The sequence below is a fragment of the Lolium rigidum genome, chromosome 3 (genome assembly GCF_022539505.1).
Source record: "Lolium rigidum isolate FL_2022 chromosome 3, APGP_CSIRO_Lrig_0.1, whole genome shotgun sequence".
Lineage (NCBI taxonomy): Eukaryota > Viridiplantae > Streptophyta > Magnoliopsida > Poales > Poaceae > Lolium > Lolium rigidum.
The window spans coordinates 122,573,637-122,634,632 of record NC_061510.1 but is presented as its reverse complement, the minus strand read 5'-3'; the positions used below and the strand labels follow the sequence as shown (position 1 = coordinate 122,634,632).

General features: G+C 43.6%; 3 long non-coding RNA genes across 3 annotated transcripts; all 3 read right to left on the bottom strand.

The window, feature by feature from the left end:
* Positions 1 to 17,997: 17,997 nt before the first annotated feature.
* Positions 17,998 to 19,372, bottom strand: LOC124698138. Its single transcript, XR_007000890.1, has 2 exons — positions 19,315 to 19,372; positions 17,998 to 18,314 (listed from the first exon to the last, which is right to left on the bottom strand). It is a non-coding gene; the product is annotated as an uncharacterized LOC124698138 (long non-coding RNA).
* Positions 19,373 to 22,669: 3,297 nt separating this feature from the next.
* Positions 22,670 to 24,088, bottom strand: LOC124698137. Its single transcript, XR_007000889.1, has 3 exons — positions 23,932 to 24,088; positions 23,434 to 23,662; positions 22,670 to 23,032 (listed from the first exon to the last, which is right to left on the bottom strand). It is a non-coding gene; the product is annotated as an uncharacterized LOC124698137 (long non-coding RNA).
* A 665-nt stretch (positions 24,089 to 24,753) lies between these two features.
* LOC124698136 lies at positions 24,754 to 25,625 on the bottom strand. Its single transcript, XR_007000888.1, has 3 exons — positions 25,509 to 25,625; positions 24,927 to 25,054; positions 24,754 to 24,808 (listed from the first exon to the last, which is right to left on the bottom strand). It is a non-coding gene; the product is annotated as an uncharacterized LOC124698136 (long non-coding RNA).
* Between the last annotated feature and the right edge of the window lie 35,371 nt (positions 25,626 to 60,996).

Sequence of the window (60,996 nt, the reverse complement as noted above, 5' to 3'; positions counted from 1 at the left end):
TTTCATGTTTTAAACTTGTTTAAATCTTTGTGAAACCTAGGATTTGACCAAAGATTCAAATGGGCATAAAATTAAAAAAATAGAAAAATGAAAACCAAAGCACATAGTCTTCTTATGTCATATAGTAAGCATTAAAGTTGATAAACAAGGTCTAGACATATTCAAACCAGACAAATCATGTATCTACCCCCTAACCCTAAACTTGGTCGATCTTATGAAGTCTAGCTAGCATGAAGAGAAGTCGTTTTGGGTTTCAAACATGGAAATTTCAAAAACCTCCCAAAAGCTTCATTTTAGAGTGACTAAGAAGGATCCATGCTTACCTTTTCATTTTCATATTTTAAACTTGTTTAAATCATGGTCAAACCTAGGATTATTTGACCAAGATTCAAATGGGCAGAAAATTAAAAAAAATCAAAAAAATGAAAAACCAAAGTACATAGTCTTCTTATGTCATATAGTAAGCATATTCAAGTTGATAAATTAACAAGGTTTGGACATATTCAAACCATACAAATCATGTATCTACCCCCTAACCCTAAACTCTGTCTTATGAAGTCAAGCATGAAGAGAAGTGGTTTTGGGTTTCAAACATGGAAATTTCAAAAACCTCCCAAAAGCTTCATTTTAGAGTGACTAAGAAGGATCCATGCTTACCTTTGCATTTCATATTTTAAACTTGTTTAAATCATTATCAAACCTAGGATTTGACCAAGATACAAATGGGTGGGCACAAAATTCAAAAAAAATAGAAAAATGAAAAACCAAATCACATAGTCTTCTTATGTCATATCGTAAGCATTCAAGTTGATAAACAATAATGTCTAGATATATCCAAACCATACAAATCATGTATCTACCCATGTCGATCTTATGAAGTCTAGCATGAAGAGAAGTCGTTTTGGGTTTCAAACATGGAAATTTCAAGAACATCCCAAAAGCTTCATTTTAGAGTGACTAAGAAGGATACAGACTTCCCTTTTCATTTTCATGTTTTAAACTTGTTTAAATCTTGGTCAAACCGCCTAGGATTTGACCAAGATTCAAATGGGCATACAAATTCAGAAAAAAATCAAAAGAATGAAAAACCAATGCACATAGCATTCTTATGTCATATATATAGTAAGCATTAAAGTTGATAAACAAGGTCTAGACATATTCAAACCAGACAACTCATGTATATATCTACCCCTAACCCTAAACTCTGTCTTATGAAGTCAATCATGAAGAGAAGTGGTTTTGGGTTTCAAACATGGAAATTTCAAGAACCTCCCAAAAGCTTTATTTTAGAGTGACTAAGAAGGATCCATGCTTACCTTTTCATTTTCATATTTTAAACTTGTTTAAATCTTTGTCAAACCTAGGATTTGACCAAAAGATTCAAATGGGCATAAAATTCATAAAAAATCAGAAAAATGGAAAACCAAAGCATATAGTCTTCTTATGTCATATAGTAAGCATTCAAGTTGATAAATTAACAAGGTTTGGACATATTCAAACCATACAAATCATGTATCTACCCCTAACCCTAAACTCGGTCGATCTTATGAAGTCTAGCATGAAGAGAAGTCGTTTTGGGTTTCAAACATGGAAATTTCAAGAACACATCCCAAAAGCTTCATTTTAGAGTGACTAAGAAGGATCCATGCTTACCTTTTCATTGTCATATTTTAAACTTGTTTAAATCATGGTCAAACCTAGGATTTGACCAAAAGATTCAAATGTGCATAAAATTCAAAAAAATTAGAAAAATGAAAAACCAAAGTACATAGTCTTCTTATGTACGTCATATAGTAAGCATATTCAAGTTGATAAATTAACAAGGTTTGGACATATTCAAACCATACAAATCATGTATCTACCCCCTAACCCTAAACTCTGTCTTATGAAGTCAAGCATGAAGAGAAGTGGTTTTGGGTTTCAAACATGGAAATTTCAAAAACCTCCCAAAAACTTCATATTAGAGTGACTAATTAAGAAGGATACAGGCTTCCCTTTTCATTTTCATGTTTTAAACTTGTTTAAATCTTTGTCAAACCTAGGATTTGACCAAGATTCAAATATATGGGCATAAAATTCAAAAAAAACAAAAAAATGAAAAACCAAAGCACATAGTCTTCTTATGTCATATAGTTAGCATTAAAGTTGATAAACAAGGTTTAGACATATTCAAACCAGACAAATCATGTATCTACCCCTAACCCTAAACTCGGTCTTTTATGAAGTCTAGCATGAAGAGAAGTCGTTTTGGGTTTCAAACGTTTAAGCCAAAAGCCCCTTTTTCAAATACTTCAAACTTATTCAAATTTGGTTCAAATTTGAAAGACATACAAGTTATAGCACACATAGTGCATACATTTTCACACATACTTGCACTAGATAGATGCTAACCCTATAGTTTGAGGCCATTTGGATGAGGTAGAAAAAAATTCTTGGATTAGAATCGTGTTGTTCGAACCCCGTAGTTGGATTTTTTGAACCTTGATCCGTAGTACTGGGCAAAACCCTAGTTTAACCTATTTAATTATAGATTCGTATATCGATTTTTCTAACCTTTTTATTATTACTATGCAGCACATGTGTGTTTGCCCGTCTAGCTAGTGAAACTCGGAGGAAGAGGGATCACTCGGAAGGACAGAAGAAGGGAGAGCATTATGGTGTCTCCCTTTTTCGGGTGACGATGTTGACTATTGTGCAGGGTTTGTCAGTGAGCAGGAGGTGCGAGCGAGCGAGCGAGTCGAGCGAGGCCGAGAATGAGAGAGATTTGTTTTTTTGTGTGAGAGGGACAACCGAAGGATCTTGAAGGACCCAGAGACTTCCAATACGCATCCTGATGCGTCTTCTCTTGACAAAGAAGATGGCTGGGAGTTTGCGTACCTATTATTGCACGTGACTTGTGCTCACTGAAGTGTGGGACCTCACGCGTGGGCACCACACGTAAGTGACAGACATGTTGGTGTAAAAACTCGGTTGATTATTATAGTGCATTAGAACAAAGTTTCCTATGGATTCAAGGGTACGTAGGAAATCCAAGTTAACTCATTTACATGACATTATTTTTTCCATGAAGCAAAGTTAACACATCTATCAATTGGTACATTTTGGAGTGACTAAGAAGGATCCATGCTTACTTATTCGTTTTCACGTGTTAAACTTGTCTAAATCTTGGTCAAACCTAGGATTTGATTTGACCAACAAGATTCAAATGGGCGAGAAAAATAAAATAAAAACAGAAAAATGAAAAACCAAATCACATAGTCTTCTTATGTCATATAGTAAGCATTAAAGTTGATAAACAAGGTCTAGACATATCAAACCATACAAATCATGTATCTACCCCCTAACCCCTAAACTCTGTCTTATGAAGTCAAGCATGAAGAGAAGTGGTTTTGAGTTTCAAACATGGAAATTTCAAAAACCTCCCAAAAGCTTCATTTTAGAGTGACTAAGAAGGATACATGCTTCCCTTTTCATTTTCATGTTTTAGACTTGTTTAAATTATCTTGGTCAAACCTAGGATTTGACAAGATTCAAATGGGTATCAAAATTTAAAAAAATCAGAAAAATGAAAAACCAAAGCAAATAGTTTTCTTATGTCATATAGTAAGCATTGAAGTTGATAAACAAGGTCTAGACATATTCAAACCAGACAAATCATGTATCTATACCCCTAACCCCTAAACTCTGTCTTATGAAGTCAAGCATATGAAGAGAAGTGGTTTTGGGTTTCAAACATGGAAATTTCAAGAACCTCCCAAAAGCTTTATTTTAGAGTGACTAAGAAGGATCCATGCTTACCCTTTTCATTTTCATATTTTAAACTTGTTTAAATCTTTGTCAAACCTAGGATTTGACCAAAAGATTCAAATGGGCATAAAATTCATAAAAAATCAGAAAAATGAAAAACCAAAGCATATAGTCTTCTTATGTCATATAGTAAGCATTCAAGTTGATAAACAAGGTCTAGATATATCCAAACCAGACAAATCATGTATCTACCCACTGTCGATCTTATGAAGTCTAGCATGAAGAGAAGTCGTTTTGGGTTTCAAACATGGAAATTTCAAGAACACATCCCAAAAGCTTCATTTTAGAGTGACTAAGAAGGATCCATGCTTACCTTTTCATTTTCATGTTTTAAACTTGTTTAAATCTTGGTCAAACGCCTAGGATTATTTGACCAAGATTCAAATGGGCATACAAATTAAAAAAATCAAAAAAATGAAAAACCAAAGCACATAGTCATTCTTATGTCATATATATGTAAGCATATTCAAGTTGATAAACAAGGTCTAGACATATTCAAACCATACAAATCATGTATATATCTACCCCTAACCCTAAACTCTGTCTTATGAAGTCAAGCATGAAGAGAAGTGGTTTTCGGTTTCAAACATGGAAATTTCAAGAACCTCCCAAAAGCTTCATTTTAGAGTGACTAAGAAGGATCCATGCTTACCTTTTCATTTTCATATTTTAAACTTGTTTAAATCATTGTCAAACCTAGGATTTGACCAAGATTCAAATGGGTGGGCACAAAATTCAAAAAAACAGAAAAATGAAAAACCAAAGCACATAGTCTTCTTATGTCATATAGTAAGCATTAAAGTTGATAAACAAGGTCTAGACATATTCAAACCATACAAATCATGTATCTACCCCTAACCCTAAACTCTGTCTTATGAAGTCAAGCATGAAGAGAAGTGGTTTTGGGTTTCAAACATGGAAATTTCAAAAACCTCCCAAAAGCTTCATTTTAGAGTGACTAAGAAGGATCCATGCTTACCTTTTCATTTTCATATTTTAAACTTGTTTAAATCTTTGTCAAACCTAGGATTTGACCAAAAGATTCAAATGGGCATAAAATTCAAAAAAAAATCAGAAAAATGAAAAACAAAAGCATATAGTCTTCGATCTTATGTCATATAGTAAGCATTCAAGTTGATAAATTAACAAGGTTTGGACATATTCAAACCATACAAATCATGTATCTACCCCTAACCCTAAACTCTGTCTTATGAAGTCAAGCATGAAGAGAAGTGGTTTTGGGTTTCAAACATGGAAATTTCAAAAACCTCCCAAAAGCTTCATTTTAGAGTGACTAATTAAGAAGGATACATGCTTCCCTTTTCATTTTCATGTTTTAAACTTGTTTAAATCTTTGTCAAACCTAGGATTTGACCAAGATTCAAATATATGGGCATAAAATTCAAAAAAAAAACAGAAAAATGAAAAACCAAATCACATAGTCTTCTTATGTCATATCGTAAGCATTCAAGTTGATAAACAAGGTCTAGATATATCCAAACCAGACAAATCATGTATCTACCCCCTGTCGATCTTATGAAGTCTAGCATGAAGAGAAGTCGTTTTGGGTTTCAAACATGGAAATTTCAAGAACATCCCAAAAGCTTCATTTTAGAGTGACTAAGAAGGATACAGACTTCCCTTTTCATTTTCATGTTTTAAACTTGTTTAAATCTTGGTCAAACCGCCTAGGATTTGACCAAGATTCAAATGGGCATACAAATTCAGAAAAAAATCAAAAGAATGAAAAACCAAAGCACATAGCATTCTTATGTCATGTATATAGTAAGCATTAAAGTTGATAAACAAGGTCTAGACATATTAAAACCAGACAACTCATGTATATATCTACCCCTAACCCTAAACTCTGTCTTATGAAGTCAATCATGAAGAGAAGTGGTTTTGGGTTTCAAACATGGAAATTTCAAGAACCTCCCAAAAGCTTTATTTTAGAGTGACTAAGAAGGATCCATGCTTACCTTTTCATTTTCATATTTTAAACTTGTTTAAATCTTTGTCAAACCTAGGATTTGACCAAAAGATTCAAATGGGCATAAAATTCATAAAAAATCAGAAAAATGTAAAACAAAAGCATATAGTCTTCTTATGTCATATAGTAAGCATTCAAGTTGATAAATTAACAAGGTTTGGACATATTCAAACCATACAAATCATGTATCTACCCCCTAACCCTAAACTTGGTCGATCTTATGAAGTCTAGCATGAAGAGAAGTCGTTTTGGGTTTCGAACATGGAAATTTCAAGAACATCCCAAAAGCTTCATTTTAGAGTGACTAAGAAGGATCCATGCTTACCTTTTCATTTTCATATTTTAAACTTGTTTAAATCTTTGTCAAACCTAGGATTTGACCAAAAGATTCAAATGTGCATAAAATTCAAAAAAAATCAGAAAAATGAAAAACAAAAGCATATAGTCTTCTTATGTCATATAGTAAGCATTCAAGTTGATAAATTAACAAGGTTTGGACATATTCAAACCATACAAATCATGTATCTACCCCTAACCCTAAACTCGATTGATCTTATGAAGTCTAGCATGAAGAGAAGTCGTTTTGGGTTTCAAACATGGAAATTTCAAGAACATCCCAAAAGCTTCATTTTAGAGTGACTAAGAAGGATCCATGCTTACCTTTTCATTTCATGTTATAAACCTGTTTAAATCATGGTCAAACCTAGGATTTGACCAAGATTCAAATGGGCAGAAAACTAAAAAAATCAGAAAAATGAAAAACCAAAGTACATAGTCTTCTTATGTCATATAGTAAGCATATTCAAGTTGATAAACAAGGTTTTTTGTGCAACATACTCCCTCCGTCCACAAATAAGTGTACATGCGGGTTTTCCAAGATAAATTATGAAGTGGAGTAAAAAATGCATTGGGAACATGCATCTCTCCTCTTTAATTTTTTCACCTCCTATGAGCTAAGTACGAAGTAGGAGGTGGTGGAATCTGCAATTCCCTCGCCTATATATTATATACAAGTCGAAGACTACAACCCTCTATCCCTATCTCCTTCCCATCCTCTAAATTCATATTCCATTTAGAATCGTTGGGCATGGAGGTTCCCCCTGGTAGCATTAGAGTTTACGTCGACTTTGCTAAATTGAGAAGACTGTTCAGTCTGCAGAGTGTGCTCTCAACCCATACAACCTCCTGCAATATCGTCGGTTAGTACTTTCTTCACTAGGTTCATCCAGATGTATTTTAATTTGGGCCAACAATCGTGTTAATTTCCTTGTACTAAGCAGTGCCGTGGGTGCCAGAAGTTGGTATGCGGCAGCTGCTCTAGGATAATGTCCAGTCGCGCGTGCCCCGGATGCCAGGGCGTCTTGCAAGGTGAAAGTCTCTCGTCTGAAGTCATGGAGTTTACCAGTGGATGTTTTCTCCAACCGAATGGGGCGAGAATATCGTTCACCTGCGGTTTGTGCTTTCAAATAGCACGGCGTCCACTATACCAGGTTAGTACTTTCTTTGTTAGGTTCCACCTAACTGTATTTTTCTTTTGGCCAACAGTCATGTTAATTTCCTTGTATTAAGCAGTGCGTTCGTAGGGATGGGCGAGGGCATCTTACATGCGGAAGCTGCGTAAGAAACCTGCCCAGTCTCGCGTGCCCGAGATGCGATGGCATCCTCGAAGACGTAGGAGGAAGCAGTTCGATTAATAGATATCCCTCCCTGTTTAAGGTAGATTGCAGCAACGATGGTTGCGACATGAGCGGCGACTTGCTCGAATACTTGCAACACGAGCGGACGTGCGAGCATAAGCCAACGAGACGGTAGGTGGATGGTCTTGCCGGTCTCGATGGAGAAGATGATCGCGCTTCGAGGCTAAAATCCGAGCTCGTTGGAGAAGGATCGGATGGAGTTTCCTTTTCTAGATCTAGGGTTCTTTTTGTACTTTTGTGATGTCTTTTACGTAGTTTCCTTTTACTTAGAGATTTCTCCTTGCAATCTGTAATCCCACCGTCATAATATAAAAGCAGTGCCGCCAGGTCCTTCGGGACTTTTCCGTGTTCAAAAAATGTATGATTCTATACATGTCGTCTATTTATGTGTGCGATGTTGTATCGCCTATTACCGTGTTTAGTTTGAGCGTGTCCATGTCCTAGTACAAAACTTCGGCATGATGTATCTTGTCACATGTTTCCCCACAAATGAAAATTGGATTGGTGGTAGACAAGTCAAGGCACATTTATATGTGCGACAACCCAAAATGCACATATTTTGCAAAGTTTTGATGCGTGAGTGAAAAGTTGCAAATATATACATAAACTTGGGCCCTAATTCAAAAGTTTGACATGGTTCTTGTGTAGTAGTACCAAGCTCACATGTGGGGAGAAATTAAGTTGGACGAAGTCCAACATGTTGCCAAACTATTTGAAGGGCTATTTTCTAAAACACTTGGTATGGCAGTATGGTATTTTCCGTAGCTATGTAGAAAATGATGAACAATCCATGCCTTTTGATTGCCTTTTTTGAACCATAGGAAACTTTGTACTAATACAGTATAATAAGCACCTGAGTTATGACACCAACAGGTCTGTCACTTACGTGTGGTTCACATGCGTGAGGTCCCACACTTCAGTGAGCACAAGTCACCTGTGGTAGGTAGGCAAAATGCCACCCATCTTCTTTGTCAAGAGAAGACACCTCAAGACTCTCTCTCTCTCTTTCGCCAAAAAAAACACACTCTCTCACCAAGTTAGGGAGTTAGATGTAATTTCCTGTTTATTTTGTGTCCTGTTATAAACCGTGCTCTGATGCGTAGTGGAATTCTAGGTCCTTCAGGATCCTTCGGTTGTCCCTCTCTCTCGAAAAAAAATCTCTCTCTCATTGTCGGCCTCGCTCGCTCGCACCTCCTGCGCATTGACAAACCCTGCACAACAGTCAACATCACCCTAAAAAGGGGAGACACCATAAATAAGAGGGGCCCCGTGACTGCTCTCGCTTCGTCTCCTTCGGTGTGATCCCTACTCCCTAGTTAAAATAACTTGAAAATTTCAACCCCTTGTATGAATTGCAGTTGGGGTAAATTTGAATCCCGTGGCGGGAATTCTCGCTACCTCACTCCTCTCGATTTATAGGCCCCTGCCGCCTCTCCCCATTCATCTTCAAAATCCTATAGCCCCAACCTGTACAGTGCTCGTCGGCGGCTGTACCATCCACAACCTCTGTATTAGCGCCTCCCTGCACCCCCATCTTCCGGCGATGAATCCCACGAGTGGACAAGGGGGCCTGTTAGGTGTGCGGCCCACCGTCGTAATCCCCCAGCAGCAACTACAGGACCTCGCCGCCAACTCGCACGCCCCCCACAGCTGGCTGCAGCAGGCGCATGGCGGCCTCGCCGTTGAGTCTGATGTGCCCACCATGCGGCAGCGGATCAACGACCTCTTCGTGGGCTCAGACGTGACAGTCCTGCTGCAGCTGCAAGACAACCTCACCGTCGCCGGGAAGTCGGTCCTCTCCAAGGAGAAGAGCTTCGAAGTCAGTGGTTCATGTAGTTTAATCATTGGTTTAAAACTACTTAGCCCCCTACTGAGTATTATTCGGAGGGGATTTGGTGCAAAATACTTCATTCACCATGTTTTGGCGTGAGTATTTGCGGCAGATCAGGACAACCTGAGAAATAGCCTGGCCTGGGGCATTATTAGTTTTATTTTTTGAGGGGTTACTCGGGCCTTATTAGTGAAGCGTCCAATTTCTATTCACGTAATCCATGCCAGCAGGCCTCAGGACTTGTAATTTTGCATTGGAATCAATCCCTTAGCCTGATCCATGCTAGAACGGGGTGGAGCCCTGGAAGGAGAAGCAGCAATCAGAGCACGTATGTGCAACGACCAGAAATTAGTGGAGAGCACATTCTTGGTCTTGCAAGTAATGAAATGTGGGGACTCCTAAGATCGACGCCTTCAACACTGATGTTTCTTTTTCAGCAGAAGCTAGTGGCTGACAACTTTGATTCCAATTCGGCACCCATTATATAAAATAATAAAAAACAATTATATAAATGTTAATTTTTTTGGTATACATTGTGACATCCTATGTTCGTTCATAAGTTTTCGTGGAAAAACGACATTTTGTGTGGCGTGTACAAAAAAGGCAAAAAATGTACTGTACGTAGTCGTGTTACACCATCAAAATTTGTCTTTTTTACAGGAGCCACATAATATTTTTTTGAGAAAACTTGTGTACCAACATAAAATGTCTAGATATACATGTAAAATTTTAGTTTAGAATTTTTTGACACTTTGAAATATGGATTCACATAATGAGAGCATATGCTCCTTTTGGACTTGAGACAACAAAACGGCTGTGTGCATCCTGGTTATGCAGAGGCTGGATGTAATTGCTTCGAAAAAATGCTCCTATGAGCCAAAGTGCATTTCCCCTAGCCCCCGCCATTGCTTATATCTCTATATTGTCTATATATCTATACCTCTACCTCTACCCCCCTTGGATTCCTGAACAGACGTACAGTACTAGTAGGGCCTACTATTTTTTATTATTATTACCTACTGCAGCCAAAATTTAATCTCATCGAGCGGTAAATTCCCCGCCAACGCCCAAATATCTCGCGCCGCAAAGTTTCAGATCTGCGAATATTTTTTTCCCTCAAAAGAAGGACTGCGAAATTCCCTTTTTCTCCTCTATCGCCTAGCTTCGCCCTAGTTTCGCCCGCAAGCCCTCAGAGAAACCGCCCCTCTTACCTACCTCCGGGCCTTCACGGCCGCCGCACCGAAAAATCACCGCCGCACTTCGCCGTTCAAGCTGCCACGGCTTCAAACCTTGAGGCTGCCCTATCCGCTTGATCCGCACCTACTCCGGTGTCCACCGCACCGTATCTCGTTCGCCGACTCTATCGACCACCGCACCTGACCAGCTTCGCCGACACCGACGTCCCCGTGCACTGCACATCATCTGCTTCACCGACCTTCTACTTCGGCCGGCGCGGCCGAACACTTCATCGACCGCCCGGCATGTCCTTCTCCGACCCCCCAAGATATGCTTCCCCGGCACCCACCGCAACGGCCAGTCCCCTCGTCGACCTCCACGTCACCGTAAGAACGCGGAACACGTCTAAACGCCGCCCGAAATAGGTAACCCGAGACATCCTGCGCGTTTTGTTCTGTTAGGAGTATTGCAGCTGACTGTATTTCTGAATTCGTGCTATATTTTTAACTTACAAGTGCTTTCGTTGGTAACCACCTCATCCTTTAGATTTAAACACGACGCATAAGTATTTTTTTCCGTGACCTAACCCACCCATTTGCTGAAACTCTACATGGTATCGAGCCTAGGTTTCCTTCCTGCTAGTGCTAGCCGCCCCAAACGAGTACCATACAAGTTCTTCCTTTGACCACAAAAACCACCGTTGAGATGTAGAAATCCGGGCGGCGGGAGGCCGCATCAGGTGCTCTGCGTGGGTTGCGGCTATCACACACAGCGATGTGAGTTGTGTGAGATCGGCAGCTGCTCGCGCGGGGACAAAGAAGAGGGTGAAGATCGTTTTGGTTTAGAAAGGAGAGAAGATGAAGTGAATCTGTGGCAGAGAGATCTGGATCCGTGCGAGGGGGAGATGTTGGAGGCGTGCGGAGTGGGCCGAGCCTTTGAGCGCAGGGCGGAGCCGGAGGTTGGTCGTTGGACGTTGACCGGCGCGAGCCGGTCGATGTGGCCGAGTGCGGTCTGCCGGGGTTGGCCGGGCGCGCAGACGAGGCGCCATCCGAGTGGAAGTGAGGAGAAAATGGAGATGTGAGGCTGTGAGGATATGTTGTGATGGAGTTGATGAGGCTGCGGTTGAGTCGTGATGGAGTTGATGAGGCTGCGGTTTAGTGGTGATGGTGATGGTTGTGGATATGTCCGGGGAAAGGCATGCGTGTGCGAGGTGAGGCTCGGTTGAGGCCCTGGCCGGGGGATAGGCATGGGTGCTTGAGGAGTGGATGGTTGAGGCGAGGAGTTGGCTGGGGGTTTGTGGGAGAGACGGAAGAGGTCGGTGGCCGGGCGAGTGGAGAAGAGAGGTGAGGACATTGAGGCGAGTGTGGATGGTTACGCGGAACTTGTGTGGTGAGGCAGCCGGGGTTGTTGAGGATGTGTATGGTTAGGAGTTGTGCGTATCTCGGATGGTTGAAGCTGGATGTCTTCGCTAGCGATGAAGAGATGAATCGAGATGACAAGATGATGGAAAGTGCAATCTTTGTCATGTATCCTAGGAGTTATGCTTTGAAAGTTCATTACTCGTAGTTGTCATATGTGTCATGTTGTTGCAAGATGGCCATGGTTGTTTACCCATGATCATCTTGAGGGGGTGTGTTGGACCATGAGTGAGTTTAGTAGTAGCGCTGTAGTAATATTGTATCCGAGTGTGAGGCCCATAGAGGCCCATGTCCAGTGGTATTGTAACCCTAACTCAGATGATATAAATACAGAGTGTGGTGGTCTGAGTGACCTAACCCACCCATTCGTTGAAACTCTACAAAATATGAGCCACCAATCATGAGCCGTTGAATGCTCTACATGTCCACGATTGACAACAATTTATTCCCAAACAAGTTGGGGTAGGCTATACAAGTCCACCATTGACACGATTACAATTTCTCACTATTTAGCCGTAGGCTACTGCTCTAGTTACATCATGTTTGATATCTTTCTGCGATCATGTATTACATGTTTATGCATGTCATAATGTTTCTACTACTGTTTGGTGTCAATTTAATTATAGCAAATCCTTGACTTGTAACTGTTTGTTGTTATTACACGTGCAGCAGGCACATCTTACACTCAGAAACGTAGAGTAAAGCTCGCCTATAATCATGTAAGTACCTGCTGTTTTTTTGTATATTGCTTAATGCAAACTTCTATATCTTGGATCCTGTTTCTGTTTACAATTGGCCTCTCCTTCATGCAGAGGAGAAACAGTGAGGCACCAGGTTCTTCTGTCCAAGTACCTGATGAGGTCCGTGTGACTCAAAAAAAAGCTCACGTAAGTTCCCTGTTTTTTTTTTTTTTTGGAATGTTAATTTACCTCCTATGCGTAGTTCAATTGCATCATTTTTCTGTATGTTGCACTACCTAAGTTGCCTAATGGAATCTAATAAAATATAAATAATGACCATATGGAACATTGCACACTGCCTTTGACCCATCTGGCAACCGGCATGCCTGGGTATAAGTTACATGATTTGGCTATGTTAAACAAGTCCTGAAATTCTATTATGTTAATTTTTTGCATGTTGCTTCATTGAGTTTGCCTGTTGTTCCATGGCTAGTGCATGAAGTTTGATAGAAATGATCCTAGCTGAAATGATGCACTTCGTGTTTTTTATTGCTTTATTCCTAACCTAGGTTCCTATTCTACTTGAAACATGATTGCTTTATTCCTAACCTAGCTTCCTATTCTACTTGAAACATGATTGCTTTATTCCTAACCTAGCTTCCTATTCTACTTGAAACATTGTGAAAAAATAGTTATATTACTTGTTTAAATGTCTAGCTTTGTTTTTCTGAGTCCCATTGAGATGATGTGGTATATCCATATTCAAATGATCTGACTGTTTATACGCTTCATGTTCAATTGCTTCATTCATTTTCTAGTAATGTACTAGTAAGTAGCACGTGCTTTGCACGTCACGACATATATAATTTTAAAATATATTTCTATATTTTATTTGATGTTGATAATTATTATTTTTTGCTAAAATTAGTTACAAAGCCTAAAGTTTGGCTTTTGAAAAACTAATACACCCTAAAAGAAGTAATGGAAGGAGTAATATGTGAGTTCACTACAATTAAGTTTTTTAGTCAGTATGAAATAGAAGTATACCCTAATACGAAAGTGACACAACTTTTTCATGGACACCCCATTAGTATTATGTATATTTTTGTGATTAGAGTTGAGAATTTTTAAGGATCTATCTTACCTTTTGCGGCATGCATATTGCACGGCAAGACTATCTAATTTATATATTTCTACCATATTTTTTAAAATTTAAAATACATTATCCAATATCTATGTATAAATTTACTACATCAATACTTTTTATGTGACCCACACATGGCCACCGTTAGATGCTATATCTGACACGTAAACATAAAATGAACACAAAAATTCAGCCGACCTTCGTATAAAATGGTTCAGTCTAGTTATTCTAGTTCTTCTCCCGTATGTTGTTGCCTCCAATCCGACAGTTAACTTTTATTAGTGTCCCAACCCGATGCGTCGCTGGTTCGAATGCACCAAAAGAACCACCCCTTCGATGTTTACCACAACGTTGTGCGGTTCCAATTGAAAAGGTTTTTTTCCTTTGTCACTATAGTTTTTGCAAAGCTTTTTCTCCTTTAGCTCTGCATTTTTTCCCATAACTCTGTTTGTTTTTATGAGTACATATGTTGCAAAACAATCAGATACCTAGCGGAGGTTCCCATAATCCCATAGCAACAACACTGCAAGACAACGCAAATGAGTCAAGGCCGCGTCATCAATTGTTGATCATCTCCTAATTGCAGCCGTTCGGCAAGAAATGTGCAGACCTAAGACAATGCCTAAAAATAAGATCAGGTAAGGACCATATCTAGGAAGATGGTTTGATTGGATTTGAACCACCAGGCTCTCGTTAGCGTACCAGCTCACGGCTTCTTGTGCCGGCGGATGAGCTCGCTTCGGCTGATGAGGGTGTAGCTCCAATCGAGTCGAGCAGCCCAACCCCTGTGCTTGCCCATCTTCCGGCCTAGGCAAGTGGTGCTTGGCTCATGCTGTATAAGTTCAGTAATATTCAGAAATATTCAGAGAAGAGAGATGGAAGGCAACATCCCCAATAACACCAGGAGAGAACAAGCCGTCCAGTGCAGTCGGTTAGATGTTGGCCGTCCAGTTGCAGACACGCATGGGCCTGTGGAGGAGAAAGGGCGGCGCGGAGATATACAGCGGCGGAACTGGGGGCAGCGCCGATGATCTCCCCGTCGACGGTGGCCTCGGGGCAGAGGTGTGGCGCGATTGCGCGAAGGACTTCCTGCTTGGAGGCGGACGTGGGGCATAGCGGTGGGGCGGAGGCCCTCCTGGCCTGTTGTAGACGCAGGGCACACGGGCGGCACCAAGGACATCTTGCTCGGGCGCTCGGCGGCTGACGCCAGGACGAAGGAGGAAGGAGATGGGACACGGCACGTTTCAGGATGGGATTGTATTTTTTTTCTTTCATGACCGCGTTTTGGATAGGTAATAAGACGCACGACGTACGGGTCCTTCTGCCGTTAGCTAGCGATCGAGAGCTACCGGATTGAGATTTAATAGTAAAGAAATTAATATATAATATTTTATCAGCCTTGGTTGGTGGACCAATGAACTTCGTATCTTCGAGCTTGAAGATGGTTCTTGTAATATAGTAATTGCTATTTGTTTTCCTAGCACAGAATTATATATCAATATCTTCACATAACCATGTACGATGAAGATGATATTTTTCATAACACCAGTGCCAATGTAGACGATGGCTTGTGCTTCTATAAACTCCCAAAACAAAAATGTTTTCTTGAGTAAAACAAAAGAACGGCTGAGGTTAAATGATACATGTTTGGTATTAGGGGTGAGATGGCTGAGATTAAATGGTACCATGATACCCTTTCGGGGGATTACACTATTTTAAATTTGGAGGGTATATGAAAGCTAAAGCCTTAGATTTTGTTGGCAAGTGAATGTTGTTATTGGCTCTGTTATGGATTTTGCATTTCTATTGCCACTACTTGTACTGACATCTCGCTTCATTCATGTTTAATTCGATCCCGTTGGTACTCGAACCCGGGTGGGCTGGCTGCGCACTCGCAAGCCTTGCCACTGAGCTAGCACTCAGTTCTCAGATTAAGCAATGCCTCGTTATGCTTAATTTATATGTTATGGCACTTCATACAAGCCATACAATTAATTGTTGCATTGACCTTCTACATTGTCGAAGGCACTATCTGAGTCATGCTTAAATCAATCATACATTATTTTCCTAATTGTATCCAATCCAACATGCACATGTTTTGACTATATTTGGCTATTTGCTAGATTTCTTACGTGCAGTGACCTGGCTTCGTTATTGGGCACATGATGTCTAGTTGCTTGGTTCATTGTATACATCATCGCCATGATCTAGTTTGGTTTGTTCTAAGAGGCATGTGGCTTAACTGGTTTCTTTGTTATATCTGCCCATGGTTCTTTTAAAATTATGTCAACAACGGGGAGCGGTGTTTTGGAACATGGGTCCATATGCTCTCTATATTTCGAAATGCATCTTACATACATTTTAAATTTTAAAAAAATTGAAACTAAAAGTTCGCACGTACATCTTCACGTTCTACGTGCTCACAAAGTCGTTTCATAAAAAATCGACTTATCATGTGACGTGTGTAAAAAAGATAAAATTCAGTGCTAAAAATAATGCTTTTCACAAGATAAACTTTCTCTTTTTTATAGAGACCACACAAAATATTGGTTTTTCGTGAAACTTGACGAACGCACGTATATTATGAAGATGTACATGTAGAATTTTTTATCCAAATTTTTCGACATTTCGAAATATAATTTTTTTGTAGAGGGAGCATACGCACCCGGGAGCCGAATTGAATTTCCGGTCAACAGTGTTGTTTGTTTGCCGTGTATTGTATTGCATTTTAACTTGTTTTGTCTTAGTTTCAGCCTGCAAACAAAGCTGTAATGTCAGTAGGGACAACCCATTTATCAAGTGTTGCGGTCATTTCACAGAGCAACAGTGACAGTGGCACGTGCTCTCATTGGTCCACTGAGTCCAGTACACCAACCGTTCCAGAAGAAATAGATGTACGAGGCTCTATTTTGGATTGCTTGCTATGTTATATCAGCTCAATGATGCTCTTGAAATTGGAGGTCTTTTATTGCATCATATTTTGTAACTTGTTTTATCTAAATTTCAGGCTTCAAATAAAGCTACAAAGCCAGAAGCAAGGGCCAATGCCTCAAGTATTGATGTTTCACAAAGCAGCAGTGAGAGTGCATATTGCTCGCATAGGCCCATGGTATCTATTGCTCAACTTAATCCGGCACAAAGAGATTTGGGGGATGCACTAGCTCAAACACACCCAGCTGATCGGTTTTGGTGCTCCTGCTCATCTCGAGACGCCCAAGTACATTCCAAGAAAGAGGTTGATCCTTTGAGCATTAGCTTCTGGCGTCAACTTATCGTGATAATCAAAAAAATGTCCCCATAAAACTCGTTGAGAGTTGCTGCTAACTGTCTCCTTCAGTACGACGCAAACAATCGGCCATTGACATACTGGAAGGAAAACAACACGGGAGCTCACAGCTGCTTCAGCCAGGATGTGACAAAAAGGCCAGGTATAGAATGGATGAGCTTGGGCTAACTCCTCTCTACTATTCCCTTCTCGCATCTCCGTGAGAGGAGCAACCTGTGGCTGCCGCCGTCGCCGTCGGCACTCTGGATGAGCAGCGGAAGCTTCCACGACGTTGCTTGGGGTCAGCTCCGTGATGCGTTTGGGAACAGGGTAATAAGGCATTGGTGCCCTTGTAAACACACCGCACATCGTGACCACCTGGTCTCCCACGAGTCCACGACGCACATCGTGAGGAACTCAGGCAACAGCCGCGCGCCGGTGGTCTCTAGCACGGCGCAGCTCAGCACCGTGCAGCCAGCGATTCCGCACCGTGGCCTGACGGAGGCGGCGAACCGGTGGTGGAGATCAGAGGGAGGCGGCGTATAGCGGCCAGAGGAAGCGGCGGCGGGTAGGTGGAACCCTAGCTGGGGTCGCTCCTCGCTGGGGATTTTTAGATCGAGGCTGGGTCGTCCGTCCTCTAAACGAACTAGATTTAGATGTGCGCCTTGGCACACGACCCCGTGGAACGGGCATCAATTTACACGTTGCATAATAACGATGAAATCACATGGCTAAATGATTTTCGAAACAAAGTCAATAGGATGAAATTAGGATAACTAAAATACAAAAAATCACGAAAATAGTAGCAAATGCTCATATGCAACCACATAAATAGAGGAATATGTTACAATAACTAACACTATGATTTGTAAAGACCCATTATCCAAAATGCGTCAAGCATTTGTATAAATGCATCAAGCATTTGTACAAATCGATGATAATAGTTAGAAAATAAGTCTATCAATTCGCACGCCACCCGGCCTTTCACATAGTCAATCGTTGGGTAAAATATTTTATGTATTAGTAGTATCACGATATGTGTTTACAATACAAACCATATGAAAAATATAATGTACCTCTAATCCTTTTTGGCCAAACAATACTATAATAGCACTCTCAAGAGGCAGCCATGTCTAACATAATTACTTCTGAAGTCATCATGGGAGAGGCCCAACAGTGTAAAGTGCGAGATAAGCTGTTCGATTAGAGCTACTCAAAATGTTTACAGCAGTGCCGAAATATCATAACAATACATCAAGAGAGGAGCTGATTTCGGAACTGAGAAGCCATTGAAAACAGTCCATGTCTGCATACATCAGAGAGGACTCAAATTAAAAGGCTGCAGCCCAATGACAGATGCAAAGAAAGTACGAACCATTCTACAGATATTCAACGTTTTTAGTTTGGAAGTGAAATGGTCTAAAAAGATCTTATCCTACCACCTGAAGCGACACAACTAAATCTAGTTATCCATGAAGTATAGTTCAGTTAGCTACTAAATTATAGTTTCATCCATCTCATGTTTTTTGATGTCTTTGTAGATGCAAGATATAAATAGCTAGCCTGCATGAGATGTGTTACTCTGAACTTCCTTCAGCTAGTAATTCATAGTGACAAGCTGATACCCTCAACAAGGAGAGCCTCTTAGTGGTAGATTAAAAAAACAAATCTTTGGCCACACTGCAGAGCTCAGTTTTGACATAACTTTTATTTGCTTTCCAAAGTATGGCTTCTCCAAAAAAAAATGATTTTAATGCGTAGTTATTATAACCCCAAATATATTTTGTGGCCAATAATTAAAATAATCAAAATTAAATATTTCCAGAAAATTTTCTCTATCATCCATTGCAAAACTCTACATTACATAAGAAACATCATAATTCTGTTTAAATATTGATTTTATAGTCACTCAGAGTTGCGGAGATTGTCAAGTTAAAACGTACTGAAAATCTGAAATTGCATCTGCGTTTCCATATCTAACTATTTAAAAAGTTTATGTGTTACTACATATATAAACAAAGGAGATAAGCAAAGAGGCCACTGACTGATCAAGAAAGCTCGCTTTAAGACAATAGGGCAAGTTCATGGGATTTGAGCTGACGCACTATAGAGGGTCATGTAGGATCGAAAGAAATAGAAAAGGTGGATTAGTCTTGGAAAGACAGTAAGGAACCAAACAAAGTTGCATTTTTTCCAGGTGGGATATATAGTATAATTGACCAGCGATGCTGCAATTGAAGAGCCATTAGTAGGAATATCAAAACTGATTGTAGGACAGATAAGAACACTTTTTCTGATTTACTTACCTTCTCCAGAATTCTTTCCAAATAATCAGAATCTTTGAGGATACATCATAAAACTTGCACGAGGCATGGACATCTTCCTTAAGCAAACAAAGTCGGTGTATGTGAAAAATCAGGAATCGGGTGGTGGAGGCGACAAACTCCAATCCAGTCCTAGATGTACTTTGAACTATCTGTCACATAGTGCATGTGTAAGTAAGATAAGAGAGACACAAATTCACTACAGAAACTAAATTAATTCCTAACATGCTCAGATGGAGAAAATACCTTGCAAAGAAATCCTTCAATGTTGACAACCCACTCAAGAATTCTTTCCAGTTGTCTTCGTATATGGGCATCGTTGGCATTCCAAGAAAAAGATAAGAACATAGATAAATAACCCAATGCACTAATCTTTAGAACCACTCTAAATTAAAACAAAACAAAATATTCCATGGATAATAAGAGGGAGTACTAATAATATAGGTATGCACAATTATAGTGAAGCTTCTACTTGGCCCCTCCGTTCGATGTTGTATTGTCATGGCAATCACAGCTCGCTCTAGGCGCATAGACCTTTTGTAGTACACCAAACACAGATCATGTTTTCTTAGGTTTATTCTGGATGTACAATGCAATTTCGGTAGTCATTTTTCGTTTCAGTTGGAAAATGCGGTCGGATGTTTGGGGTACTATAAGTGATCAGGGGGTACTAAGCAGGCAGTCGGATGTGCGCCTTGGCGCACGATCCCGTGAAGTTTCAAAGTTTAATTCATATACATTTGTAAACATCAATGATAAGCAAGCATTTAATGAATACTTAATAATTATCTGTTTTATTTTACTGGATAAGGTGAATAAATATCAATTGACGAAAAAGAGCAAAGAACACATCATGTATGACCTAAGCATTGCTAGCAAAAGAACACACGAAAACTGAAAAGAAGCTGGACTACCGTAGTATGCTTAGGTCAAAGGTTTTATAGCGCCCTACGGTTTTGGCATCCAAAACAGTAGCATTAGGAACTCAAAATCCGAAATACACTTACGTGGCACTTTAAAAGCTGAATATGCTAACTCAAAATCTGAAATACACTTACGTGGAGAGAGATTACGGAACCAAAACTGCACGAGATCAATTAAAAAAGGCACTAAGAAAGGGCTTACCAATATAGATCATCCAAGATAATCTACTTGATCCATATTGTTGCGGCGCTGACCAATATTCTCAATGTTGAACCTACCAAAGTTTTCCTTTTCCTAAAGAATTAGTAAATATATCCTCGGTTTGTCTCTCAAGAAAGAAATCATCGGAGAACCCATACTATGAGTATACCAAGATACAAAAAGATACTCAAAATTCAAGTACAAAGCTTGCACAAAAAACATTTAAAAACCTGCATATTGATAACTGAAATTTTAGTAATTATGGATGGGAAATATAACTTGAGGCACTGCATCAGCTATTGAACTTTCGTCGTACTCGCTGGCCTGGTAGAACACACCGGCGATCTTCTTGCTGCCTACAAATGTCTGCAAAACAAAGATAGAAATCAAAACAGGGAATCATTTAGAGCTCCATCAACCAAATGTATTACTTCAACAAATGAAATTTGTGATAAAATCACGAAACTCAACCAGATTAAGCATCGTATTTCACAGAAAAACTTCATGAAATACACATAAACTCCCGATCTATTAATGATGAGCTCTTGACCAAATTGCCAAAATAATTGTTTAATGGAGAGCGAGAACTCCAAGATAAGAAATATAATTTAACAGGGAAACTACAATTACTTACCATGTTTAATTAGTCGCTCCTAAGCTATACTCTCGAGACTTTCGCTCAAGGCATTATTTTCCAAGTTTAGCAACATATTTTGTTGAGTTGGAACTCCATTTCCCAACGTGCCATGCTCGGGGAACGAGACAACCCAGGAGGCGATGCGACCATTAAAATTTAGCGCCAACGAACCTATGCATTACATGAGGCAGCAAACCAATACACATCACAACCCAAGCAATCACAATAGGATCAGCACCTCTCACACATAAAAGCGAACATATAGACGAAGACTGAGAATGACAACCTGGGACACCATTAGCTTGGCCCACGGGCAGCGTACGAGCGAGGTAAAACACGCGGTGATCGTCCAATAGGCATTTATCATTTGTGGAACGTGGATTTGCTGCCATAGTCAGCGAGACCAAGCAATTGCAAAGCTTATTCGGATAGTCCGGTAAGTGGAAGTCACAAGTAACATATCAGCGGCCCGCATAATAACTTGGATTATACTTGGTTTGCAACCACTTGCCATGCTTAATGAATTACCCTTCCTACATGCATGAAGCGTGAAACTGAAAACCAACCATATCAGGTCGCTTGTTCATTTATCCATCTATGATAAAAAAAATCATTTAACTAATTGATGCATAGGAATAGGTGGGTACAGGAAACAGAGCTCTTATATTTTTGTCTCAAAGCTGTCAAACAAATACAATGAGTTATATAAGATTTTATCTTCCAACCGAAGGAAAATAAGAACACATGGACAACAACAACAACCAACTGCCATCAACTGAAAGCAAATTTCTTTCGTTTAATGTTTGTATCAATTGAAAATCTTTTCTAAAAGGTCAACAATAGGCAAATAGTGTACTGCGCAATTATAAAAGAGGGTATATAAAGTGGAAAAAAACCCGAAGAGAAAGAGCTATCTAAATATTGCTATCCTGGCCTCTAGGCCATTGTATACTCTTCTTTTTCGCTTGGTAGAAGACATTATGCATCAACTCAAGGATTATCCCGCGTCTAAAGGCCTTGTTGAGTTCCTCTGAATAAACAGTTATTTCTGCAGAGCCAGAAATCCATGTGCTTACAGCGTGTCTCTCTTATAATAAGTCTATCCATAAGAATCCGAAAAGTGTCTTTGATTGCATGATTTCCATAACCGCTAAGAGACAATCATCGAGACGAGGTCACCAAAAAGGCGTTTTTCATTCTCAGGACCTCACTACAGGATTTGTTATACGAGGTTTCTGATGAAAAATCTTATGATTGAATTTATAAACCGGCCTCATAAACATAGAAACGCACTTACCGTTTTTCCTATGCAAAAGAAGCTACATCAACCTGCTGCACACGGTATGAAGGAACACTAAGGATGAACCTTTTCTAATTATAGAGCAGCCAATTGTACAGTAAGAACAAAATGTGTAAGAGAAAAGCAGAGAAGATGTCCATAACATAAGACAGCTTAAATTAAAAAGAAAACTGATTCAAGGGCTAAGCTAGAAATGCTTGAAAGACAAGGATAATGTCTAGTATCACAAAGAGCTTACCAAATGAGGCCTTGTTCTAGTCATGTCGAAAGAGGCTCATGTATTGTTCCGCTCCTGCTCCAACATTTGCAATAAGTTAACATAGTGAAATAAGGCGCGAGCTCCAAGATTATCATGCCAAGGAATCATTGATGGTCTGATTTAAAGAACCATGAGCTAAAAAAGTGAAAACGAATAATTGTCAGAGGTTCAGTAATAATCATCAACACAGCATAATTGCATTAGTTAGCTAACAGCATTGATACCTCAAGCGCATAATAAACTACATGAGCAAATTAAATGGACCTTCAGCATATTTCCCCAAGGTGAAAAATCAGCTCCATAGCCAGAGGTTCATCACTTAAAGTCAATATCTACTATCCTACAGCTGATCAAGTTCATGTTGCTGTTTATCAAGCACCTACATGAGCATGCACGATTCAGCAAGATATACATATCTTACATAGAACAGATTGTAAATAAAAGACACATAAGCGAGAGAGGGGTAATATAACTCTAGCTGAATTTTAGAAAAGAGAAGCTATTAATTTAATGAGAATGGTAATATAACTCCAGCAAAACTTTTCTCTCTTTTAGGTAAATAGCCACAAAGAAGCATCAAAGTGCATGAGCACCTTTACTAATGAAAGAAATAGGTACCACAAATCTAGAAATACATTGTGTTATTGGAGAGGGGTAAATACAGATAGTGGCGTGGTGTGCTACCTAAAGGACAAGACAGTAGTACAAAAGAATCATTTTCATAAACCAAGGGAAATTAACAACACTTAATAGATCTTGGCAAGAAAGGTAATTTGATACCCCATGACATCAATCCAGTAATTTGATATCCCATGACCAGTGGCGGAGATTCAGCCCGGCAAGGCTGGGCAGTTGCCCCGGCTCTGCCCAGAATCCACTGTTTCAGTTATACAACCGTCTAGAATAGTTACTCAAAACTTTTAGTGGGCAAAAAATCATTGGCCAGGACCTTTGGTGGTTTGCCTGGGCAATGTCAGGTTAGCTTCACCACTGCCCATGACATCAATACCTAGAAACATGATCGAATTTTCTTGTTAAAGCAAAAGATCAAGGGCAATATTAAGTAAAAATACATTAGGAAAAGAAGACAAATTATAAGAGAATTTATTAAATGATCACACACATAATTTTAGTACTAAAACTAATTCATTAATCATCTCGCATATAAATCCTTCAAATAGTAAGTTAAAGAGGTAATCAAGCAAGAACAAATCAAGAATGCTCGAAACAATTAGAAATAATCTCACATATCTAGAAGCTAAAAAGAAAGGAACAAACCTCCTCTCCTATCCTTGCAGAAGGCAAAACCGGATGAAATGTTAGGTTTGGGTATTTCAGTCATAAACAAGCACCAAGGAATATCATTGTCTTGAGGTTCTCGCCGGTATCTTGGTAGTTTTACTCGGCGTCCTCCCACGAGAAACTCAAAAAGGTCACTGCTAGCAAATAAACATCATATGCATCGAGAATGTTTGATTGCACACAAATCAATAGACACAGCAAGCAATTAGTATGCAATGATCCTTGCAAAAAGCGACAATATCAAAAGAAAAACAAACAAATATGAGCAATTATATAAATAAAGCCAAGCAAAAAATCTCATCAGACCGCTGAAAGTAATACCCCCGAAATGTCAAGCCGGGGCTCGTCTTCATTGCCTTGTCTCCATCAACCACTGTTGCCATTGTCTAGATGGCCTTGCCTCCATTCTCCACTCCTAGAGAAAACGAGAAGTATGGAGATAGTGAAATCAGGACAAGGTCAGGCTGTGAATATGAACCAGCCAAATTCATATAAACAATGAAAACATGGTACATACAACTTGTATATATAACACATGGAATCTTTCCTGATACATGTCATTGTTTTCAAGTAAAACCTAGACTTACATCAGTAATAATAAAAATGAAATACATAATCTAATAAGTTGATCGACAGTTGAATCACTACCAATCTGTATGAACCAACTTTATTGGAGAGAGAAGGGGCAGTTCAGAGAGTGGGGAGCCTAGCAGGAGAGGGAAAATTTGAGCACACCTATTCTCATTGGCAGCAGTCACTTTTCAGTCAAATAGAAAAAAATAGAAGCATGGTAACATTTTTTTGCTGAACAACACCATTCCTTTAATTTGACCCATCTAGTAAAGTTGCTTGGCTGCTTCACATGAAAAGTATGATGGGAAAACGTGATCACAATCCATTAGATCCATCGAAATAACTGAATATATAAACATGGATAGATCTACAGATCAAGGAAGTGGAGAAGGATGTACCATGAGGGATGATTCCAACAGAGAATGCGAGGAGGCAGATCGGCGTTGGTGGCCTCGCGCGGTCGCGCCGGAGTTGACCCAAAGCAACCGCATCCACCCAAGCTGTAAATCCCCAGCAAGATGTTGACCTGCAGAAAAAGAAATGGAAGAGCCACGGAAGATGTGAGATCTAAAGGAAACCAGAAGCTCACATAAAACGCTTCAAGATAACATTTCAGAATAGGACGAAAAGAACAAGAAGAAGACTAAATCTCAGGAGATAGAAACAAAAGGAACGGCTCCAAAATCGAACAGGAAGGGGCAAAGCTTAAAAAACAAGATGACAAGACCATGGTCGGGGACAGGAATAAACAAGGTTTAAATAGAAAGAATCGAATCCCATGAGAAAAAGGCATAATAGAGCCAAACAAATCGAATCTTCAGAACGTGAATCAGAAGCACACCTCAACCCAATCCACGGCAGTACCTCCATGGCTTGGGTGGACAACAAAACAGTGAGGCGAATGGAGATTTGGAGGGAGCGTGGGAAATAATAAAGGAGACGATGGGAGCAGAGGAGAGAAGAAAGTGAGCGGAGGCAACCTATACGGGATGTAGCTCCCCTGCCGGCAGGCTGTAGCGGCTGAATCGGGCGACGAACATTGTTCCGTCTGGTGAAATCCCCATGGCGGCGCCAGCTCGTGGAGAGGAAGAGACGAGGCAGACGCGGAGGCTGCCGGATTGGCCTAGGGTTTCACTGAGGGGATTGGGGAGAAGCCTTTTTGTCTCACCGTGGGAGGATCCGATGGAAATGTCGAAACTACCCCCTATCGACTCCCACGCGGAGGAGATATTTTGGCCGGCCGGCGCCAGGCGAGCGCGACCCAGAAACGACCCACAGAGACTGACATGCGGACCCGACCGACCGTAGGACCCAAACGCAGCCGGACGCGGGTAGATGACGTCCATCGCATGGCTTTAGCTAGCAGAAAGGATGCATAGTAAAAAATCGTCCAGCCAACCAACGGATGGTTCAGATTGGATGGTGGGCATGTACAGGAAAAATCTGACGGCCCAAAATCGCTATTCGCTGTGAAACCCCCTATGGGGGGCATCATTTATACCTTTAGATTGCCGGTGGCACTACCTGTAATTCCGACTGAAAAATATGGGCACAGAAAAAACGGACGAAAAATAAGGGAGAAACCTTACTTCCTTTATTAGTAGGTACTAGGAAACATGCCCGCGCGCTGCCGCGGAAAGAAAAATATGCTTATGCATTACAAAGTATTGATTTCTGTTTTCACTATATAGTAAAATCTAGGGGTTTGTAGTCCTTTAGATTTTTTAGGCGTCAACGGTATGCATGGGAAAAAAAATTAGGACTTACAACTCAAATACCATTAAATTATGCAACGATATATGAATCCATAATTCAAATCAAATTGGATGCATATGAGGAATTATGGTAGAAGAAGTTTTGGCATATGTACTCACACAATCGCGAGCTAGTATTTATTATTTCGAAACCAAGGTAATAAAGTTATATCAAACTCATAATCTGCCCTTTGGTCATTTTAGGTAGGAAATTTTTGTGGAAAGAAAATAAATAAGGCTGCAAAAGTAATTATACCCGGTTGGGTAAATGCTCTTTTCATCTATAATGACGTGTATTATTCTTCGATGACCTGAAATTTGGCCACAATTAGTCATTTGATCGGCCACTGTAGATTAGAAATTGAAAACAGTTATAATGCATCTTACCATTATTTATATGTGCAGATTAACCCCAGGCGGCAATAAAATTTCCTTTGTCTTTTCTCGTGCATCTGCAATGCTTCGGGCCAATGCTCTTGAAGAGCTTTTACTGAACGTACCTTGGAGCCGCGGATCTCCATGTTGCTCTACAAACTCTTCCTTTGCTCAATCGCCGCGCATCCCACACTCCGCCCAGTGTCGTCCCTGACATCCTAGGCGTCTGCCATCCCAGCAACTACACGCTGAGTCATCCATGGCCGCTGGAATTAGAAAAAAATAGCAGAGAAAACTGTGTTCTGTATTATCTAAAGGGTGAATTCAGAAGTGTGAACCAGAACAAATTGAAGCAATGATTTACCAACAAATACTTATCTACCCCACCCAGTCTAGCAGATACGTGCATATGCATCTCAATATATAACTATTGAGCGTCAGGATAATCAGGCCACAGAAAGGGGACCAGGTTCATCGCATGAAGTAAATTGTAATCAGGCCAATCTGACTGGTTGAGGAGGCTTCGGCAGCTGACCTATTTTTGAATGCGATGTGATTCAGTTAAGAGGGGTGGCGAAAGTTGGAGCACCATTGGTGTCGCCCGACTGCCGGAATTGTAGCCGGTTGTGCTAAGCCCAGAGCACAACATATCAGCGTTAAACTCAGCGGATCAGCAGTAGAACTCTGATCGGAAGTCTGGTCTTTCTTCAATCTCAAAACTTGATCAATCTTGCCGTGAGCATAGCACCACAACATGACGAAAAACATCACCATCTGATATTCCTCTCGATGTAGCCCTTGACAGCTCTACCGTGTCGGCGGCCACAAACCCTAGATGTGGAGGCTTGATTATGTTGTTGTTGTCCTCCCGTGGGGTTTTCTGTGGTCTTGGGAGAAAGAGGAGGAGTCAGGGCCTCTGTCAAGCTTTTAAAAGGCTAGTTAGCGATAGAATCTGTTAAGGGAAGGAAGAGTCCAGAAAGCGAGCGAGCAATGGCTGTTGTTGGCCCACTCGACGCAGAGAAGCGCAGGACGGAGGCCCAGTTCGGTTCGCTGAAACGTTTTTCACTTGTGCGGTGGCAATGCTAGTAATTTTGACTTGAAAACATGGGCGATTCTAAAAGGGACGAAAATTTTGGGGAGAAACCTTACTTCCTTTATTAGTAGGTATAGATAGATTATAATATTCATCAAAAGAGGACTTAATCTTGTTTGTCTCCAAAAAATTCTCTTTCATATTTTATTATGGTAGAGAATTTTATTCTAAGTGGTTTACATATTTTTACTTATTTTTTTCAGCTTTTAATTATTTTCTATTCATTTTTAAAGTTTCTTGTTTATTTGAAATTGTGAAATACCCTTTTTTTCCCTGGGCCCACCTGTCAGTGGTGCCCAACGGGTTAGGTCGAACCCGAGCCGCTCGTTCGGCTCGGTCGGCCCACTCGCCCCTTCCTCTCTCTCCCATGCAGAACCCTAATGCTAATAGCTCTCGCGACGCTCGCGTCGCCCGCGCCGTCGCTGATTTGTTCCGCCCATCTCCGGCCATCGCCGGCGATGAGATGGGTGGCAATCGAACCGGCGTTCGACGGCGCACCATCTGGTCTACGTCGATCTGGATTTCGTCGTCGTCCCTGTTCGCCCCAACCTCGCTGTGCCTCGGCCTCACGAATCCGTGAAGATCCGCCGCTCACCGGCGTTCCTAGCGCCATGGCGCTACCGTAGGGTACTGGGTGATGCGACGAGGCTGTGGCCTGGCTTGGCTTGGCCTGGTGCCGCCGTTTGCCCGGCGTATGCCGCCGTGCCGCCCTGGCCGTGCTCACGTCTGATTCGCCTGTAAGTGTTCCCCTCCTCTTCTTCTCCTCTTCGTCTATCTCTAGCTATGGCTGCTCCTTCTTTTGGAGATGCCGCCATGCCGTGTTGTTGTTGCTACTGCTGCTGCGTGTCTATGGCTGCTTCTGCCGCTGCTATGATGTGCTAGCTGCGGCTACTACTCTACTGCCCTATTCTTCGCCCTACTATTGCTTGCTATCCACCCTGGCTTGCAATTTCTGTGCATCCATGCTGTTGTGCACGCTACTGATCCCCTAGCTGCTTACCTGACCAGTTCTAGCCATTGCTCTGGCCATTGTTGTTGCTTAATTACTGGTGTTATGCTCTTGCCAGTACTGATGCTATGACTTTGTGTAATTGCTCATGAGCACACAGTGATGCTCGTGGCCTGCCATGCTACTCTATTCAGTGATGCTACTGCTAGACTCTCATGTGTGTTCATACTTCCTGTCTCTGGCTTGATTACTGTAAGTAATCTTGCTTAGCTATTTGGGTGATGCTTAATGGGCTCTGGCTCATGGTAGGCTCTGTTTGGCTTAGCTATTGTCTATATTCATCAATTCCTTGATGAAGTGCTGCTGGATACAATTGTAAAGTCGTTTATATAATTTCTGTGATGCAATTGTTGATTATATGTGGTTATTTCATTAACTGGTCCATGCTCTGCTGCTCAGTAATGCCCTACCATGCACTGGCATGCTTGATACGTCTCCAACGTATCTATAATTTTCTGATGTTCCATGCTTGTTTTATGACAATACTTACATGTTTTGCTCGCACTTTATAATGTTTTTATGCATTTTCCGGAACTAACCTATTAACAAGATGCCGAAGTGCCAGTTCTCGTTTTCTCGTTGTTTTTGGTTCCGTAAAGGCTGTTCGGGCAATATTCTCGAAATTCGACGAAACAAAGACCCAGTATCTTATTTTTCCCGGAAGACCCCAGAACACCGAAGGAGAGTCGGAGGCGGGCCAGGGGGCTACCACACGCCAGGGCTGCGCGGGCTCCATCCTGGCCGCGTCGGCCTATGGGGAGGAGGCCCCAGGCGCCCTCCTGCGCCGCCTCTTCGCCTATATAAGCCCTTTCGACCTAAAAATGCGATACCAATTGACGAAACTCCAGAAAGACTCCAGGGGTGCCGCCGCCATCGCGAAACTCCAATTCGGGGGACAGAAGTCTCTGTTCCGGCACCCTGCCGGGACGGGGAAGTGCTCCCGGAAGCCATCTCCATCGACGCCACCGCCTCCATCATGCTCCGTGAGTAGTTCCCCCATGGACTACGGGTTCTAGCAGTAGCTAGTTGGTACTCTCTCTCCCATGTACTTCAATACAATGATCTCATGAGCTTCCTTACATGATTGAGATCCATCTGATGTAATCGGTGTTGTGTTTGTTGGGATCCGATGGATGATACATTATGATTAGTCTATCTATAAAGTTTGTGAAGTTATTGTTGCTGCAATCTTGTTATGTTTAATGCTTGTCACTAGGGCCCGAGTGGCATGATCTTAGATTTAAGCTCTATAATTATTGCTTAGATTGTATCTACAAGTTGTTTGCACATGTCTATGTCCGGAACCCGAGGCCCCAGAGTGACAGCAACTGGGATAACTGGAGGGGAAGGCGTAGGTATGAGGATCACATGTTTTCACCAAGTGTTAATGCTTTGCTCCGGTGCTCTATTAAAAGGAGTACCTTAATAGCCAGTAGATTCCCTTGAGGCCTGGCTGCCACCGGCTGGTAGGACAAAAGATGTTGTACAAGTTTCTCATTGCGAGCACGTATGACTATATATGGAAAACATGCCTACATAATTAATAATCTTGATGTTCTATCTTAATGCTATTTCAATCCTATCAATTGCCCAACTGTAATTTGTTCACCCAACACTTGTCACTTGTTATTGGAGAGTTGCCACTAGTGTAGATCGCTGGGAACCCCGGTCCATCTCTCATCATCATATACTCGTTTTTATATGTCATTGGAAGTAGTATCAACTATTTTCTGGTGCCATTGCCTCTGTTTTACTGTTACTGCTGCTGTGTTACTGTTACTATTACTCTCATATTACTGCTGCTTTCACATCATCCCTGTTACTAGTGCTTTTCCAGGTGCAGCTGAATTGACAACTCAGTTGTTAAGGCTTATAAGTATTCTTTACCTCCCCTTGTGTCGAATCAATAAATTTGGGTTTTACTTCCCTCGAAGACTCGTTGCGATCCCCTATACTTGTGGGTTATCAAGACTATTTTCCGGCGCTCGTTGCCGGGGAGGCATAGCTCTACTCATAAGTTCACCTGGGGAGTACACTCTACCTCTCTCTCTATTTTTATTTTATTTTATTTTGTTTTGCTTAGTTTATTTTTATCTAGTTTATTTGTGCTTAGTTTATTTCTGTCTAGTATTATTTTGCTTAGTTTACTTTTGTCTAGTTTCTTTTTGTCTTGTTTTATTTTTCTCATATACCCAAAAATCCATAAAAATTTGAAAAATCGAAAAATTTAAAACTGTTGTTATGGAAGAACGCATAACCATGTTGGAGCTTATAGAACTATATAATAATTATAGAAAATCAAGAGCGGGTGAAGTGATGAGTGCTGTGATAGAAAAATTGAATACAATTGCTAAAATCTTGCTTAAACGCCATGATATAAACTATTTCTCTGAACAGGATACTAAACATCTGAAATTCCAATGTTGCCTTAGTGAAGAAGTTTTAATTAAGAACTATAATTGGAATAACTATATTCATCTTGGGTTCGAAGAAGTAGAACAATTTGTCTTATTTGTGGGAGCCTCTGAGATAGAATCCTTCATGGCTAAAAATTATGAAACTTGTGTTGTTTGTAAGGACCTTAAAGATTATGTCTCTTCTATCCTTAATTTTTGCATAGAAAGTTACAACGATAATCCTTATATCATTGATTATAAAGAGAGACTCATTAATGCACAAGAATGCACTCACAATTTGCAGGAACCTGTGGAAGAAGAAATTGATGAACCTGAAAGCTCATTGGATGAAAAAGAGGAGGAAATTGATGAACCTGAAAGCTCATTGGATCAAAAAGAAGAGGAGAGTGATGAACAAAAGGAGGAAGAATGGATTATATACCCATGCCAACCTTCTAATGAGAGTAACTCTTTATCTCTTACACTATTTGATTGTCCTCCATGCTTACCAAAGGAGGTTGAATGTTATGTTCCTGTGGATTCTCTTGAAATATTTCCTATGAGTAAAACTTGTGATAATAATTATGCTACTGTTATTTATGATAATCCATGCTATTTTGATAAATCTTATGATAATGCTTTGTTTGTGCCTGATGTCGAAATGCATGGTGCTAAAGAATTTTGCTTAGCAAATGTTTATGATAAAGCTCTAGATGATTGTCCTATGTTACTTGATAATATTAATTGTACTACTAATGAAAATGGGATTGGAGAGTTCTTGACTTCATGTATGAGTCCCATATCTCTTGAGATTGATCAATCATCCTGTTATATTATTGATAAAAGTGGATTTAAAAGTTTTAACCCCACTATTTTTGAGCTTGATAAAAATTATGTGTTTATGGATCATGAAAAACATGCTTTATGTGATAGTTATATTGTTGAGTTTGTTCATGAAGCTACTGAAAATTATTATGAGAGAGGAAAATATGGTTGTAGAAATTTGCATGGTACTAAAACACCTCTCTATATGCTTAAAATTTTGAAGTTACTCTTGTTTTATCTTCTTATGCTTGTCACTTTGTTCTTCATGAATTTATTTGTGTACAAGATTCCTATGCATAGGAAGTGGGTTAGACTTAAATGTGTTTTGAACTTGTCTTTTGATGCTCTCTTTTGCTTCAACTCTTATTTCTTGCGAGTGCATCATTAAAATTGCTGAGCTCATCTTAATGGCTATAAAGAAAGCACTTCTTGGGATCTAACCCATGTGTTTATTTTTCTACTGTTTTGTTGTGTCTTGGAAGTTGTTACTACTGTAGCAACCTCTCCTTATCTTTATTTTATTGCATTGTTGTGCCAAGTAAAGTCTCTAATAGAAGGTTGATGCTAGATTTGGATTTTACGCGTGAAACATGATTTCTATCTGTCACGAATTTGGGCAAGGCTCTCTGTAGGTAACTCAGAAAAATCTGTCAATTTACGTGCGTGTTCCTCAGATATGTACGCAACTTTTATTAGTTTTGAGTTTTCTGATTTGAGCAACGGAAGTACCTCTTAAAAATTCATCTTTACTGGCTGTTCTGTTTTGACAGATTCTGTCTCTGTTTTTTGCATTGTCTCTTGTGGACTTTAAGTGAGGCTTTCTAGACGTGGAGAGCTGTAGCTAATGTTTTATTGAGTTCTTGCAATGTGTCACTACAGGACTAAAGTGTATTAAAGTTTTTTGAGTACTAACCCCTCTAATGAAGTTTATGAGAAGTTTGGTGTGAAGGAAGTTTTCAATGGTCAAGAGAGGAGGATGGTATATGATCAAGAAGAGTGAAAAGTCTAAGCTTGGGGATGCCCCCGTGGTTCATCCCTGCATATTTCAAGAAGACTCAAGCGTCTAAGCTTGGGGATGCCCAAGGCATCCCCTTCTTCATCAACAATTTACCAGGTTTCTTCTATTGAAACTATATTTTTATTCAGTCACATCTTATGTACTTTACTTGGAGCATCTGTATGCTTTTATTTTGTTTGTGTTTGAATAAGATCGGATCCTAGTAATCCTTGTGTGGGAGAGAGACACGCTTCGCTTTTTCATATGAACACTTGTGTTCTTCGTTTTACTTCTAATGTTCAATGGTAAAAGTTGGAAGCTATTGCACTTGTTGTTATTTGGTTGGAAACGGAAAATGCCTCATATTGTCTTGAATAATTTGATACTTGGCAATTGTTTTGAGCTCTCAAGTAGATCATGATTAAGTTCTTGCATCATGTAGTTTGAACCAATTAGTGGAGAACTACCGTAGAGCTTGTTGAAACTGGTTTGCATGATTGGTCTCTCTAAGGTCTAGATATTTTCTGGTAAAAGTGTTTGAGCAACAAGGAAGACAGTGTAGAGTATTATAATGCTTGCAATATGTTCTTATGTAAGTTTTGCTGTACTGGTTCATACTTGTGTTTGCTTCAAACAATCTTGCTAGCCAAAGCCTTGTACTGAGAGGGAATGCTTCTCGTGCATCCAAAACCTTGAGCCAAAACCTATGACATGTGTGTCCACCATACCTACCTACTATGTGGTATTTCCTGCCAATCCAAGTAAATACTTCATGTGCTACCTTTAAACCTTCAAAATTTATCATCTCTTATTTGTGTCAATGTTTTATAGCTCATTAGGAAGTATGTGGTGTTTTATCTTTCAATCTTGTTGGGCAGCTTTCACCAATGGACTAGTGGCTTCATCCTCTTATCCAATAATTGCAAAAAGAGCTGGCAGCGGGGTTCCCAGCCCCAATTAATCAACTTTCATTAATAATTCTCTTCACATGTTTTGCTCTGATTCATCAGTAAGCAACTTAATTTTGCAAATAGACACTCCTCCATGGTATGTGAAATGTTGGAAGGCACCCGAGGATTCGGTTAGCCATGGCTTGAGAAAGCAAAGGTGGGGAGGAGTGTCATCTAAATAAAATTAAAATAAATAGACACTCCTTCATGGTATGTGATTGTTGGAAGGCACCCGAGAATTCGGTTAGCCATGGCTTGTGAAAGCAAGGTTGGAAGGAGTGTCACCCAAAAATAAAAATAAATTAAACTAAAGTACATGTGAGAGATAATGTTCATGGGAGCCGCTCTTCGAAAGTCTGTCTGGCAAGGGGGTTAGAGTACCCACTACCATTCGTTGACAACAACAAACACCTCTCAAAACTTTACTTTTATGCTCTCTATATGATTTCAAAACTTGAAAAGCTCTAGCACATGATTTAATCCCTGCTTCCCTCTGCGAAGGGCCTTTCTTCTACTTTATGTTGAGTCAGTTTACCTACTTCCTTCCATCTTAGAAGCAAATACTTGTGTTAACTGTGCATTGATTCTTACATAGTTGCATATTTGCATTCATCATATTACTTTATGTTGACAATATCCATGAGATATACATGTTACAAGTTGAAAGCAACCGCTGAAACTTAATCTTCCTTTGTGTTGCTTCAATCCCTTTATTTAGAATCTATTGCTTTATGAGTTAACTCTTATGCAAGACTTTTGATGCTTGTCTTGAAAGTACTATTCATGAAAAGTTTTGCTATATGTTATCTGTTTGTTAGCAACTATAGATCATTGCCTTGAGTCACTTCATTCATCTCATATGCTTTACAATAGTATGATCAAGGTTATGTAAGTAGCATGTCACTACAGAATTATTCTTTTTATCGTTTACCTACTCGAGGACGAGTAGGAACTAAGCTTGGGGATGCTGATACGTCTCCAACGTATCTATAATTTCTGATGGTCCATGCTTGTTTTATGACAATACTTACATGTTTTGCTCGCACTTTATAATGTTTTTATGTGTTTTCCAGAACTAACCTATTAACAAGATGCCGAAGTGCTAGTTCCTGTTTTCTGCTGTTTTTGGTTCCAGAAAGGCTGTTCGGGCAATATTCTCGGAATTCGACGAAACAAAGACCCAGTATCTTATTTTTCCCGGAAGACCCCAGAACACCGAAGGAGAGTCAGAGGCGGGCCAGGGGGCTACCACACGCCAGGGCCGCGCGGGCTCCATCCTGGCCGCGCCGGCCTATGGGGAGGAGGCCCCAGGCGCCCTCCTGCGCCGCCACTTCGCCTATATAAGCCCTTTCGACCTAAAAACGCGATACCAATTGACGAAACTCCAGAAAGACTCCAGGGGCGCCGCCGCCATCGCGAAACTCCAATTCGGGGACGAAGTCTCCGTTCCGGCACCCTCGTCGGGACGGGGAAGTGCTCCCGGAAGCCATCTCCATCGACGCCACCGCCTCCATCATGCTCCGTGAGTAGTTCCCCCATGGACTACGGGTTCTAGCGATAGCTAGTTGGTACTCTCTCTCCCATGTACTTCAATACAATGATCTCATGAGCTTCCTTTCATGATTGAGATCCATCCGATGTAATCGGTGTTGTGTTTGTTGGGATCCGATGGATGATACATTATGATTAGTCTATCTATAAAGTTTGTGAAGTTATTGTTGCTGCAATCTTGTTATGTTTAATGCTTGTCACTAGGGCCCGAGTGGCATGATCTTAGATTTAAGCTCTATAATTATTGCTTAGATTGTATCTACAAGTTGTTTGCACATGTCTATGTCCGGAACCCGAGGCCCCAGAGTGACAGCAACTGGGATAACTGGAGGGGAAGACGTAAGTATCACTGGTGGAAAAAGGGCCTTTGGTCGCGGTCGCAACTGCCATTAGTCGCGGTTGCGCAACCGCGACCAAATAAGCGCGACTAAAGGCCCCCCCCTTTTGTCACGGTTGCTTAAGAACCGCGACTAAAGGCCCGTCCACGTGGGCGCCAGGCGACCGTCGGGGCGGAGGACCTTTAGTCGCGGTTCTTCTGGCCAACCGCGACTAAAGGCCGCCGCAGGTTTAGGGTTTTAGCCCCCTCCCCCTAAACCTGCCCCCCCCCCCTAAACCTGTTTTCTTTTTAATTTGTATTGTTTTATTTCTTTTGTGCTTTACTTTAATTTTGAAGGAGTTTCACATATTCTACGGTACTACATACATGCATATGAATGTACAATTTCAAACAAATTTGAAATTAGAACCAAAAAGAATTCAAGAGGAATATACAATATATATTCAATATCATCGGATGACCATATACAATTTTGAACAAGTTTCCATACATAATTTAATGCATGTATAGTTCTACGTCCTCGTAATGGTGTTCTCCTTTAGGATGGAGGAGTTCCCTCGTGAACCATCCAGCTAGTTCCTCCTGAAGTGGTCGGAAGCGAGCTTCTGGACTAAGCATCATCCGGAGGTTATTCCTCTGAGCATTGGTATCACTCGGAACCCGCTCAGAGGTGTATCTCCGGATCATCTCACAGACATAGTATCCACATAGATTGGTCCCCGGTGGCTGAATATCGCCACCATTCTTAGCCTTTGACCTTTTGAATTCTAGCTCTTTTTTGAAATCACCGACCTTTTGATCCGAGAACCGTCTCCAAACCCTACGAGGCAAAGAAAATTAAATGAACAAGAGAGTTATTAGTTACTTGAAGCTTAGGAAATGAACGAAATAGGCCGATCGATATAGAGCGCAAATGAATGAAAATAATTACTTCTGCAGCATTCTTCTCATGCCGCCCCAAAGATTTGAATCCAGAGTCGGAGAGTCGTGGATGAGAACTGTGGAGGTGTCAACTTTAATTACTAGCAGAATCCAGTGGAACCTGCGGACACGATACATGCACAGTACGTCATGCATAACTCATCGATTAGCCGGCCACATACCATGCATGAAGTAAACAAAAGAGAATGTGCTCAAGACAGAAACACTCACCAAAAATGGTAAGGAAATAGAATATCACTTTTGAGTTCCTGCTTTGTAAGAAACTGCCACGGAGTCCGCCTCCACGTCGGCGGGGTGATGCTCTAACACATATCCATTAACGATGTGTGGGTCAATGAACCCAACATCATGGATGTTCCTTACTTTGCATTCCTTAATCTTCATTCTGCATGTACAATAGCGGACACAACAATATAGTTAGGACATATATATATAGTGCAGGCAATATGAACGAGATGGGGTAGAAATAAATCACTTACGAACGTAGCAATCGATGATAGATTTGTCGAGCTCGCGCGATTGAAAAGTCTGGAACAATTCACTCGGATGAATTTGTACATAGTAATGTTTGAAGTGATGCTCATGTCTAACTTCCGCATAAATATATTCTTTGGCGTTTTTATTTTTTATGTAACCCTTGTACCATTTCGACGAGACTTGTCATTTGTGGAGGTAGATCCTCTTCTGCGCGAGGCTCGACGAGAGGCCCATTCTTCACATATGTAATTACTACCTCCTTCAACGGCGCCTCATCAAGGCCTAACGAGTTCACGAAGAGTCATACCTAAGTTGGCCGCTTGTTCTGCGGCACTCGTTACGGTCAATCCCTGTGCTTGCCACGGCTTCTATGATATCGGGGGCATCCGGACCGGCATGCTGTCACTATAAGCGGGGCAATCGATTGTTTACTTTGTTCCCCGAGCTGGGCAACTCGTTTCCCGCTTTTTTTACTTTCTAATTCCGCTTTCTCGGCCTCCTCTTTCTTCTCCTTGAACATGAGTGCCTGCTTACGAAGTTCACGTGCATAGTCGTCAGGCAGATTCTTCGCGGCTTGGGACGGTGTGTTCAAAAATGACTTAGCCCACTTCTTTTGCTCATCAGAAAATACTGGCTTGGGCTCGGGCTCTCTTTTCTTCTTGCAGTCCGCCTTCCATTTCTCATAATCAGCGAGTCGCGGCCGCGTCGACTTCCTCGGCACTATGTTCCCAAGGCCTCGTGGGGAGAGGCTTCGGTGATGGCTCCGGTACCTTTGTTATCTTAGGTACATAAGGGTCCGGGTTAATACTCCGGGACTACTGCTACGCTTCTTCGCCGGAGGTGGATTGGGGGCGGCATGCGCTACCCGCCCGGGGCGGACTAGGGGCGGCGGTCGCTACCCACCGGAGGTGAATTGGGGGCGGCGTCGGGCGACGTGAAGGAGGTGTAGGTGAAGCACCACCACCACCACCACCGCCACCGCCACCACCACCGTAGGGGGGTGGACTTGTTGGCATTCTTGGCGCCTCGCCTGGAAACTTGATAAACTTCTTTTGCCATAGAATGATATGGCGCTTGACATCTCCAAGTCTTCTCGCCCCTTCAGGTGTAGCAATGTCAATCTCCAGGTCCTCAAACCCTTGGACTATGTCCTCCACCGTGACACAAGCATAGCCATCTTGAATGGGCTTGTTGTGGTGGAGTGCTCCGAGTTCACATGGTAAAGCACTGCCGATGGCTACCTTCATGGACATGTTCCCCATTGGATAATACAGATGACATTCTTTCATCTCCTTTACATCGTCCACGGGGTAGCGAGGAGGCTCCGGTGCAGTAATTTCCATCGCCGGAGGCTCCGGTGCAGTAATTTCAATCGTCGGTGCACCAGCCGGTGGGGCCTCCGTGGAAGCCACGCTGCTTCTCCGCTGCTGGCTTCCGAGATCCAATGGATGATCTTCATGCTCGCGCCCGAGCTGCATCTCTTTCGGCTACTAGTACACTCACGGTTTTCTTCATCACATCCATTTCCGATGCCAACCGCGCCACAACATCTGCTTCCCGATCCATCTTTCTCTTACGGCTTCACGTAATCGTACGGGTCATCGTTCGGGAGAACCCTATTTTCCACGGAATGTGCCCCATGCCTCGTACGCGTCCTCCGTGTTCGGGATTCCCCGGGGCTTTTGTCGGCGCGTCGTTCTCTCCGTTGAACTTGATCTTCCCCTCTTGAGCATCCCTCATTGCGTCAATAAGGGCTTGGGTGGGTTTAATTATTTTGCCCCGGTAAACACACTCCCCTGTCTCCGGGTTCGGCGTTCCCCCATGCCCGTACCACCGGCTTTTGGCCCTTGGGTCCCATCCTCCGTACTCGGATGGATTCCTCGCGCCCTCGGCTCGTTCTCCATCTTCTCCCACCTAGGCTCCCAAAGGCGATACCCTCCTGGCCCCATAATATGATTGTACTCCTTCTTAGCCGCATTTTCCTTATTTTTTTCGATATTTGAATGAACTGCTCCGATTTCTTTTGCTTCACAAATTCTGGCCAATCATGTTTCAGTTTCTCATATTGTCCTTTGAAATCCGGAGTCTTTTTCTTCTTGACAAAGTCATGGGCTAGATTTTGCTTGAATTTCTGGAATGCGTCGGCCATCTTATGAAGAGCGAACTGTTTGGCTAGCCTCCTCCTCTCCTTGTTTTCCTCAATCTTGTTACCCTCCTCATCGAATTTGTTGTATTCCGGAGGTAGAACGAAATGTTCCATAAGCTTTTTGAAGCAATCTTTTTTTGTTCTCTTATCGACAAAAGTGAAACCAATTCGTGCCTTCTTTGGCTCATTCCACTCCTAGACGGTGATCGAGACATTGTCTCTAACAACGGCTCCGCATTGGTTGATAAACTTGGTGGCGTTCTTGCGGGGCTCCAGTGGCTCGCCGGTTGCACTTGTCGACAACCTCGATGGTGCATGTTTCTCCTTGTTTCATCGTCTTGGTTGCGCCACGCTTTGACGACGTACTCGATTGTTTCGACGATCCGGCCGAGGGCTAAAATAAGAAAGAGAGTCGCGCGCGTTAGTACACACATATTTATTCAAATCGGTTAGTTTGTATCACCGGAGGCTCAATGTATATATATACCTCGGCGCCGGAGGTGGTTGCTACTTCCATTTGAAGATCGTCGTTTATCGACGTTTGTTCGGCATCATCTTGCTGCGACGGCCTTCATCTTCACCGTCAAGGTTCGGATAAGAAGAGATATCATCTTCTTCTTGTTCGGTCGAGCACATATAGAATATCGTCGTTTATGATGCCGAACATATGGTCTTCGGCGTCCGGATCATAGCTGGCCATAATCGGGTCAGCTCTATCGTCCGCCATATGTCGGTCCCGAAAACATGTAGTAAAAACAAATTAATTAAGTGAAGAAGGGGGGCGGTGGCGGTGGCGAAAAGGGGCGGTGGCGAAAGGGGGCGGTGGCGGTGGCGGTGGGTGATCGGTGGCGGTGGGTGATATGCGTTCGAGTAACTTAAAAGGGAGGCTGAGGTATATGTAGCCCTTTATTTTAAAATATTCATAAACAGTATTTCAAAGTATTAAAGGAATCTAGGCAAAAACTTAGAAGTACTCATTAGTCAATGATATATATGGTACAAAAAATGCAAGTGTGGCATTTTGACAAACTCAAATAAATTTTGTAGTCAAATAAACTTAGAGATACCGCGGGAACAAATTTTAAGTTACAAATTTTAAGTTACGAATTTTAAGTTATACAAATTTTAAGTTACAAATTTTAGTGAGGCGGCGCGACGAGATCGACGAGGCGACGCGCGAGAGATCGACGGCGCGTGCGCGTGCGGTGAGAGAGAGGCCGCGCGCGAGAAGGGAGAGGGAGGCGGCCGACGGCGCGTGCGCGGTGAGAGAGAGAGGGCCGGCCGGCGGCCCGCGGGAAGGGAGAGGAGGAGGGCGGCGAGGAGCACGGACGGTGAGAGAGAGAGGGCTCCGTTTTTTAGTTTTTTTGTTTGTAACTAAGTTTTTTGTTACACTTTAATTATACACTTTAATTAAGTTACAATTTAATTAAGTTACCATTTTAATTAAAAAACTTAGTTACAAATTTACAATTTAATTAATTAAGTTACAATTTTAATTAAAAAAACTTAGTTACAAATTAAAAAAAAACAAAAAAAAGGTGAGAGGAGGGGCGTTGTACTGGCGCCCCTCCCGTAAGTGTGCGCTGGTGCGCGCGGCGGCGCGCGGCCGGTACGGTGGACCGCGGCGGAGGGACAGGCGCGCGCGGCGTGGCCGGGAACGGCAGAGAGAAAGCGCGCGACGCGTGTGGCGGGCGGCGGAGGCATACGGGGAGGCGCGGCGGCGCAGGGAGCGCGTGACGGCGGCGTCGGAAGGAGGCGGCGCAGGGAGCGTCGAGGGCGGCGACGGCGCAGGGAGCGTCGAGTGCGGCGGTGGCGCGGGGACACGCGACGGCGGCAGTGTACTGTCGGGCGCGGCAGAGCTTCGCGTCGAGGGCGGCGGCGTCGAGGGACGCAGCAGTCTGGATCGCGCGGAGAAGAAGAAGTGCCGTGGCGGTTCGCGCCGCGCGATTTTATAGGACCCCCCTTTAGTCGCGGTTGGGGTCGCCAACCGCGACTAAAGGGGTACCTTTAGTCGCGGTTGGCTACACCAACCGCGACTAAAGGGTTTTTCGCCGGGTTTTTTCTTTCCCGCGCGCAAGGACCTTTAGTCGCGATTGGCCAGGCCAACCGCGACTAAAGGTATTTTTTGAAAATACTTTTCTTTTTGAAAATGTTAAAAATACATATAATGTATCTAAAAATTCAGAAAAATAAAACTAATTCATTTCAAAATCTAAAAATACATATAATATATCAAAAAATTCAGAAAACTAAAACTAATTCATTTCAAAATCTAAAAATACAAATAATATATCAAAAAATTCAGAAAAATAAAACTAATTCAATTCAAAATGTTAAAAATACAAATAATATATCAAAAAATCAGAAAAATAAAACTAATTCTATTCAAAATCTTAAAAATACAAATAGTATATCAAAAAATTAAGAAAAGTAAAACTAATTCAATTCAAAATGTTAAAAATATAAATAATATATCAAAAAAATCAGAAAAAATAAAACTAATTCAATTCAAAATGTTAAAAATACAAATAGTATATCAAAAAATTAAGAAAAGTAAAACTAATTCAATTCAAAATGTTAAAAATACAAATAATATATCCAAAAATCAGAAAAACCCGCTTCCCACCAGTTCTTCCCGGCCACACCTCTGTCTTCCCATAAGTTCTCCCCGGCCTGTCTTCCCGCCAGTTCTTTCCCGCCTCTTTCTTCCCGCCTCTTTCTTCCCGCCACTTTCTTCCCGCCACTTTCTTCCTGCCTCTTTCTTCCCGCCACTTTCTTCCCGCCTCTTTCTTCCCGCCACTTTCTTCCCGCCTCCTGTCTTCCCGCTCTCATTTTTCCCGCCATTTGTCACTACATATATGTAGCCCGGCTTGGCCAGCATTATCACATCTCTACAATCTCTCATCACTCTCTCATGGCTTCCACCGCACCCACTCTAACCTACCAGCAGGTGGAGGAGCTTTGCGCCTCGAACTACCCTTGCCCACCGGGCTACCGCGTCCCCGCCGGGCCGGAGCCTAAGCGCCGGCGGCGTGCCGGTCCCTCTCATCCCTCAGGGTACTGCGCGTCGGGCGGCCATCACGAACCACTACTACCTCGACCTCACGCCGGAGCAACGGATGAATCCCCGCTGGCATCCCGATAACCAGCATACTTGGGACGCCTTCTTCATCAATCGGCGTGAGAGGGCGCTCGCCAGGTATGAGGAGGACGGTCTGCCTCCTGGGAACTTCCACGAAACCGGCCGTTGGCTATGGTGGTACGGCCGGACTCTGCAGAGCGTCATGGACTACATCACGGCCGACGATATCCCCCGCCTGCGCTACCCTCAGTTCGAGCCACGACCGCCGCCCGACGACAGCGACGACAGCAGCGACGACGACGGCGGCAACTTAGAAGGCGACGACTACCAGTACAATGGCGGCGTCTATGAAGACTACGGGTATGCATATTATACGCCTAGGCAGGAGTATGACTAAATCACTCCAAATTTCATGTATCATCAGTGGTATCTCGAATCAATCGAATCATTCGAAAATGGACACCAAACACATCACGGGTAATATAATTCACATGATCCATTCAACAAAGTTTGGTACAATAAATTATTACACATCATTTCTTCCCTTGTGTCCCTGCTTGCTTACGATTGTGCCGTATCCATGGAGCATCCTCATTATTTAACTTAATGCTTGGGTCGGTATTCACTTTGAAGGGCGGAATTTCAGCAAACATATTATAATATTCTGACATGTCTGTCTTGTCCTCCACTCCCACGATGTTTCTTTTCCCTGAAAGAACAATGTGGCGCTTTGGATCATCGCATGATGTACTGATCGTTTTCTTATCTTTCCGTTTCCTCGGTTTGCTACTCATGTCCTTGACATAGAAAACCTGAGCGACATCTTTCGCTAGGACGAATGGTTCGTCAAGGTAACCAAGATTGTTGAAATCCACCATTGTCATTCCGTATTGCTGGTCCACCTTTACCCCACCTCCTGTTAGCTTGAACCATTTGCACGGAACAAAGGGACCTTAAAGGAGGGTCCATAGTCAAGTTCCCATATCTCCTCTATGTAACCATAATATGTGACCTTTTGCCCATTCTCGGTTCGTTGCATCAAAGCGGACACCACCTGTTTTGGTTGGTGCTCTTTTTATCTTGGGCGATCGTGTAAAATGTATTCCCATTTATCTCGTACCCTTGGAAAGTCGTTATAGTCGAAGATGGTGTCTTGGCCAACATGTACGAGCTGATCTACAACATCATCGTCATTCATTAAATGTTTTCTCAACCAACCGCCGAAAGTCTCCATGTGGGCCTTCCTAATCTAGGATTCGAGGCTTCCCGGGTTGTCCGAGCGAAAAATATTCTTGTGTTTCTCAAAGTACGGAGCCACCAAGCCGGAATTGGTCGAACTCGTGTGGTGTGCTTCGATCGGAGAATGGCCGTCCATACATATCGTTGATTTCCTTCCGATCGTGCCTTTTCCACTTAGTCTCCCCTCGTGCCGCAATCGAGGAAGACCAATCGGCTTAAGGTCGGGAACAAAGTCAACACAAAACTCAATTACCTCCTCATTTCCATAGCCCTTGGCGATGCTTCCTTCCGGCCTAGCACGGTTACGAACATATTTCTTTAATACTCCCATGAACCTCTCGAAGGGGAACATATTGTGTAGAAATACAGGACCGAGAATGGAAATCTCTTCGACTAGGTGAACCAGGAGGTGCGTCATAATATTGAAGAAGGATGGCGGGAACACCAACTCGAAAATGACAAGACATTGGACCACATCGTTACGTAACCGTGGTAGAACTTCTGGATTGATTACCTTTCGAGAGATTGCATTGAGGAATGCACATAGCTTCGGAATGGCTACTCGAACATTTTTCGCAGGAGCCCGCTCAAAGCAATCGGAAGCAATTGCGTCATAATCACGTGGCGATCGTGAGACTTCGGGTTTTGGAACTTTTTCTCCGCCATGTTTATTATTCCCTTTATATTGGATGAGAATCCGGACGGGACCTTCATATCGCTCGGGCATTCAAAAAAGATGACCTTCTCTTCTTTGGTCGGAGCGTAGGCGGCACGACCTTGAAACCATTCCGGATGCCGGTCATCAGGGTCTTTCAAACGTTGCTGGTCCTGTCGTGCTTCCTTTGTATCATTTGTCTTCCCATACACGCCCAAGAAGCTTAGGAGGTTCACGCAAATATTCTTCGTAATGTGCATCACGTCGATTGCAGAGCGGACATCTAGGACTTTCCAATATTCTAGCTCCCAGAATATAGATTTCTTCTTCCACATGGCTGCGTGCCCGTCAGCTCCCTTCGGAACTAATTGTCCGCCAGGACCCTTTCCAAAGATGACATTCAAATCCTTGACCATATCAAATACCTCAGCACTAGTGCATTCCGCAGGCTTCGGCCGGTGATCTGCCTTGCCGTTGTAATGCTTGCCTTTCTTTCTTACTGGATGAATTTTCGGAAGAAATCGACGATGCCCAAGGTACACGTTCTTCTTACAATTTGGCAAATGTACACTTTCGGTCTCATGTAAGCAGTGCGTGCATGCATTGTATCCCTTATTTGACAGTCCCGAAAGGTTACTAAGAGCAGGCCAATCGTTGATGGTTACGAAAAGCAACGCTCGTAGGTCAAATTCCTCTTCTTTGTGCTCATCCCACACACGGACACCGAGGTCTGCCCCACAATCTGTAAAAGTTCATCAACTAATGGCCTTAGGTACACATCGATGTCGTTGCCGGGTTGCTTCGGACCTTGGATGAGCACCGGCATCATAATGAACTTCCGCTTCATGCACAACCAAGGAGGAAGGTTGTAGATGCATAGAGTCACGGGCCGAGTGCTATGGCCGGAGCTCTGCTCGCTAAAAGGATTCATGCCATCCGTACTTAGACCAAATCTTATGTTCCTTGCGTCAGCTGCAAAATCTTTGAACTCTCTGTCGATCTTTCTCCATTGCGTTCCATCTGCGGGGTGTCTCAACTCCCCGTCCGACTTACGGTCCTCTTTGTGCCATCGCAACAACTTGGCATGCTCTTTGTTCCTGAACAGACGTTTCAACCATGGTATTATAGGAGCATACCACATCGCCTTGGCGGTAACCCTCTTCCTAGGTTTCTCGCCCTCAACATCGTCACCAGGGTCATCGCCTCTGATCTTATAACGCAATGCAGTGCATACCGGGCATTCATTCAAATTCTCGTATTCACCGCGGTAGAGGATGCAGTCGTTGATGCATGCATGTATCTTCGTAACCTCTAAACCTAGAGGGCAGACAACCTTCTTTGCTTCGTACGTACTGGCGGGCAACTCGTTATTCTTTGGAAACATATTCTTCAACATTTTCAGCAAGTTTTCAAATGCCGAGTCAGCTACACCTGCCTGTGCCTTCCAAATTCTCCCTCTCCTTTTCAGTTTCGCAGCGTCTCCATGCATCAGCAATGGTCCGACCAAGATCATCAACGGGCTCATCACGTGCCTCTTCTTCACCTTCCCCTTCACCTTCAGCATCCTCCATGAAAGTATCACCGAAATGAGCAAGATAGCTTTCATCGATGAAATCATCCCCTTCTTCATCTTCTTCCATTATAACCCCTCTTTCTCCATGCTTGGTCCAACAATTATAGCTTGGCATGAAACCGTGCCGAAGCGAGTGCGAGTGAACTTCTCTTGAGGAAGAGTAACCCTTCTTATTCTTACAGTCAACACATGGATAGATAACAAAACCCTTATGCTTGTTCGCATTAGCCACTACGAGGAAATCTTTCAAACCCGTAGTGAACTCGCCGGAGAGTCGGTTACCGTACATCCATTGCCGATTCATCTCGCATTATTATAATATAAAATATATAATTAACCATCATGCATTTGTTAAACTAACTAGCTATAAACAATAGAAATTAAACAATGAACTACACACATGCATATTTTATCAATGACGCACATGCATGAAAGGTTCAAGTTGCTAACCGCGATCGAGGAGGAAAAAATAAATGAGGAAGCTCAAGTGTGGCTCCAACACTTCATATCATGTTTGTTTCATGCTCTTGGGGCATTTTATCAAACACCTTGTGTGCATAAGAGGAACCAAAAGCAAACCTACACCCCCTTGTGAAGCTTGTGAAGAGAAGTGGCACCAAATGGCTAAGTGTCTGTGAGTCGAGGCCCTTTTATAGGGATGGGCCTTTAGTCCCGGTTTGCCCGGCCAACCGCGACTAAAGGCCTTCGGGCCGAGCTCGAGGACCTTTAGTCGCGGTTGGCCCGGCCAACCGCGACTAAAGCCCCTCCCGTCCACCGGCCGGCCGCCGAGCGCGCTGGGCCCAGGTCTTTAGTTGCGGTTCGCCACCCGAACCGCGACTAAAGACCCCATTAGTCGCGGTTCCTATATTTTGGCGACTAATGGGGCTGGACGGAAGGCCATTTTTCTACCAGTGTATGAGGATCACATGTTTACACCAAGTGTTAATGCTTTGCTCCGGTGCTCTATTAAAAGGAGTACCTTAATAGCCAGTAGATTCCCTTGAGGCCCGGCTGCCACCAGCTGGTAGGACAAAAGATGTTGTACAAGTTTCTCATTGCGAGCACGTATGACTATATATGGAAAACATGCCTACATAATTAATAATCTTGATGTTCTATCTTAATGCTATTTCAATCCTATCAATTGCCCAACTGTAATTTGTTGACCCAACACTTGTCACTTGTTATTGGAGAGTTACCACTAGTGTAGATCGCTGGGAACCCCGGTCCATCTCTCATCATCATATACTCGTTTCTATATGTCATTGGAAGTAGTATCAACTATTTTCTGGTGCCATTGCCTCCGTGTTCATCAAGTATCGCTGCCGTGTTATTCGTTACTATTGCTCTCATATTACTCGTTGCTTTCACATCATCCCCGTTACTAGTGCTTTTCCAGTGCAACTGAATTGACAACTCAGTTGTTAAGTCTTATAAGTATTCTTTACCTCCCCTTGTGTCGAATCAATAAATTTAGGTTTTACTTCCCTCAAAGACTATTGCGATCCCCTATACTTGTGGGTTATCAATGCTCTAGCAAGCTCTGATGATCATATGATCATCAGCTGCTGGTTGGTTGATTGCTCACCTGCTGTCTGTGCCTTACTGTTGCTTATCTCTGTGCATGTGTGGCTCCATATCTGGTGCTGGTTCATGCTTTTTTTTGATAAAGCATCTATTGATGCTTGCAGTGATCCTCCAGATCATATGCAATGCTCTATTGCATGGTTAGCTTGTGTATATCATTTATCTGTGTTGCCTTATTTGTTTTAGTGGATAAATGATGTGAACTACTAAGCAGTGATGATCTTATGGATGGATTTGATGTAGCTAGAGGGATGCCAACCACTGGTTGGGTACCCTAGCTTATACTGAACCCTACTAGGTGATGATGTGATGGATTTGCTAGATGGTTTTGGGGTTTTGAGGTGGCCCTGACAACATCCTGATGCTGTCCAAGGGTAGCTCCCCCTCTCTGTGGCTTGCTGTGGTTGGGTGAATGCTTGCTGGTGATCCCATTGGATTACCGTAAGCTTTTGATGTTGAAAATACTTGCAGAAAACATTCATCTCTGCATATCTGATGGTTTTCAAGGGCTAGAGTAGTCTGTGTGTATCTAGGTACAAGTCTGGGATAGTTTTCTTCCTATTTCCATTTGGAAATATGCTACCACTTGTCTGGTTGGCATAACCATGGTCATAGGCTTTGATTGATCCCTGAATTTTGCCATTTATATCAGGTTACTCTTGGTCAATGACCAAGTGATGATCAATACTGGGTTATTCCACCCTTTTGTGTATATGTGCATACATGGTTGTGCATATGATGAACAAAACCATCTGGTTTGTTCATGATTATGGTATACCTCACTCCAGCTCCTAGAAAGGTAGTTGGTGTAGAGGATTTTCTTCTGGATGGTTGGTTTGCTTGCCCTGCTCCGGCCTCCTGGCTAGCTTGTGCTTGATTTACTCCATGGTGACTTGATCAACAGTGAGCAGTTCTTGGTGGAACTGTTTCTGGATGGTTTTTTGGTTATGTGTTCTTCCTGTTCTTGTGTTCTTACCCTTTTGTGCTTCTGCCGATGAGCTGCTAGGGTTTGAGCTTGATAAAGTTTATATATGGTCCTCCCTTGCTCTCCTTGGTCGACAACATTGTTGTTTGTAGTTGGTGACTCCTCCCTGGCCTTGTGTGTTGTTCAGCATGCACACATGCAGTGTGAGCTGCATGTGTGTGTGTGCTTGGGACTTGGGCTTGTGAATGGATCAGCTCGGCTGATCCCTGATCATATCCTCACAGTATCCTTTATTTGCTAACCTGCCAAGTGGCAATGCCACTTGGCTTAATGGTTTTCATTGTGTTTTAGTTTGTTGTTTACAGGAATTAAATGGATGATCAAGAAAAGTTCAAGATCATGATGAACCAGAAGTGCTTGAAGATTAGCTTGTGTAGTTTAGGATATTTCAATTCCATGTAATTTTCCCTTTTTCTTATTTCATTTATTCATTCCAGAAATGTGTTGTACTATTTATAAATCATATGGATATTGTAGTTTGACAATGTATCATATGTGATTACCAATAAAGCTCAAGTTTCTCTAAAGAGCTTTTCATTTATGCTTTTTTATTCTTTCATATTCATCATTTTCCAATTTCTATTATATGTTATTGGATTAAACCATTATTTGAATTGTGTTAAATCAAATTGAAGTTTGAATTTGAAATTCAAACCTAACTTGTTTGAATTCAATCATGCAACTTAAATTGGAAGATGCAAAGTTCCCCTCTCTTTTCGAAAACCCTAATTGAGTGAAGTTAGGTCCAAGTCTATCGCACTCTCGAAACCCTAACCCTGTAAGGTGTCGAGAGAGAAACTTGTCCCCCTTCGATGCAGTTTTCTTTTAAAAGTGTGAAATTTCCCCAGATTTTATGATGCAATGCACATCCCTTTCTTAATTCTACCCCTCGATTGTCTCTAAACCTGGGACATTACAGAGGCCCTTCCTCACCACTGAGCTTGTGTATAATGACCGCCTGAGTATGTTGTATCTCTGCGCGCTGATGGCTAGCCTCAAAGTTCTCCTTATGAATCTAAATGTTCATACACAGAACATTGCGCTGGAACCAGTTGAGCTTCTTCACTTGGTTCTGAATAAGGGTGGTAGCAATAGGCCGATCGGGTTCAAAGCCACTAGAGCGGGCATCTCCCATAAATGATCCAGAAGCTGGTGCAGCAGGGGCAGCTGTCTTCTTCTTGACATAAGCCTTCTTGAACTTGTGATCTTCAAAGGGAAACTGACTCATATCTTATGCCACCACAGTGCTGTTGATGAGAAGATGTATGTAGGGAGCATAAGGCATAGTCGTCCGGGAAACCATGGCATCATGGATCTCATGAAAGATATAGTCCATGACATCAAGCGTGAAGTCTGAGGTCTCATCACCATCCTGAGCACAATCAAAGGCATGACGCATAATGTCCACGAGAGCACCTTGGAGAGCACCTCGGAGAGCACCATTGTTCCCACCACTTGGAGCAATTGTGGCTCTCAAGAAACGAAGCAGCTGGCCATAAATAGGTAGAAGTCTAGTGATAGTACCAACTGCCCTGGTCCAGTCATAGAGATCATATAGCCTATCCTTATCAGTCTTCTGAGGGCCATGGAGATGGTGACCACCTTCAAAGGGATAGCCAAGAATCTCCGCAAACCTGTGGAAAGAGGCCTCACAGGGAGAAGAGCCAGACATCCATTGTATCATGCGCTCATCGATCGTCCTTCTTGAAAGCCAAAGTAGCATAGAATTGCTTGATCAAAGGAATCCTGAAGTCACACTGGACCTTCATTAGCTTGTGCAATCCCATCCTCTCAGTAACCCAAATAGCATCATCAAAATGATCATTCTAAGAGAGGAGCTCCACATCAATGGCTTGCATAGGCCTCACCTTCTTCATGGGTTCATAGATGTCCTTGTAAATAAAGAGCTGCTCCATGCACCAGAAACGAGGATCCTCAATGTCAATTTCCCGCTCGACATCCTCATACCAGTTCTTCTGTCTGAGTGCAACATAAGAGATACTATCCATGTTCTTGTAATTCTCCCTTGTTGCCTTGCCTTTCCGCTTCAGAGTTGCGGACTTCCTTGGAGCGTTCTGACCCAACTCATAACTTGACCTTTGAGCTCGAGAGCGCCTTCGAGAACCACTACTTGTGATAGACAGAGATGGATAGCATGGAGAGGATAAAGCTCATAAGTCATGTATTGATACAATAGTGTACTATATATGCATACTAGGAGTCGATAAAATTTTAGACACGGCGGATCGAGACAAGCTGCACCAGTAAGAACACTCCAGGCCGGATAATCCGGTGTCCCTGAGGGGCAGATTTTCCGGCCAGGCCCTCTTTTATATCATGCAAATGTAGTATACTACACACGATTTGGAACAACTAGACAACATCTCAACCAAGAAAACAACACATACAAATCACAACACCTAGGGTTAGGGATTGTGAGTCATACCCTCATCCATTGGAGGAACCGCTTGGAGGAGATGAAATCTAGGAGGGAGGAGCACCCGATCCAGCCAAAAACTTCGAGAGGAGGTGGACGGGGCGGCTCCGTCGAGGAGGAGCAAGTCTGGCGGCTTTGGGAGGAGGAGAGAGGCGCATGGGGGAACTGGTTGCGAGCAACCATTCACCCCCGCGGCCTCGACCTCTTCTACCCGCATCCTGCCCAGGCCGGATAATCCGGCCCCAACTTGGGGCGGATAATCCGGCTGGGACGGATTTTCCGGTGTCCTCTAGGGCCGGATTATCCGGTGTTCTGGAAAACTTCCAGAACACTAGAAATCAGGCCTATCTTTTTTGGTTATTTGCACATGCACATGTGTGATGCAATATAATATCACGCCACATATAGGATGCAAGTTGACCAATAAGATGAGACAACCAAGAAGACCCCACCGAACCCACTCAAACTCCAAGTTTTTACCAAAATATGACTTAAGAGCAAGATGGAAATGGCTTATAGATGAGTGTTGGCTTGGGTTTAGATAGCACAAACTGTTAATGGTACATGATCACTCAAGTTTTCAAGATATGAGCAAATAAAAACCAAACTAGAGTGATTTCCCATAAGAACATGTAGATGTCAAATAAAATCCATTTAAGATCCAAATAACTCCAACTCTTCACAAAGAAGAGTGTGGTGGCCTAGGCCACCATGTATGAGTGTAATGGTATGGCACCGCGAAGATATATCTTAGGCCCAAAACCAATACTCGTCACTGAAGCTCACATATCAACACATGATATAAAGAGAATGATTTCTTACTATCGGCATCATGGGGGAGGGATAGCTCAATTAATTTAAACCGCACCCCACTATATCCATGCCCACATCTAAACCAAATAAAGTTTTGAGAAGGAGGTGTGTTTGCAAGATGATCAAGCTATACTCCTTGAATCAATGATATTTATCTCATTCCTAAAATAGCAAAATCTTTCTTCATCAAGAGGCTTCTTGAATATATCGACAAGTTGATCTTTGATTGGAACATAGCATAGCTCAAAAAGCACCACGTGCAACATGATCCCTAATAAAATGATTCCGGATCTCAATATGCTCTGTTCTTGAATGTTGCACCGGATTATAAGCAATCTTGATAGCACTTTCATTATCACATAAAAGAGGAACTTTGTCACAAGTGACACTGTATTCCATTAAAGTTTGCCTCATCCATAACAATTGAGTGCATCCACTTGCGGCGGCAACATATTCGGCTTCAGCGGTGGAGAGAGATATACAATTTTTCTTCTTAGAAGACCAACACACCAAGGACCTACCAATGAATTGGCAAGCTCCGGAGGTTTATTTCCTATCATCCTTGTCTCCCGCCCAATCTCCATCAGTGTATCCATTGAGAAAGAAACTTGAGACTTTAGGATACCAAAGACCATATCTTGGGGTATCAACCAAATATTGAAAGATTCTTTTGAGATCCATCATGTGGCTCTCCTTAGTAAAAGCTTGATACCTTGCACACACACCAACACTCAACACTATGTCCGATCTAGATGCACAAAGGTAAAGCAAGGATCCAATCATGGAGCGATATACCTTTTGATCCACCTCTTTACCATTGGGATCAAGTGCAAGATGACATTTGGTAACCATTGGAGTGGCTACACCCTTCATTTCCGTCATCTTGAACCTCTTGAGCATGTCTTGGAGATATTTTGCTTGATTGATGAAAGTCCCTTTTCTCAATTTCTTGATCTCAAAACCAGGAAAGAACCGCATCTCTCCCATCATAGACATCTCAAACCTATAGGTCATAAGCTTTGAAAATTCATCATTGAAAGCTTTGTTAGTAGAGCCAAAGATAATATCATAAACATATAATTTGAAAATGAAAATCTCCCCATTGACCCTCTTAGTAAAAAGAGAGGGATAAATTAACCCAACATCAAACCCACGGTCTATCAACAATTCTTTAAGGTGCTCGTACCAAGCTCTAGGATCTTGTTTGAGACCATAAAGTGCTTTATCAAGCTTATAGACGTGGTTAGGAAAGTCGGGATCCTCAAACCCTGGGGGTTGCTTAAGATAAACCTCTTCATGCAAAGGACCATTAAGAAATGCACTTTTCACATCCATTTGTTGTAACTTAAAATTACGATGTGATGCAAAAGCAAGAAGGATACGGATGGACTCAAGGCGAGCCACGGGAGCATAAGTTTCTCCAAAGTCAATTCCTTCAATTTGAGAGAAACCTTGAGTCACCAATCTTGCCTTGTTCCTCACAACATTTTCAAATTCATCTTGCTTTTTCTTGAATATCCATTTAGTGCCTATAACACTGCGGCACTCCTTTGGCTTCTCTACTAAAGACCATACTTTGTTGCGCTTGAAGTTGTTGAGTTCATCGTGCATAGCTTCCAACCAATCCGGATCTTCAAGAGCTTCAAATACTTTCTGTTATCACCAGAATTTGACCGAGTCAGAGGTGGGCCGCGATCAAGATGGTTTGAAGAAATATATCTATAGAAGGAATACGTGGATCGGCCTTTTGTACCAAGTTGGGCTTAATTGCCCGTGTATCCGTAACATATTAGATCGCATCTTAGTTTAGAGATAGAATCTTACTCGTGCACGGTTTAGTGCACGCCCACATTAGAAAGTCCCCTGGACTATAAATATGTATCTAGGGTTTATGGAATAAACAACAACACAACGTTCACCCCAAAACAAACCAATCTCGGCGCATCGCCAACTCCTTCTTCTCGAGGGTTTCAATCGTGTAGCGACATGTCGCCTAGATCGCATCTTGCGATCTAGGCAGCACAAGCTCCACGTTGTTCATGCGTTGCCCGTACTCGAAGCGTTTTTGATGGCGGGCAACGTAGTTATCATAGATGTGTTAGGGTTAGCATAGTTCTTCGTATAACATGCTTACGTAGTGCAACCCTTGCATGTCTAGCCGCCCTCACACCTACCTCGGGTGTGGGCGGCACCCTGCTTGTTCATTATTTAGTAGATCTGATCCGTTACGATTGCTCCTTGCTCGCAAGGATTAGTTTAATATCTGCAATAGTTAGGCCTTACAAAGGGGGGGAGGATCCAGTGGCACGTAGGGTGGCATTCGCAAGTCCTAAACAGGATGTTCCGAGGATCAACGTCATGTTGGTTTTTTGGCCTTGTTTAGGATCGGCTTACGGGTACCGTACGTGGCCGCGAGGCCCAACCTGGAGTAGGATGATCCGATTATGCGGTGAAAACCCTAAATCGTCGTAGATCTCATTAGCTTCATCTTGATCAAGCAGGATCACCAAGTATTCGTGCACCCCGCACGAATCATGGGTGGATCGGCTCTTTGAGCCGATTCACAGGATAACCTGAGAGCCGATCGAGGCTCTATTTAATGTTTACGTGTATGCCATGCAGGAACTAAGCGAGGCATCCCCATCACCTTCCTGACCAGGTATAGGTCAGGTGGCACGCCCTTGCACTTCGCATCGCCGCGTGTGACCGGAAGAGCATTGCGGGCCGTCGCTCGGAGGGGTCTCGGCCAGCCGCAGCTCTAGGCTCTTCCCGGCTCTACCGTGTTGACAGCCGCCGCCCGCCGGTGGGTTTTGGCGGTCAACACATTTCGGCACGCCCGGTGGGACAATCGTCTACATCAACCACATCGCCATCTACATCCGAGATGGCGGCGGACGGCACGCCGGTCACCTACGAGGAGTTACTGCCGAGCTCAAGAAGAAATATGACGAGATCAAGGTCACCCTCGAAGCCGACCTCATCGGCTCTTTTCAGAGAACCCGTAACCATGGCATCAGATGGAAGGGATTCTCACCGCAAGGTGCACTCGATGGGGTAGATCTCTCTGCCCCGTCGGAGGAACGCACCATTGGCCTACGGCAGGAGATCAACTACTTGGTGGCTCACTCGCTACACCGCCACTCTGAAAACTTGGTTAACGTGTTGGAGCGCCTCGCTCTGCGCGTGATCCAGGAGATCATGAGCCACCAGTACTCGCCGTCAGGACCAGCTCTCGGGACACATCAAGGAGAGTTGCCACTCCAGTCCCGTCCACCGCTGCCATATGCGTTGGCGGCACTGGCCTGAAGTGCCGGCTACACCGGCATTCGTCGTCTACAAGATCGGTGGTGACCCTAGTGACTACCAGTTCTTGGCTGAGGCGCCCAAGGAGATCCCTCAAGGATACGCGTGCACGTATGTGCCAGATTGTGGCAACTGGCCACTCTCAAACCAGGCCACAATGTCAGGAACTCCGGCGCAAACAGGAGGAACGTCAGCAACAGAGCTTGAGAAGCGTACGTGGCTAACTAAGTACGCCACCCCGACGAAACTCCCGAGCCCAGCTCCTGCAGGTTGGCTCGGAGCTGGAAAAGCAAACATGGCCGGCTAAGTACGCCACCCCGGCGAATCTTCGGAGTGCATCCCCTGCAGCCGGCACGACGGATCGGATCGATATCATGCGAGAGACCGGCTCGGCATGGTGCCGAAAAGAAGGGCAATCGGCTATTCCAAGCCGTACCCCGACGAGTACGAGATGATCCCGCTGCCACCTAAATATCGGCTCCCGACTTCTCCAAATTCAGTGGATCGGATGGCTCCAGCTCCATCGAGCACATCGGCCGATATTTGGCGCAACTAGGACCGGCTTCGGTGTCGGATCAGCTACGCGTGAGGCTCTTTTCACGGTCCCTCACGGGATCGGCTTTTGGATGGTATACCTCTTTGCCGACAAACTCCATCCAGTCTTGGAAGCAATTGGAAGAACGAGTTCCATATGCAATACCATTCGAAGCTTCCGAGTCTAGCATTGCCGATCTAGCGCAACTACGTCGAAGCGCGGAGAAACGGTGACGAGTACATCCGGCGCTTCAGGAATCTTAGGAACCGATGTTATTCGGTTCGTATAACGAAAAGGAAGCGATCGAGTTGGCGGTGGCCGGCCTTGCAACACAGCTCAAGGACATGGCCTCCCAAGCAGATTATCCCTCGCCGGCGCACATGGTTCGAAACTATCGGCATATGAACAGCGCCACCGAGAGGAAGGTGAAGTGCTCTGCGGGAGACCAAGAAGTAGCGATGGCTGAGTGGACTCGGGGAGGAACCCCCGTGTCCCGCAAATGGGTAAAGCCACCGGGGCCGCCTGTGGGATTTGATTTTGACGTGACCAAGACCGAACAAATCTTCGACCTCCTCGCTCAAGGAGAAACAAGTTGACGATTCTCGAAGGTCTCAAGTTCCCCACGGCGCAAGAGCTAAACGGAAAGCCGTATTGCAAATTCCACAACTCGCTCTCCCATGCTACCAACGACTGCAGGGTGTGGCGTCAGCACATCCAAGCGGCGATAGAGAAGGGGCGTCTAATTTTCAACCAGTACGTCATGAAGGTAGACACCCAGCCCTTCCCCGCCGTTAACATGGTAGAAGTTATCTACCCCGAGGGTTGCCGGCCGAGTCCCACATTCGGCATCAACATGGTAGGACCTGGGAACCACTCGGCAAAGATGGAGATGAGGGCAGCTGCTCTCATAGCAAGGACACAGAGGAGGCCGCTCCACGCGATCGGCTCCATCATGATGGCAAGCGCTACGTCACGCGAGGGAGAAGTGAAGAACATAAGATATCGGCGACCTCTCTGATCACCTCCTCAACAAATATGTGAATCAGTATGACCAACGCCGACGGTCCAACTATGATGATGAAGGAGATCGTCTGGCTAGAGAAGCCAGAAGACATCGTCGGCAGGATCGCGATGAGGAAGAGCACGAGCGCCGTGCCACAGACAAGTCAAGGGAGCAAGATGACAACGCCAGACACTGGGACTGCCCTTTCTTCAGACACTGCTGGGATTCAGGAATGAGCCGATTGCCCACAATCGGCAATTGCCCAGAATGCAACAAGGAGAAGAAGGAGGCAGCCAACGTGTCTGTATTTGAGCGCTTAGGACCTCTCCCGCCACAGAGCAAACGTGCTGAGTCACCTCGTTGGGCAGATCTTGAGGATTCCGAAGATGAGGGACTAGAAGAAGAAGAAGACAGGTACCACCGTCCAAGGTGGTGCCCTGACGGACTCAGCCGTTCACAAAAGCGCGAGGTTCAGCGGTTGCGCGGCCCGGAGGAAGCCGAAAGGTTATACCGCATACGCTAAGGAAGGCACGGCCTGATTTGGCCGCAAAGGTTCGAGCGAGCCCTGGATGAGGAGGGTCGTCCACGGAAAATGGAGTGGCGCCCCAAGCAAAGGAGAGCCGATGATGAAACATCGGCCGGCACGAACATGGTGTTCATCCTCCCTTCGCAGTTCGGTGCTCCGGGGTTAGATGAGACATCCGTGGCACAATCGGATCGCGGCCCACGGCCGGTTATCTTTGAGAAGCCACGAGATAAGAGCTACGGGCATCTGAAGGCCCTATATTTGCGAGGATATATCGATGGGAGGCCTGTAAACAAGATGCTCGGTGGACACCGGAGCGGCAGGTTAACATCATGCCGTACTCTATGCTACGTCGACCTGGGACGCTCTAGCTCGGATCTAATCAAGACCAATGTGACATTGAGCGATTTCAACGGCCAAGCGTCCGAGGCACAAGGAGTTCGAACGTGGATCCGACCGTAGGAAGGAAAACTATCCCTACAACGTTCTTCATCGTCGATAGCACGAGCGGTTATGTCGTGTCTGCTGGGAAGAGATTGGATCCACGCCAACCGCCGTATTCCTTCCACGATGCACCAATGCATAATACGAGTGGGATGGAGACGAGGTAGAGGTCGTCCGGGCCGATGATTCAGCTCGAAGTTTCAACGGGCCGGCATGAACGCATGGGAAGCAGCGAGGCTAAGAACCCCTCTCGAGCATCAACTTAGACGATCGCGAACGCATCGATGTGACAAAGGGAAGGGTTAAGCTGGTTTTATCCACTGGCCTGACCATGTAGTTGAAGCGAAGCGACGTGCAATTTGGCGAGGCTGATCCTTGTGATCGGCCCCAAAGATCTATGAAGGGACATTACAGAGCCTTCAGTCAGCGCTCCAATCATTATGGAGGCCGATCTCGGCAATCGGCCAAAATTATCCTCACCACATGTTCTACTTGTGTTTGCCCTTGACCCTATCAGGAGCCGACGTGCGAATTACAGAGCCGATATCTGCCATTCTTTAACAGATTCGGCTCGGGGGGCACCTAAACACGGGAGCAGATGCAGAGGTACATGTGTGCAATGAAATACTGGGGGCCGATAGGAGAGAATCGGCCGGTAAAAAAAAAAAAATTTTTACAGCCGATGCAAGGGCATCGACTTCAGAATTGAGAAACAGCCGATGCGCAGCCATCGACTTTAGTGGAATTATGCGATGTTTATCGAGTATCCACCAAATCCAGGCCAACGGTGGTGCCTTCTGTTGCTTCGAGGGAATTTCTTCAGCAGCTTCGAGCCGATCCGGGTCTCTCGAACTTTTGTCGAGAATTTCCAATCTCTGGGGCTAGTTCAGCTGAAACGGAAGATTATCGGCTATCTGAGGAAGAAAGAGGATCGGCTTTGGCGCATTCTCTCTGACATTCTCGCCTCAAGTAAGGCTCGGGGGGCAGCGGGCTCGAGCAAGGCTCGGGGGCAGCAGGTCTGATGGATGCTCTGTTTTACTCTGTTTAAAGAGCCGATGGGGATACCATCGGCTGCTCCTTCATTGCAACCTTCTTCATAATGATGAGTACTGAAGAGGATTATTGTATTTGGTTGGAAAAGTTCAAAGGTTTCCCTGAAAATCCTGCACTTTCCACCAGATTTAGAGAATCATCAGTTGAAGAAGGGAAAGGTGGATTTCAAAGAACCGATGCGGTGCTATCGGCTCAATTCGCATTGGCAAAGGGGGCGAATCGGCAAGGTCAGTAGAAGAGGGAATCGGCTAAATTAAACTCAGAAGAAATCGGCAAAATCAATTTGGGGAAAAGTTCTTCATTGACAGGCGAGATTTCTTACATAAAGAGCTGATTGCTCTCAAAAGGAAATACTAGGGGATGCATGACCCCATCTACTACTACTGGCCCTATTCTAGAGGTCCTATCTACGGGCCATCACTGCCCTCGTCGTCACCGTCGTCGCCGCTGTCGACGCTGGTTCCGGCGGGCTCGTCGTCGCTCCAGTGGCCGCCGATCGGGCCCTCATTGTCCTCATCTTCTTCGTCAGCGTCATCGTCGCTGTCGAAATCGCTGAGGTTGCCCGGCCAGGGGCAGAACCGCTTGGCCGGCGGCTCGTCGGAGGAGGTGTCATCCTCCTCCTCTTCCTGCTCCTCCTCCTCCTCGGGAGAGGTGAAGTCGCAGGAGAAGCTGTCGTCGTCGCTCTCCTCCTCCGTTTCCCCAATGGCGAGGAAGCGGAGGTCGCCCTCCCCGTCCGTCGAGGATTGGTCGTCTTCGGACCGCGATGGAGAAGTCGTGGTCTCGACTCCTCCCCGGCCGCAATGGCGCGGCGGGTGTTCTCGCGTGGACCTCCGCCGGGTTGTACTGCGGCGTCGGCTCTCGGGAGGTGGAGGAGCTGGCCGGAAGGATCCGATGGAGCGAGAGGAGGAAGAAGACATGGTGGCGAGGAGGGCTTTTGGAGTGCTAATGCGAAGGAGATGCGAGGGGAACTGTTCGCAGCGGTTAAATAAAAGGGGATATAGTGGAAATTCAATGCCACGGCAGCTTTCGAGGAAGTGGTGCCTAAAGAAAAAAAAAGCTGCCGGATCACGCGGAGAAGTTGAGAAGGCAAGGCATCATGATGAAGGATACTCGCGACGGCTCGCCACGACATGACCCGACGAAAGAAAGCAGAGTGATTTTGGAATTACCAATTCCAAAACCAGGGGGGCATGTGTTATCACCAGAATTTGACCGAGTCAGAGGTGGGCCGCGATCAAGATGGTTTGAAGAAATATATCTATAGAAGGAATACGTGGATCGGCCTTTTGTACCAAGTTGGGCTTAATTGCCCGTGTATCCGTAACATATTAGATCGCATCTTAGTTTAGAGATAGAATCTTACTCGTGCACGGTTTAGTGCACGCCCACATTAGAAAGTCCCCTGGACTATAAATATGTATCTAGGGTTTATGGAATAAACAACAACACAACGTTCACCCCAAAACAAACCAATCTCGGCGCATCGCCAACTCCTTCTTCTCGAGGGTTTCAATCAGGTAAGCGACATGCTGCCTAGATCGCATCTTGCGATCTAGGCAGACACAAGCTCCACGTTGTTCATGCGTTGCCCGTATCGAAGCGTTTTTGATGGCGGGCAACGTAGTTATCATAGATGTGTTAGGGTTAGCATAGTTCTTCGTATAACATGCTTACGTAGTGCAACCCTTGCATGTCTAGCCGCCCTCACACCTACCTCGAGTGTGGGGGCGGCACCCTGCTTGTTCATTATTTAGTAGATCCGATCCGTTACGATTGCTCCTTGCTCGCAAGGATTAGTTTAATATCCGCAATAGTTAGGCCTTACAAAGGGGGAGGATCCGAGTGGCACGTAGGGTGGCGTTCGCAAGTCCTAAACAGGATGTTCCGAGGATCAACGTCATGTTGGTTTTTTGGCCTTGTTTAGGATCGGCTTACGGTACCGTACGTGGCCGCGAGGCCCAACTCCGGAGTAGGATGATCCGATTATGCGGTGAAAACCCTAAATCGTCGTAGATCTCATTAGCTTCATCTTGATCAAGCAGGATCACCAAGTATTCGTGCACCCCGCACGAATCATGGGTGGATCGGCTCTTTGAGCCGATTCACAGTATAACCTGAGAGCCGATCGAGGCTCTATTTAATGTTTACGTGTATGCCATGCAGGAACTAAGCGAGGCATCCCCATCACCTTCCCGACCGGGTATAGGTCAGGTGGCACGCCCTTGCACTTCGCATCGCCGCGTGTGACCAGAAGAGCATTGCGGGCCGTCGCTCGGAGGGGTCTCAGCCAGCCGCAGCTCTAGGCTCTTCCCGGCTCTACCGTGTTGACAGGCCGCTGCCCGCCGGTGGGTTTTGGCAGTCAACACTTTCTTGGATTCCAC